The sequence below is a fragment of the Danio aesculapii genome, chromosome 11, assembly GCF_903798145.1.
Source record: "Danio aesculapii chromosome 11, fDanAes4.1, whole genome shotgun sequence".
Lineage (NCBI taxonomy): Eukaryota > Metazoa > Chordata > Actinopteri > Cypriniformes > Danionidae > Danio > Danio aesculapii.
This window is the reverse complement of record NC_079445.1, coordinates 37,168,590-37,240,678: the sequence shown is the minus strand read 5'-3', so window position 1 is coordinate 37,240,678 and position 72,089 is coordinate 37,168,590. Positions and strand designations below refer to the sequence as shown.

The 72,089-nt window shown below is 36.9% G+C and overlaps 2 protein-coding genes and 2 long non-coding RNA genes across 4 annotated transcripts; all 4 read right to left on the bottom strand.

Moving 5' to 3' along the window:
- Positions 1–13,805: 13,805 nt before the first annotated feature.
- Positions 13,806–22,701, bottom strand: si:ch211-11c3.9 (uncharacterized). The gene is made up of 8 exons (XM_056468543.1): positions 22,613–22,701; positions 19,984–20,277; positions 19,600–19,902; positions 16,533–16,832; positions 15,877–15,927; positions 15,735–15,791; positions 14,632–14,898; positions 13,806–14,332 (listed from the first exon to the last, which is right to left on the bottom strand). The coding sequence occupies exons 1-7, from the start codon at positions 22,665–22,667 to the stop codon at positions 14,867–14,869; spliced, it is 1,092 nt and encodes a 363-aa protein (XP_056324518.1). The 5' UTR covers positions 22,668–22,701; the 3' UTR covers positions 13,806–14,332; positions 14,632–14,866.
- Positions 22,702–29,294: 6,593 nt separating this feature from the next.
- On the bottom strand, positions 29,295–31,836 carry LOC130236928 (uncharacterized). Its single transcript, XR_008838505.1, has 3 exons — positions 31,661–31,836; positions 29,653–29,711; positions 29,295–29,560 (listed from the first exon to the last, which is right to left on the bottom strand). It is a non-coding gene; the product is annotated as an uncharacterized LOC130236928 (long non-coding RNA).
- Positions 31,837–41,934: 10,098 nt separating this feature from the next.
- LOC130237739 (uncharacterized) lies at positions 41,935–44,006 on the bottom strand. Its single transcript, XR_008838570.1, has 4 exons — positions 43,900–44,006; positions 43,520–43,609; positions 43,203–43,252; positions 41,935–43,102 (listed from the first exon to the last, which is right to left on the bottom strand). It is a non-coding gene; the product is annotated as an uncharacterized LOC130237739 (long non-coding RNA).
- A 1,386-nt stretch (positions 44,007–45,392) lies between these two features.
- LOC130237098 (uncharacterized) lies at positions 45,393–48,640 on the bottom strand. Its single transcript, XM_056467905.1, has 4 exons — positions 48,628–48,640; positions 46,303–46,599; positions 45,549–45,848; positions 45,393–45,466 (listed from the first exon to the last, which is right to left on the bottom strand). The coding sequence occupies exons 1-4, from the start codon at positions 48,638–48,640 to the stop codon at positions 45,393–45,395; spliced, it is 684 nt and encodes a 227-aa protein (XP_056323880.1).
- Positions 48,641–72,089: the final 23,449 nt, after the last annotated feature.

The following is a 72,089-nucleotide window of genomic DNA, read 5'->3' as shown; positions in this document are numbered from 1 at the left end:
AAATCAGCTTATAGATGGGGATTTTTCTTTATGAAACCTGAAATTATTGTCCTTTTATTTAAAATCTATTCCCCAAAGCCCAAAAGATCATAAAACAATCAATTAAGGAGTTCTGAAGAGATACAAATACTTTGTGATAACAGATTTACTCACACCTACTGTAGTAAACAGATGTTTAAATGTTTCATAATTTTTTTAGATAAACTAACCCTTTAAAGATGGTCTTTCTGATTTTCTTTTCTTTGTATTGAATCAGTGATGTATCAAATCTGATATGTGTATGACACCTTTACAAATTTTGCCAATGTTATTAAATATGTATTACTTTGTGAGATTGTATGGATACTCACCATACCATTTCTTTGACTGGACACATCAGTTTTCACAGATTTCATTTTATAGCTTGAAATAAAAATGCATCATTATGGAATATTTACATGCATGCATATCAGATAAGAAAATAGGTTAGACAGTTTCAGATTTAAACATTTATTTACAATAAAGTTATTGAAAAAAATAAAACTATTCATGAATGAATAAAAAAACTTACAGTTTTATTCTCTTTTTGCCTTGAAAACAAAGACCATCACTTGTTACATTTTAGATGTTGAGAAAATTCTATACTGAGCAGTATATAATCCAATATACAACTGAACTTGCATAAAATTTGTGTGTAAATATGACTTACTTGCAAACCAGCCCAGACAAATAAATACAGACAAAATGACACCAGCACAAGAGAACGCCAGCACTTTAATCCATGTATTTGTGCCCCATGTATCTGTCAAGACAAAACCACAAATAAATCATCTGTTATTCTAACAATAGAAATAGATTAAAAGTAAATGTTCCACAGGCATTTGAAAGACTGCCATCATAAAATGCTTTCAAAAATTAAGGAAATAATTGAGAATAAAAACCTTTTGTGAGTGGACCAGTTGTTGTGGATGGTTGTTCTGCTGAAATGGGTGCTGTAGAAAACGCTATATAAAGAAAAATAATAATTCAAATATATTTTGCTAATTACTTGCATACATTCTCTATATTGAGGACCAAGTCTAATCTTTTTTTTTAATTTTTAATCCATTTTAAGATAATTTTTAGAGGATTATTGCAAGAATGTCAATGTGGTGTAACCAAAAAAAAAATGGTTCCAAATAGATTATCTTGTTTAAAAAAATGTAAAAGTCTCAATGAAACATCGTATCAGATAGTTTGGCATAATTTTACATTAGACATATTTCATAGTAAATAAAAATAAATATAGCACAATTGTCTGTCACCTCAAATTTCTGAAATGTCAAGATGGTGTAACCACCATTTATTGAGCCATTTTGTTAATATTGTGCACAAGACTTAGACAGGAAATTGGATCACAGAGAAGAGCTCTTGATGAGACTAATTGCTGTATGCAAAGATTAGTAAATGCATGCAAAGATTACATTTAAAATGTGAGATACTTTGACCTTTTAGGGTATGGTCAGCTATTCTTAGATATGCATGTCAAATGGTAAGACCCCAGGAATGCACAGATAATTGATCAGTATTATAAAAATAAGTATTATATTTAAAGTTACATTTGAAATATTCCCTCCAAGCCCATGTGTTTACATAGATGTTGATGATAATGCCTGTCAAAATTGATTTTAAGTTCAAATGTCAAGTGGTGTAACTGGTTACACTATTTGACTCATTTTGCAGGAGTCTTTCTGTTGGGGGCCAATTTAGTCAGATATCATTAGTTTATGATGCTGATAAAAATGCAATATAAATTAAACTACTATTTGGAACTATTTGTGTTTATAGTGTTGGATTATTTATTTATTTATTTTTGTTTGAGAAAGTGGTGCTTAATCCCCAACATTACTATTAAAGCTCTGTAAACCTAGAATAAATTATACTGCACAACATTAATGTTTTTTTTTAAAATGTTAATCTGTTTCTATTCACACAATATAATGTACACTCTCTAATTCGCACACACATTCATATACTACGGACTATTTCGTTCCTCCCATTCACCTATACCGCAAGTCTTTGGACTGTGGGGGAAACTGGAGCTCCCGGAGGAAACCCATGTCAAATCCACACAGTAAGTCCTCCTGGTCTATCTGGGACTCAAACCAGCAACCTTCTTGCTGTGAAACAACTGTACTAATCACATTAGCCACTGTATCACCCTCCTGTGAAATTTTGTATAAATATTTTTTCTTCTTGAGAAATTCTCATTTCTTTTAGTTTGGATAGAATAAAAGCAATTTTTTAAAATGTTTAAACAGTTTAAGGTCAATATTGTTAGCCTTCTTAAATATGTTTTTGATTGTCACAGAACAAACCACAGTTATTCAATGACTTGCCTAATAAATCTTACTTGACTAATTAACCTAATTACATTTTTAAATATCACTTTAAGCTGAATCTAGTATTCAGCTTAGTGGTATCTTACAAATGATCTAGTCAAATATTGTGTACTGTCATCATGGCAAAGACTACAGAAGAAATTAGTTATAAGAAATTAGTAATTTAATCTATTATGTTTAGAAATGTGTTAAATAATCTTCTGTCTGTTAAACAGATTTTTTGTTTAAATAAAAAAAATTAACATGGGAAAGGTAACAATTTTGACGAGCCTCTATTGACTGAGTGCACACAGCCTTACGTTTTGGATGTTTTCACACTTGATGCACTTGCTTTTGTTGTATTATTAGCAACAACTGGAGGTAACTCGGAGGAACTTTTAATGATGAAAAGTTGTAAAGAAAAAGTCAGAAGTTGCTAAACAAATTAATTTTATCTTCAGTTGAAATCAGAATTATTAAACCGCCTTTGAATTTTTTTTCTTTTAATAAAAAATATATTTTCCCAAAGGATGTTTAACAGAGCAAGGAAATTTTCACAGTATGTCTGATAATATTTTTTCTTCCAGAGAAAGTCTTAATTGTTTTATTTCGGCTACAATAAAAGCAGTTTTTGATTTTTTTTTTTTTTTTTTTTTTTTAAAACCTTTTTAAAGTTAAGATTATTAGCCCCTTTATTATTAGCCCTTTTTCCGATAGTCTACAGAACAAAACCATCGTTATACAATAACTTGCCTAATTACCCTAACCTGCCTAGTTAACCTAGTTAAGCCTTTAAATGTAACTTTAAGCTGTATAGAAGTGTCTTGAAGAATATCCAGTCTAATATTATTTACTGTCATCATGGCAAAGAGAAAATAAATCCGCTATTAGAGGCGAGTTATTAAAACTATCCTGTTAGAAATGTGTTGAAAAAAATCTGCTCTCCATTAAAAAGAAATTGGGGGAAAAATAAACAGGGCGGCTAATAATTCAGGGGGTTTAATAATTCTGACTTTAACTGGATAAATAAATAGGTTGTGGAGAAGTTAGGAGGGCACTCATGCATATGGTTTCCATGCTTTGTTGACTTTCGTATGTTTGCAAAAATTGGCCTTTAATCCCAGCACAAAGGCAACAGCGAGAGAGCAGCAGTTTTTACATATTGTTTTACATACAGTGTTGGTCCTAAATAGCAGTAAAATAGGGGATTTTTTTGTAATATCATCTACTTATTTTTATTTTACTGTAACCAACTGAAAAGAAATAGTGTGATGGAAAAGGTGTTAAATGCTAAACATGTTTCTTTAGGTTGTTATCATTCTATTGATGAGTGCCACAAATTTAATGTAAAGGATGTTATTACTTTATGTATTAAAGTTCAGCAACTTGGTTTCATGGTTCTGAACACATTTGTCAATGACAATCCCACCTCCCTCAGATATTGTTTCTTAACTGTCATTACAATATGAGACATGAGTACACTGTTCATGCGCCACGATGATTTGTTGTTGTCAGACATTTCGGTCAGCATTTAATAGAAGTTAAATTCACTTCAGCTGAAATTGTTGACTATTCATTCTTAATATTAACGCTTTGCAGTGCTTTGTTCAATTCACACAGTCAAAATTAAACAAATTAAAAATGCATTTCAAACTTTTATTTTCCATTTTTTTCTGAGTACTTTAACAACGAATAATTGTCACTCGGTTTAAATTTCTATTCTACAAGTTTGGGTTGTTTCAATTAAATCTGATCTCAGAACAAACATTAAATAATGACACATTATTGTGAAATATTTTTTTATTTTTATTTTCTTTTCTGCGCTCGCAGTCGGGCCGCACCATTGCCGCCAGAGGGGTGTGGATCTCTGGATTAGTGCGCAAACCAGCAGATACCGTAGTAAAATAACATGCTGTCAAGCTTTTTTCACGTTGTTTTAGAAGCATGCTGTCATGTTATTTTTGTGACATATTTGATACATTGTTATCAGAGCTAGACATTACCCTTCAAATGCGAGTAAATTTCACCTTTGGCAAGTTGACAGCCACTCCCACTATAGCCACTTTGGCTATCTGTGCAACCCAGTGTTTGCTCGGCGTCAGCGACACAAAACATAAAATGAATGAGCAGGAACTCCATGTCACTTTTGCTTGAGTTTAGTTATTTGAACTTGCGTGGGAGAAAAACGCATCGTGCATCCCGCATCATTCACGCATTTGCATTGACTTAATTCATGCTGTTAGTGTGAATCCAGCATAAGACCAGCAGAAAAAGAATAAATCTGACGATGAAATATGATGACATTTCTAATCTGTCACTCATACACACATAACATGTACATAGCAGCGAGTCCACGGGGTCTTAAGTATTAAAAGTTGATCAATTTATAGAAATTTAAGGGCCTTAATAGTATTTTGTATGCTATATTATCTATAATTCATTCATTCTATTTTAGGGGACACCACAGCAGAATAATTATTCCAACTATTCCAGCATATGTTTTTTTACGCAGCGGATGGCCTTCCAGCCACAACCCAGTATTGGGAAACACCCATACATTATGATCTATAATTCACTATATTTTAAATGTAAAAAGGCTAGCACTGTCGCAAGAAGGTCACTGGTTCGAGCCTCGGCTGGGTCAGTTGGTGTTTCTGTGTTGAGTTTGCATGTTCTCCCCGTGTTCGTGTGGGTTTCCTCCAGGGTACTCCGGTTTCCCCCACAGTCCAAAGACATGTTGTACAGATGAACTGGGTAGACTAAATTGGCCGTAGTGTACATGTGTGAATGAGTGTGTATGGATGTTTCCCAGTGATGGGTTGCATCCGCTGCGTAAAACATATGCTGGATAAGTTGGCGATTCATTCCGCTGTGGCGACCCCAGATTAATAAAGTGACTAAGCCGAAAAGAAAATGAATGAATGAATGAATGATGACATTAAGTAAATAATATTTGAATAGATATTTTTCAAGACACTTCTATACAGCTTAAAGTGACATTTAAAGGCTTAACTAGGTTAATTAGGTTACTAGGCACATTAGTGTAATTAGGCAAGTTATTGTATAATGATGGTTTGTTCTGTAGACTATCAAAAAAATATATAGCTTAAAGCGGCTAATAATATTGACCTAAAAATGGGTCTATATATATATATATATATATATATATATATATATATATATATATATATATATATATATATATATATATATATATATATATATATATATAGGCTCTATTAATAAAATTATAAAAAGGAAAAAATATAGAAAGAGTACTTATGACAAATACAAGTTAGCTGCAAATACAAACAAATTACTCCAAAAAAAGTTTAACGCTTTAAAATAATGTAGTTTTTGTTGTTATTAATATTATTATTTGTTTTGTGTAACATTATTTCTTATTAATGTGTAAAGGTTGACAATTTCTATCTTAAAATTTGTAAAATGCAGGGAATTTGTTACAGAAACACAACTGGTGTTTGACCTTACAAATAAATGTAACTATAGTATTTTTCTAGGCAAGTAGTGTAATATTTTTGTGTGAGTGCGACGAATCTCTGTATTGACTCGTTAGATTACCCAGAAGTGGATTCCTAAGACAAGCTTATTTGGTCCCCTACACCCTTCATCCCTTCGAAGCGGTTGGCGATGTCGCCGACCAGAGGTGGCAGTAACGCACAAAAAAGTCTGTTGTCAACCACCGTGAAACAGGATGAAGAAGAAATTGTCATTCTCGCCATCATATGGATTTTACTTTCATCGGCTAAACACCGGCCTCATAGCTCTGCGAATGTCGGTACCAATACTTATTGATCCGCGATCGGTAAATTTAGCTTGACTGATAAAATATCAACTTGACTGATAAAATAGCTTCGCTACTGAAAAGCTATTTGATTTAGAAAGTAGCGACGCTACCGCCACGCTACTGAGAAATGTAGTTAAGCTAGTAGCATCACTACTTGTAGCGACGCTACTGGCCAACACTGTATATTAGTACCTAAAAAATTTTATGAGGAACACTTTTGTACTTTTTAGGTACTAATATGTACCCTTGAGGTATTAGTACAAATTTGTACCTTTTGAAAAGGTACCACCCCAGTGACCGCTCTCGTACCGTTATTTCTGAGAGTGTAGGGCACTCTCTTTGAGCCTTTGTCGAGTACAGTGGATTCTAGCTATATTGCCTAAATCTTAATTTTGACGATTAATACTGAGTGATGAACTTAAATGTTTGTTTGGTTCTGCTGGTTGACTGCTGCTATGTCTTTGAATGGAGGTCGGCTAATATAAAATAACATCAAAAGAGGAATCATTTTTTCACAAAGGTATCATTTTTCAATTTAAAATAAAGCTTCACAGGACCAAATGTTACCTGTAACTTACCAGCTGTACTGTTTTGTGTGGTTTCAGAAGTGGACGTTGAAGTTGATGCTAAAAGCATTGTAAAATCTGCAGTTACAGTATGTATATTTGAGACCATTTAAATATAAGCCTGGAAGTAGGGCTGCATAATATTGGAGAAATCTAACATTGTCATATTTTGTTATTCTGCTATATATTGTGATATGAATACAGTTTAACCAGATGACTTGAATATCTCTATTTGTACACAATTGATAATTTTTGACTGATTAGGATAATTCTGTATGGCAGTGCATCTGCATATAATTTAATAAACAACCTATGAATACAATAAAGATAAATATCTAATTGAAAAAAAACAATGTTTTGTCCTTTTCAGAGTCTAAAAGTATTCATGTACAATAATTGAATAGTAAAATAATTCAATCAAATTTATCATTATTAAAGTTACAAACAAAACAATTGCTTTTGCCAAAATGTTTTAAAAATCATCATACAGTCACAGGTCTCAAAAACACTTGCAATTAAATTATAATACAAAATCAACATTGCATATCCTGTGATGTGACTTGCGAATGATCACATGCTGATACAATATATTGTACAGCCCTACCTGGAAGAACAGAAGGATTAATCAAAAAGGAATAATAAAGCCCTTTTGATTTGCTAAAAGTGTTACTCACTTGTTTCCATGGCCGTTAGAATGAGTGCAGTAGTGGATGAGGAAACAGCAAAGACAATTTAACAGTATTACATGGAATAATTGTAATTACTTTAGAGCAAATGTCAAGTAAACTTGAGAAACCACAAACTACTAAATCTTAAAATGCAGTAATATTTCCCAAACAGTGTAATATTATACATTACAGGTTTCAATCCATTAAAGACATTACAGAACCAAAGAACCAGTACTGTAACATTGAAGAATGAGACAGCAAAATTGAGTTTATGTATATACAGTAAATTGACACTTAAAATGCTTTCAGTAATCCTAATGTACAGAGAAAAATTAACAGCAATATATGTCTAATTTTAGACTGATAAAGCTAATTGATTTATAAAGTAAATCATGATAAATGTATATCAAGTTAGGCTTTTGCAGAATATATATTTTAACATTTTATTAAAACAGTACACATATCTTGTGACCAGAAAAAAAAAAACTTACTCTGGACTGTGACTATCACTGGATCAGAGTGAGGAGATGGTATATTTTCTGTTCCCTTCTTTGCAGTATAGAAGCAGGTTATTCTCACTGATGAACTCTGATCTTCTGACCAATCACTGATCTGAGATGCAGTGAGTGAGAGCTGACATAAGAGTTCAGATTTGAGTTTCTATCTCTTCCACTAATGTTGAAGACACACATCTCCATCTTCAGCTCTTCAGTATTGTCACAGTTCAGCTCAACTGTGTCTGTTTCCTGAAGAACTAAAGCAGACGCTGACAGTCTGGCCTGAGGAAGAGCTGATGAAGATAAGAAGGATCACGTTTATCACATTTATATCAGAAAGAGGAGACCTCATTATAAAGTAAAACCAAGAGCACACAAATTAGTTATTATTATCAAAACATTTAATTAAAATTGAAAACATTTAATAAATCACCTGTAAATGTGGAGTTTTTGCTTGTTTTTTTAATTAACTTTAAAAAAGCATCAGTAATATATTATCCAACTTGATATAAAGACTTTCTGTCTCTCTAATGTCTCAAATTTAATCACATGATCAGCTATTTTGTTTTTATTTTTGTATAAATATATCAGCCCCAGAATCTTACCACAATCATAAATACCTTTTCTGTCTGTTAGTGGAAAATGCTGTTTTGTTTTTTTTTATGGATCAAAACGAGTTCATAGTTTACTGAAATAAATCAAACTGACTTGATAGTACAACATTTTACAGGTCTCTAATCATTCAAAGAGCAAAATTGATTAAAAAAGTAGTATGACTAAATAACTCACCTCCAATGATGTGTGTGTCACTGTGTGGAGATCTGATGTCAGGTTCAGTTTTGAGTGAATAATCACAGCTCAACTTTCTGCTCTTCACTGATTGTTTCAAGAGACCACTAAGAGTTGGATTAAACATACAAAGATGTTTCTCTCCAGATGAACTCCACTGAGAGTCACGGTTGACCAGAATAGCATCATCTTCATAGTAAAAACTACAGGTGAAATCAGCTCTGACTGAAAGTGGTATTTCACAGGTTATGCTGAGCTGATCCTCATATTCATGAACACTGATGATGGGTTTCTGAAGTGTGTCTGTTAAAATGAAATAATACAGATATTAAAACACTGCATTACAGTTTAAAACACAGAAGAGCAGGAGTCAAATATCTCACCTAGAACTGTGACTGTGACAGGAACTGAATTTGAAGAGTTATTCTTGCGTCCCTCTTTTATTGTGTAGCGGCAGCTAATGTTGACTGATTGAGGAGATTTTCCACCTGCCCATTTGAGCACTTCAACACCAGTGAGGTTGAGCTCACATGATGGACTGACTTTTGTTTTTATCTTTTTTCTATTAATTGTAAAATTACAATGCTTTACTGTAATATCTGCTGGCGTCTCGCAGCTGATCTTCACTGATCTGGATTCACTAAAGACAGCTGGAGATACATGTACAGTAGGAGCATCTAGAATAAAACAGAACAATCCATCACAACACTTATCAATGTGTGTCCTGGAAGGAGTCTGTTAAAAGCATATATACTGATATTTTCAATAGCTCCCGTATGTGTTTCTCAATTAAATACAGAAATATAGAAATGTAGAAATACATTCATATGAACATGCACAGATACAAGTAAATACAGTGGATGTTTCCAAATAATATCTCCAATTAATAGACAAATTACCAACCTACGTCACCCATAACGTCACACGGGTCCCCGGTTGCAAAAAAAGACCGGCTGCAATAGCAAACATGTCATGTTGTGCAGTAGGATGCCAAATTCGTCCAAAAATAGAAAACTTAAGTTTTACCGTACACCATACTGCTTTAATGCCAACCACAGACGTCTTTGGCTAAAAGGGAGCTGAATGAAGTGATGACCTAATTAGAAATGCTGGACTCTGCAGTTCTCATGTTATATCAGATAAGTTCACGCTATGCTGAATCATACACATTACTCGTTTTTGGTTGCAACAATGATTTCAGCAAAAACAGTTAAACATGGTTAAATAAACTGCGGACACTGAATGCTAAGAATGAAATGTGAAAGTGTAAGTTATTAAAGGGCACCTAGGTTAGCCCTTTTTTCAGATTTAATATGAGTCTTTTGTGTCTCCAGAATGTGTCTGTAAAGTTTCAGCTCAAAACACCCATCAGATTTTTTATTATACCTTTTATAAGATTTTATTTTAAACATTTTGCACCAGGGGGCTGTTTTGTTGTACTGCACCTTTAAGGCTAGTCCTCGCCGCCTACCGTTTCTACGTGCCTTTCAGCGTGCCTTAATCTCCTCCCTCAGCTGTGTCAGACAACAAACAGACATAAAGGAAGCAGATCTCACATAGCGTTTGTGAGAAATACTACAGTAAGAACTTTACCAATGAGTATTTGATGCATTTGTTGTGTTAAGTTGAGTCAACTTAACGATGAGTCACACACAATGTCGTTACAAAGTTCACGCGCACACACACACACAACGCAGTAGACACGCACACACAGACAGACAGCGCTCACGTTTAGCTTTGCACTCTTTTTGCACACATATGTGACAGGATACAGGTTAATCTCCACTGCTGTATGGATATCTCTTATATTAATGTACAAAAAATAAACCTGATTTAACGTCCTCAAACCGGGATTGAAGCGTCTTCTTTTATAATTGTTCTGACACGAGGCTGTGCTGATGAAGTAAAGCTGAAGTAAATCGCTGCAATTCATTACACACATGCACTGTTTTAAAACATTTTAAACTCTTCTTGATCACATTTGATGATGATTGATGATCCTAGTAAACTGAACACACCTTTTATTCCCGGTTGCTTTGCGCTCGTCCTGTCTTGTTGATATGATTATACACGTGACTACTGGGACACGCTAATACGCAGCTGTCAATCAATTCAGTGGGCGGGGGGACCGCACTCCTACGTAAAATTGCGGTCGGTCTTAAAACGGCTCCAATTGGTCCACCGTTTTTATGTTGTTAAATTGAAAACAAAAAGCACTGGGTATGTTTATATCAGAAAAGTAGATTTTTTTTACCATAGGTGCCCTTTAAGGTAAAGTTGTTTTTATATTCACACATTCATTTAGTGACAACTTGTGACACTCTCCCTATATTGTTTACCACGGCACTTTGAATATTCGTTCTGAAATGACCTGCAAGTGTGACTTGAAAACAACATTAACACTGTTTATTTGACTGTGAACAATGCTGTACTTTGATAGTCATTGGCTGCTAATATGATTTCGCTATTTAGAGTTTGCAAATAAAACTTTTATGAAATTATATTATTAAGGAGAAAGTCCGAATGTGCGAATATTAAACCAACTTTACCTCTATGTGTAAGTTCACATACCCTGCCGTACAGGTGTAGTTCGCTGTCAGAATGCAGTAGTTTTGCTTGTTGATGATCAATTACCCAGGCTTTGTATACTGTAGCGCCGTCTTCTTTCCTTGTCTTTGGCTAGGCAGAACTTCAGTTTTTAGCACTACATAGTGTTGAATCTGGTAATCATGGAACATTATTTCTTGCACATGACCACGCAGAACAACATTGTTGGCATTCAAAGACTTGTATGCCTTTAACTTCTCTCTTGTAAAATCACTTGGAGCTTCAATGAGATTGTATATTTCGGGCTGGATGCTTGACCATTTCATCTCATCCAATATCCATTGGGAGGGCGATATCGCAAATAGACCTGTCAGACGAACGCCGCTCACTTTTTAACGTTAATTTTGCCAAATCACTGTGCTTATCACTGGCTGACGAGCTGTTATAATACGCTGATAGCATTATGAAAATAATATATATAATATGTAATCAATATAACTTATTTCTAAGACAACAACAAACTCCGTACCGCATCGGATGTCAGCCCCTCACTGTAAATGCTAACGCTCCCAGTTTTTTTCTGCCACCTCCCTGCACGCGCATCCTAAAAGTTTACAAACATGGTAATTCGTCTATTCATGCACCTTTTTTTCTAGTTCCTCAAATATCGACTTGATCAGGTCACCATAAACAGTGTAATACATTTTTATGCCATATCTAAAGTTAAACTGATATGGATGAAAGCAGAGAGGTTGTAGATTCATGTCTCTACATTCAGCTAAACATGTACAGTACTGACTATGCTTTTTTAAAACATTGTAACATTGATTTTCACCACAATTATGAACAGAGTATTTAAATAAGTAGAGATCACTTACTGCTAGACTGAACCTTAATGAGGAGCTGAAAAACAATGAAGACGAACAACTCCATCACAGCGAGTGGGAAACAAACACAATGAAACTCACACAATGGGTGAATTAGGAAGTAACACATTAGACTACAGGAAACTATTCAGCATGATCAGTTCTGTGAAGATGAAAGTAGATCACGACACCATGTGTACAGCTGTAGTTTAACAGGGCAGATCTGGAGTACATGACGTGGAACGCTGTTTGAGCTCATAAATTTAAAGAGGAAGAAGAAATGCAGATTAATAGTTACATTACAAAAGTGTAAAATAATGTGGGTGTTATACTGATGATAATAAAACATGCAGAAGCTTCGTAATTGTGAATGCAATAATGGTTAAAATTAAAAATAGTCTGTTTGGATAACGTTATCTTTAACATATTTATATAAATTAACACGAGTTGAGGAAATAGAGATGCAGTGATCTTCTTTTTGTCTCACACTACAATGTCAGGTTTAGTATTTTATGGTTTACTAATAGTTTAACCCTCTATGGCATGATTTATGTTTCAGGAGGAATAAATGAACCTTACAATAAATCAATCATAAAATGTGCTCCCCCTAGCCCCAACCCCCCACCAGATTTTGGTTTGTTTCCTCAGGGCAACAACATGCTATTTGGGCACTAAAATACCAAGGTGTTCTCTATAATATTATATGTGAATTGAGAAACAAACAAGCCATAAACACATTAGAAAAAGTTTGAATTTAACATAAACAATATCAATAAGTAATATTTCATCAATAACTAGCCATAAAGGATGTATTGTATGTCCTGTGGGGTACAGATTAAATGTACTTATTTACCAATGTTTATTATTCACTGTGGAACCTCAGAAAGCAGTTGTTGGTGGATGTGAAGCAAAGGTGGGTGCCACATATTTGTCACTTGGCTTTAGTTCAGGGGTGCCCAAACTCGGTCCTGGTGGGCTGGTGTTTTGAAGCTCTAACCCCAATTACACAGCTGAACCAGAAGCAACTATATACAAACGTACAGTATTGGCAGGTTGGCAACTAAACTCTGTAAATAAACTCTGCAGGACACCGACCCTCTAGGACAGAATTTAGGCACCCTCATTTAGATGTTTGCTTTTTGTATCTCCCTTTACCTATCATACATATTTTTAATATAAAGATACTTAAATTTAACTATGTAAAAAGTTAAATCTATATAGCGTGCTGCTAGCAGTGTGCTTAAGCAGGCTATAGACCCAAAAATGGCTCTATTGCCCCCAAAAGACATTTTTTTGCCCCCATCTATTGCCCCTCAAATTTCATTGGTCACCAATGTATTATTGGACTTTTTTGTGGTATGTTATTTTTAAAAATTTAAAAATGGTTGTGAGCCAAAAAAATGGTTTGTTACCTGAGGGCAACACCATGCCATGAAGGGTTATTGATCTGAATCATGTGTGTTTGATTAGACATGTAAAATGTGCAGTGCTGCTGATAATAAAATGGTATTGACTGTTGCATTAGATAATGGCTCAATTGCAGTTAACTTAGACAAATAATGTACACCTCTTCATAATGCACACCTCTTCATAATTGCATTTCTTCAGTTCTTATAGTAGTTTTTAATACTGAAGCTTTTTGCGCATCTGATCCAAAGTAGCAATAGTAAAAATGTAGAAAAAGTGTTAATTCAGTAGTCACTTTATTAGGTAGATGTTTAATTAATGCATAAAAGAATACAGAGTTAGGCTGACAGCTGCTCACTGATTAGATGATATGTTGAAGTGATAGTAGTACAAATACAATTATACTAACACTATTCTAAAATTGTACTGAAACATGCTGCAGTTAAAATAGAAATGTTATAGTGTGTGGATGGTCTATTGTATAATAGGCTATAATCTTTATTAAAATGTTTAATTAAAAAAACTGAAGAAATTGTGTCTTAATCTTCAGATCTTAACTGATCTATATCAATATATGATGTTTTCAGCTACATATCAAAAAGTAGAAAAATCTCCACAGATTCTCTCTTGGCATGTTGGTTAGTGTACGGTATGAACTCGGCTACTATGAATGTACTGTACATTATCATTCAGTCTGTACATGCATAGGATCTTTTTTTTGTCTTTTAATAGCAATAATGGTGCCTTAAGTGTAATGAAGCAGGTGACATGTTTTGAAGAGCACAGAAGTAAAAGATGTTTTCTCCACAAGGTGTAGTTCACGTCTATGGAAACATCAACAGAACCTGCCAAAATACTGACATTATTATCAGATGTTTCTGTATCATGGGGATCATGCATACTGTAACTCAATCAGTTAAAGCAGGGGTGCCCAATCCTGTTCCTGGAGATCTACCTTCCTTCAGAGTTCTGCTTCAACTCTGATCAAAAACAAATAACCGTAGGGTCTGAAGTCTGATGGAGCACTCTGTAATTAAAGGCAGGTATGTTTGATCAAGGTTGGAGCTGAACTTTGCAGGAAGGTAGATCTCCAGGAACTGGATTTAGCAACCCTGCTTTAACTAATCTTGTACACTGTACTTACTAGTAAAACAGCAAAGACGCATCAGTCCTATGAGCCCAGACAGAAATGAAGCAATTGGCCTGTCAGAAGAATGCTTTCACATTAGTTTATGTTACGAAAAGGGCATAAGTGAAAAATAATGAGGTTTTTGTATTACAAAATGAAAATACCACAACATGAATATGAAAAACTGATCAATTTCAGTTTTTTTTTTATCTTTACAAATATTCAGAATATCAGTGTTGTGAGGGAATGATCAACCTTCAGTGTGAGTAACATAAGGAACAGCTGAAAAAGAACAGATATCAGATTAAATCATATTAAAAGGAAAACAATACTATTTAACTAGTATTAATATTACAGTCATCAGTTTTTATATCCAGCTCATTCAATTAAACACTTAATATTTTATGAGAGAAATAATAATATTCTTGCATGTTTCTGTCTGTGTGGTGGAATGAGGAGTCGATGCTGCTGTGAAACAGAATCATCAGTGTGTCAGAGTGAGATGTCAGAGTCTTTATCTGTTCAATTCTACAATTTAGCTTTAGTCATGTTACAATATTTGGCTGCTAATTGCTGAAAAAAATCTGATTTGAGCACTAAGCCTGGCAGTGTGAACGTAGCCTCAGTCATCAAAACTATCTGTTTATGAGCGGTGCCACAGTGCCAGGGCCAGCACTTTGGCCCATGTATCTGGGTCAAAAGCAAAAATGTAAAGCATGTTTATATATATTATGATGTGTAATATATGTGCTTTAGTAGGGGTGTCAAAATTAATTGTTTCTTCGGTGCACCGCGATGCAGACGCGGACAATTCGGTATTGGTTCAGTAATAATCATAACCGGCTTATATGTACTGATGTCATTTATCTCTTATGCGCTCTGTTGTGAGGGAGGCGAGTGTGGGTATTTACAATACTACAGGTGCCAACTACTTAAAAATTTCACTGTGTGTGTGTATTTTCTGAAAAGTCTTTCACTGGCACTTACAGCAGAAGCCCCTATTTCTCTGCGATTGAGGGAATGAAAGTACTCCATTTCTCTCTCTCTCTCTCTCTCTCTCTCTCTCTCTCTCTCTCTCTCTGTTAATTTTGACTATTAACACTGGTTGATGTACTTACACATTGTTTGTTTGGTTCTGCTGGTTGACTGCTGCTTTGTCTTTGAATGGAGGTCTGCTAATATAAAATAACATTAAAAGAAGAATAATTTTTCACAAAGGTATCAATTTTTCAATCCGACACACTCACATCTGTAACTTACCAGCTGTATTGTATCGCTGTGTGGTTTCAGAGAAGGACAATGAAGTTGATGCTGCCGAAAAAGCATTGTAAAATGTGCTTTTATGTATATTTGAGAACACTTAAAAATAAGCCTGGAAGGACAGAAGGATTAATTCAAAAGAAATAAAAAGCCTTTTTTTTTGATTTACTAAATGTATCACTGGTTTCCATGGCTGTTAGAATGAGTGCAGTAGTGGATGATCAAATTGCAAAGACGATTTAACAGTATTACATGGAATAATTGTAATTACTTTAGAGCAAATGTCCAATAAATTAGAAACTATTGAGTCTCAAAATGCAGTAATATTTTCCACACAGTGTAAAATGATACATTACAGGTTTCAATCCATTAAAGACATTACAAAACCAAAGAACCAGTACCGGAACATTGAAGAATGAGATGGTGAGTTTGAGATAGTTGTATATAAATTGACACTTAAAATGCTTTCACCAATCCTAATGTACAGAGAAAAATTAAGAGCAATGTATGTCTAACTTTAGACTGATAAAACTTATTGATTTATAAGGTAAATCATGATAAATGCATATTTATGATAAATGTCTTTGCAGAGTATGTATTTTAACATTTTATTAAAACAGTACACATATCTTGTGACCAGAAAAAAAAAAACTTACTCTGGACTGTGACTGTCACTGGATCAGAGTGAGGAGATGGTACATTTTCTATTCCCTTCTTTGCAGTGTAGAAGCAGGTTATTCTCACTGATGAACTCTGATCTTCTGACCAATCACTGATCTGAGATGCAGTGAGTGAGAGCTGACATGAAGAGTTCAGATTTGAGTTTCTATCTCTTCCATTAATGTTGAAGACACACATCTCCATCTTCAGCTCTTCGGTATTCTCACAGTTCAGCTCAACTGTGTCTGTTTCCTGAAGAACTAAAGCAGGCGCTGACAGTCTGGCCTGAGGAAGAGCTGAGGAAGATAAGATCACGTTCATCACATTTATATCCTCCTGAGACCCGAAGAAATTTTTTTTCTTTATTTTTTCTGTGATTTCCTACATCATTTGGGTTAACATTTTTTTTACAATTTAGAGTTTTTACATTTTGTTTTTATTTTTAATTTTACAGCATGTCCTCTGTAGTGGACCACAGGACCATTTTAGTTCAAAACGACCGCCACTCAGACAAAAAAACTGTACAGGATATGGCTGTAAAGGGTTAATAATCCAATATTAATGTAACAAAAACAAAACAAAAGCCAATTTTTCCTTTTGTATTGAAATTCCTGAAACAGTTTAGTCTGAAAGAGAGCCAAAAACAAAAACAAAAAAAATTATGTTAATACAAAACAAATTTAACATAAAAGTGATTTAAAACTGATTGTCATTCTCTAATTGTCTCTAATTCTCTGATTGTCAGACTCTAAACCAGAGTCTCCGTCAACTATTTATAAAGAATCCTCTCTGCTTTAGTTCTGCCCCCTACAACATGCAGTCATTAATTACATTAAGATGGTCCTGTTGTCCACTATAGTGGACATTTAAAAAAGGATGATATTTTGAAACCCAAACAAGTTAACAGCTTTGAAAGCTAAATGTATTGTTCCTGACACTTTAATAAACAAATATATATGTAATAATAATAATAGTAAAAAGACATTTAAAAAGCAAAATCTCTCTCCTTCCAATAAAATGTGCTTTTTTTTGTATGTCGGCCGTTTTGGATGCAGTGTAAGAAGTGGTTCCTAGCATGCCAGCCAATCAAATGGCATATCACTAGAAAGCCCAGGATGTCCTCTGAACAGTACAATGGGACTTGACAGAGTAGCTCAAAAAATTCAAAGAAAATTCATGAAAACGCAATGTCCACTACAGAGGACACAAGTCAATGGGCGGGGTTTTAGGAGGATATCAGAAAGAGGAGACATCATTTCAAAGTAAAACCAAGAGCACACAAATTAGTTATTATTATCAAAACATTTCATTAAAATTGAAAACATTTAATAAATCACTTGTAAATGGGGAGTTTTTGCTTAATGTTTTTTTTTTTATTAACTTTTAAAGGGCACCTAGGTTACCCCTTTTTCAGATTTAATATAAGTCCTTTGTGTCTCCAGAATGTGTCTGGAAAGTTTCAGCTCAAAACAACCATCAGATTTTTTTATTATACCTTTTATAAGCTTCTATTTTATACCTTTTAGCTTCAGGTAGCAGTTTTGTTGTACTGTGCCTTTAAGGCTAGTCCTCCCCGCCCACCATTTCTACGTGCCTTTCAGTGTGCCTTAGGGTGCTTTCACACCTAGACTTTTGTTTCAGAACTCGTTTTTGTTTTGTCTCGTTTGCCTAGTTAGCGCGGTTCATTTGGCATATGTAAATCCACCAATTGCGATTGGATCCGCGGCAAAACAATCGCTCAGAGATTGCCTGAATGAGGTGGTCTCGGCTCGAATGAAACAAACTCTGGAGCGGTCGATTGTAGTGAGCAAATCTGAACACGTGACTTGTTTTAGCTTTTTTGGTCTGTTTAGAAACTTTGCCATGTGAAAGCGAACCGCACCAAGAGCAAAGTGCAACAATGTAACAGTTTTAATCCCTGTTTCGGAACAACTGAATCAATACACAGGTGTGAAAGCACCCTTAATCTCCTCCCTCAACAGAAATAAAGGAAGAAGATCTTGCGTAGCATTTGTGAGAAATACTACAGTAAGAACTTTGAGTATTTGATGCATTTGCTGTGGAGTTGCAACAATGAGGCACACACAATGTCGTTACAAAGTTCACGTACACACACAGATACACACTCACAGACACCACGCGGACACGACACACAGACAGTGCGCGCGTTTAGCTTTGCACTCTTTTTGCACGCAAATGTGACAGGATACAGGTTAATCTCCACTGCTGTATGGATATCTCTTATGTTAATGTACAAAATAAACCTGATTTAATGTCCACAAACCGTGATTGAAGCATCTTCTTTTATAATTGTTCTGACACACGGTTGTGCTGATGAAGTAAAGCTGAAGTAAATCGCTGTAATTCATTACACACATGCTCTGTTTTAAAACATTTTAAACTTGTGAAACTCACTCTTGATCACATTTGATGATGATTGATGATCCTAGCAAACTGAAGACACCTTTTATTCCCTGTTGCTTTGCGCTCGTCCTCTCTTGTTGATATGATTATACACGTGACTACTGGCACATGCTAATACGCAACTGTCAATCAATTCGGTGGGCAGGGGGACTGCACTCCTACATCAAGTTGCGGTTGATCTGTAAACCGCTCCAATTGGTCCACCGTTTTTATGTTGTTAAATTAAAAAAAGAAGTCTGGGTGTGTTTATATCACCCCAATATGACGGTCTATACACTATATCTACACACATGTCTGTTCAAACTGCTTGAAAAGTAGATTTTTCACCATAGGTACCCTTTAAAAAAGCATCAGTAATGTATTAACCAACTTGATATAAAGACTTTCTGTCTCTCTAACATCTCAAATTTGATCACATGATCAGCTTTTTTTTTGTTTCTGCATAAATGTATCAGCCCCAGAATCTTGCCACAATCATAAATATCTTTTCTGTCTGTTAGTGGAAAATGCTGTTTTATCAAACGAGTTCATAGTTTAATGAAATAAATCAAACTGACTTGATAGCACAACATTTTACAGCTCTCTAATCATTCAAAGAGCAAAATTGATTTAAAAAAGTAGTATGACTAAAAAACTCACCTCCAATGATGTGTGTGTCACTGTGTGGAGATCTGATGTCAGGTTCAGTTTTGAGTGAATAATCACAGCTCAGCTTTCTGCTCTTCACTGATTGTTTCAAGAGACCACTAAGATTTGGATAAAACATACAAAGATGTTTCTCTCCAGATGAACTCCACTGAGAGTCACGGTTGACCAGAATAGCATCATCTTCATAGTAAAAACTACAGCTGAAATCAGCTCTGACAGAAAGTGGTATTTCACAGGTTACGCTGAGCTGATCCTCATATTCACGAACACTGATGATGGGTTTCTGAAGTGTGTCTGTTAAAATGAAATAATACAGATATTAAAACACTGCATTAACAGTTTAAAACGCAGAAGAGCAGGAGTCAAATATCTCACCTAGAACTGTGACTGTGACAGGAACTGAATATGAAGAGTTATTCTTGCGTCCCTCTTTTATTGTGTAGCGGCAGCTAATGTTGACTGATTGAGGAGATTTTCCACCTGCCCATCTGAGCACTTCAACACCAGTGAGGTTGAGCTCACATGGAGAACTGACTTTTGTTTTTATCTTTTTTCTATTAATTGTAAAATTACAATGCTTTACTGTAATATCTGCTGGCGTCTCGCAGCGGATCTTCACTGATCTGGATTCACTAAAGACAGCTGGAGATACATGTACAGTAGGAGCATCTAGAATAAAACAGAACAATCCATCACAACACTTATCAATGTGTGTCCTGGAAGGAGTCTGTTAAAAGCGTATATACTGATATTTTCAATAGCTTCCAGTGCGTTTCTCAATTAAATACAGAAATATAGAAATGTAGAAATACATTCATATGAACATGCACAGATGCAAGTAAATAGAGTGGATGTTTCCAAATAATATCTCCAATTAATTCATGCACCTTTTTTCTAGTTCCTCAAATATCGACTTGATCAGGTCATCATAAACAGTGTAATACATTTTTATGCCATATCTAAAGTTAAACAGATATGGATGAAAGCAGAGAGGTTGTAGATTCATGTCTCTACATTCAGCTAAACATGTACAGTACTGACTATGCTTTTTAAAACATTTATTTTCACCACAAATATGAACAGAGTATTTATTAGGGGTGTAACGATACACTCAGCTCACGATACAATGTGTATCACGATATAATGTTCACGATTCGATATGTATCACGATATTTGGAATAAAAATTAAAAATTAAAACTGAAATGCAAATAAAAGATTTATTTAAAAAATTACCAAGTAAACAATTTTCAATATATTTCTTTTGTTTCTTTTTGTTGTTCTTTAAGAAAATAAATTAAATAGGCCTGTCTCTAAAAAATAAAACAATTTTAAAACATTTTATAAAATATTATTGAAATGACAGAGACAAGATTAAGGAAAATTTAAGTAAAGGTGCAAAAACAAAATTGCATTCTATACAAGTGAATTTAACTGTTAGAGATTAAGGCTTTGCTTGGTCGCTTAAATTTTTTTGGCAAAAAAATCTAAATATTTACATTTCCAGGTAGTCCGCAGTTCTGTAAGATAATCCTCAACTTCTGTGTATCTGTCTGAGAGGTTTTTATGGATGGCTGTCTTCATGATGGGCAGGATGAGTGACAGGGTGGCCGTCTTTTCATCAGACAGGACAGTCGTGGCCCTTTTCAGTGGCCCTTTTAAGGTTTATAATTTCTTCGGCATCGCTGATGTTGGTGCTATCAAGTGTATCATGTTGACGTGCATTTTTGCATACCTCTGTACTCAAAAGAGTTGCCGTTATATGTTCCATCGTGGTTTTTTTTTTTTTGCTTACAAATAAAGATTAGGATTTTCTCACGATTCTGTAGATGTAAAATAAAGGTGAATATGAGTAGGCTGTTATTATTGTTATTTCTCAGACATATGGTAAAACAACAATAATATTGTGTGTAGGTCTGATGTTGGTTAAAATGCTAAATTTTGAATAGACTTTGAATAATGGACTTTAAATTTGTCCTGGTCATTAATGCATTGTAAAGTGTTGACATCAGAATACAACTTTTTATAATTCTGAAGTTGTATTATTTTGTTTGAGACATGCTTGCAATCTGTATTAACAATATTATTAGACCATTAATTCACTAGTAAAATCAGACATTTGTCATTATCAGATACCCTCTTGCATTATATTCAATATTATATAGGCTAGAATAGTTATACTGACACTGCTAAACATCTATTCTCATGCACAACACTCTGTGTTTACTATGGAAAAAAAATCATTAAATGCTTGTCGTAATCATAACTCTAAAATGCGATATGATCATTTAAATGATGTGCACGCTTTCGGTTTAATTTTCTCTGCTAAGTGCTGTACTTCCCGCGCGGCTCCCTGACGATCACTCTGTGCCACAAACTGAATGTTATTTACAACTTTATTACCTGTTATTCACAGCCTATGCAGGTTCTGTTCACTAAAGCAGACGTGCGTGCGTCTATCATCAAGTAGGGCGCACTCTCTGTAGTAACAGCTCACGGTCAGCAGCACAGTGAGCGCACGTCATGTGTGATTTTGCGGCCGTGAATACATAATTACATGAAGACAGAAATGACATTTGTGGGTGAATTGCACCTTGTAAATACAGTATGTGACTCTTTTAACCATTAGGAGGTATGCATGTCGCTGAGCAAAGTATGTAAGTAATGTGAAGACTTCGGTTGTGTTTGACCCAGTATGCGTGTCAAAAAGCGGACGAGTCTAAAGCAATGACGGTAAAACCGAAATGTGTCCAGACGTCCGACTTTAAAAGGATGGGCCATCCTGTATTTCAACTCCACTCATCTTGACCTGGCAACGTTACTGCTGCTAGTTCAAGCAATCTGAACTCACATGTGACAGCAGCTCACTAATAAGAAAATGGACGCCATATCGTAATAAAATCGTCATAACCCCATGATGCATATTGTGACATTTTTGCATCGCAATTAATTGTTCCACGATAAATCGTTACACCCCTAGTATTTATATAAGTAGAGATCACTTACTGTTAGACTGAACCTCAATGAGGAGCTGAAAAACAATGAAGACGAACAACTCCATCACAGCGAGTGGGAAACAAACACAATGAAACTTACACAATGGGTGAATTAGGAAGTAACACATTAGACTACAGGAAACTATTCAGCATGATCAGTTCTGTGAAGATGAAAGTAGATCACGACACCATGTGTACAGCTGTAGTTTAACAGGGCAGATCTGGAGTACGTGACGTGTAACGCTGTTTGAGCTCATAAATTTAAAGAGGAAGAAGAAATGCAGATTTATAGTTACATTACAAAAGTGTAAAATAATGTGGGTGTTATACTGATGATAATAAAACATGCAGAAGCTTCGTAATTGTGAATGCAATAATGGTTAAAATTAAAAATAGTCTGTTCGAATAACATTATCTTTAACATATTTATATAAATTAACACAAGTTGAGGAAGAAGAGATATACTGATCTTCCTTTGTCACACAACCATGTCAGGTTCAGTATTTAATGGTCTACTAATAATCAGATGACCTGAGTCAGGTGTGTTTGATTGTGGAGACATGTAAAATGTGCAGTGCTGCTGATACTCTTTGAACATTGTATTGAAAGCTACATTAAATAATGGCTCAATTGCAGTAAACTTACCTTAGTAAATACTGTTGCATGTTTAATTTTGTATCTTAAAGAAAAACCTCACATGCAATAATGTCAGCGAAAATATCTTTTCACACCTCTTCATCATTGCATGTCTTCAGTTCTGATAGTAGTTTTTAAAACTGAAGTGACGCAAGCTCTTAGTACATCTTACCCAAACTGCACTAATGGACTTGAAGAAAGACTAGATCATTATGTCAAAATTAGTGATGTAGGGGGCGCTACTGAGCAGGCAATGGAGTAAGGTAAAAGTTGGGTGAGCTCTGCAAAAAACGTAATATAACTCATAAATCTAAGGCGCTTTCATGGAAAATATGAGATGCTACATCTGTCTAAGATTTTATTACTTTACATAAAACAGCTGGATTCTTTATAAATCCATATGGCGGGCAAACTACGTAAATATAAGTACACGGGGAAAATCGCTGCTAATCAAGAGGATGCTAATACACCTAGCATGATGTCAGAGCCAGCCGAACACACTTACATTTTGGAGATTAAAGCTGAGCTAATTTCATCTATCAAAACGGAAATAACCTCGCTCTTTCAAACAGAACTGAAAACCGCACTGTCAAACAAATTCGAAATAGTCAAAGCCAAATTACAAGCAGTTAAATCCGAGATAGCAAGCAACACTTCGGCTGTTCGCTCAGATCTTGAGGCAATTAAAACGACAGTGTCAGACATGGAGCGAGGCTTATCCAGCTGCTCAGACGATGTTACAGAACTGCAAAACACCATGTGCAAACTGGAGAAAAACGTAGAAAGCCTACAAGAGAAATGTTTGGACATGGAAGGACGAATGAGGAGGTCAAACATTAGAATACTGAATGTAGACTAAGATCCCGGCGCATGCACTCTAGCCTCAGTGTCGAAGCTGCTCAAAAATACACTCAAAATGGATAAAGAATTTCTAATCGATAGATCTCGATAGAAGATGGTAAACCCAGGGCCATTGTTGCAAAATTGCATTACTACCAAGACTGTGTCGAAATTCTATGCTGGGTTTGTGAAACCGGATCCCTTCATCATAACGGCACAACTCTATTCATCTTCCCCGACTACCCGCCGAGCGTGGCCCGTGCAAGATCAGCTTTTAATGAAGTCCGAAAACTACTACGAGGAAAAGATGGTGTTCGCTATGGCATTCTTCACCCAGCTAGGCTCCGAATTACACACAACGGGATGGAAAAGCAGTTCCAAGATGCAGCAGAAGCCCTGACTTATGTGAAAAATAATATTCTTTAAGACGGCTCGATAGTCTTTGATTGAGTAGTACCAAGCCACTATAGTGACTTTTTCTTTTCCTACACTCACACTCCCATCTAAATGACCACGTTTGAGTGAGTATATGAACATTACATCTATGCTGAGACTGACTAAAATCCATTTTCATGGATGAGGAGTAAAAACAATATTATTTATACAAAATCACTTAATTGATATTTTCAGTTAAACTTAAAAGCAGGAAAATATAATTAGGACAGTACAACTACTGTTTTTGTTATTGTTATTACTTTGCTGTTATGTAACTGTCACACCTGTTTTAATAGGTGATTGTTGATAAAATGCGCCAATTTAATTTAATATTAATTTTATTTCATTTTTGTTCTCTCTCTTTAACAATGTGCAGAGCAACTTGTGAGGTTAAAACTCCCCAAGTAAGCATTTTATGTGTGGATATTTGTTGCGAGGGGTTAAAGTTGCACCATGTTCTATTTGGTGTTTGGGAATGGGTAACTGTCGCACTTCATTTTATACTTCTACTTCTTGTTTTGTTTTCTACAATCTTATTGGAGGGGTCTTTTCTGTTATATTTAAACGAAGCGTTTGTATGTAAGTTTACATTTTTAAAGACGTATGGTTAAACCACACAATGTTAACGCATCGGGCATTTGCCAGATAAATCTTGTAAGTCGGAATGTTAAATCTTTGAATCATCCAGTGAAATGTGGAAAGGTTCTCTCACAGTTAAAACAGTTAAATACAGATATCGCTTTCCTACAAGAAACCCACCTGAAAACTTTTGATCACTTTTGACTAAGAGGAGGATGGTTGGGACAACTCTTTCACTCGACTTTTCACTCCAAGTCTAGAGGAACAGCAATTCTCATTAGTAAAACAGTTTCATTTAAGGCATCAAAAAGCGAAGCTGATCCAGCAGGCTGTTATATAATGGTAGTGGGTAGACTAAATAATACTCCGGTAGTTATGGTAAACGTATATGCACCTAATTGGGATGACAGTGCATTCTTCACGGGTCTTTTCTCACGAATACCTAAAATAGATACTCATCATCTTATATTAGGAGGAGATATTAATTGCGTACTTTCACCTTCACTAGATCGCAGCTCTCTCAAATCAATGATACCAAGTCGTACAACTCAAGTGATTAACCAACTTCTTAAAACCTATGGAATGATTGATGTTTGGAGATTCCAAAATCCTGGTTGTAGAGGTTATTCATTTTATTCACCAGTTCATAAGACATACTCGCGTATAGATTATTTTTTTCTAGACAATGAACTACTTTCTCTAGTAAGTAAATGCAATTGTGATATCAGATCATGCGCCATTATTAATCACTCTAGGTATGGCGATTATATCTAACAACTATCGGCCATGGCGATTTAATACACTACTTCTCTCTGATGTGGAGTTTGTTAAATTTATATCATCAGAAATAAGTGAGTTTCTAGTGCACAATCAGACTCCAGGAATATCTTCTAGTCTTACCTAGGAATCTCTTAAAGCCAATCTTCGGGGCCAGATTATATCATATAATGCCAGATTAAAGAAAAAACAACATGAGCGGCTTAAAAAAATGAAAATGATATTTTAGAACTTGATGAAATTTTGGTACATTTCATCTACACCTGACATGTTCAGACAGCGGTTAGCTCTTCAGTCTGAATTCAAATTATTATGTACAAAACAAACAGAAAATCTTTTGATTAAATCCAGACATAAGGTCACCAACTTCGACAACAAAATGCAGCACATTCTATTATGTCAATTAATGATAACACTGGCACTAAATTGACGAATCCCTTAGAGATTAACCACCGGTTTAGAGAATACTATTCACAATTATATACTTCGGAGTCTTGTAAAGATGAGTCATTATTTGATTCTTTTTTTTTTTTTAATTTGTCTACCCACTATTAATCAAGAGTTTGCTCTAGACATGGAGAGTCCATTTTCAAAAGATGAATTTATGAGAGCAGTGTCCTCTATGCAAAATGGAAAATCACCAGGCCCAGATGGTTTTCCAAGTGAATTCTTTAAATTCTTTAACGATCTTGCCCCTATTTTACTTTCCCTATATGAAGAATACTCCGTTACGGGCTCCTTGCCAGAGACTATGAATCAAGCAATTATTTCTCTAATCTATAAAAAAAAAATGGATAAAAATCCATCAGAGTGCAGCTCTTATCGGCCAATCTCATTGCTGAATGTTGACAGTAAAATATTCGCCAAAATATTAGCGCATCGACTGGAAGTAGTGCTACCTACAATAGTTTCTGATGACCAGACAGGCTTTATTAAAAATCGATATTCATTTTATAATATAAGCAGACTTCTAAATATTCCTCCATCATTCCACTCCATTCGATGTCCCAGAAGTCCTTCTCTCACTTGATGCTGAGAAGGCTTTTGATCGGGTGGAGTGGGACTACCTCTTTTACACTCTTAAAAAATTTGGATTTGGTACAAAGTTCATTTCATGGATCAAAATCTTATACTCATCGCCTATGGCAGCAATTCGTACAAATAGTCTAATTTCTCCTTTCTTTTCATTACAAAGGGGAACCAGACAAGGTTGCCCCCTATCCCCCTTATTATTTGCATTGGTAATTGAACCTCTGTCCATTGCGATACAAAATGATATCAATATCAAGGGTATACAGAGGGACAACTCTGAACATAAAATTTCTCTCTATGCAGATGACACCCTCCTATATATATATCTGAACCACTAACAACTCTACCACAAATTATGACATTGCTGACTACCTTTGGGAAAATATCAGGTTATAAAATAAATATGCAAAAAAGTGAGCTTATGCCCATTAATAATGCTGGCAGAAAGATTATTTTTACCTCGCTACCATTTAAACTTACTAAAGACAAAGTCAAATATTTAGGTATATGGATCACTAATAAATACAAACATTTGTACAAAGTTAATTTCCCTCCACTGATAGATTCCATAAAAAAAGACCTTGAACATTGGAATCCATTACCATTGTCACTGGGAGGTAGAATAAACACTATTAAAATGAATATATTACCTAGATGTTTATATCTTTTTCAGTGCATACCTGTTTTTTTAACAAAATAATTTTTCTTACTTTTAGATAAATTAACATCATCTTTGATATGGAATGGAAAAAATCCACGTATCCGTAAAAATATTTTACAGCGACACCGAGACCACGGAGGATTGTCATTACCCAACATTCAGCGTTATTACTGGGCAGCTAATATTCGAGCAATGTTATACTGGTCAAATTCGTCAAATGACAGTGGCCCTAATTGGTTATCTTTAGAAAACACATCAAGTCGTTCAACCTCTCTCCATGCTCTGCTCTGCTCAAATCTTCCGACACCCAAACCTTTATCTAAATACTCTTTTAACCCAGTTATCAAACACTCACTCAAAATATGGGCACAATTTAGAAGAAGTTTTGCTCTTAAAGCACTATCAGCCTATGCCCCCATAGCAAAAAATCATATGTTCACCCCGTCTACTATAGACAAAACTTTTGACATCTGGTCTATGAAAGGTCTTAAGACATTAAAAGATATTGATGGACAATTTGCTTCATTCCAACAAGTAAAAATTAAGTTCCAAATTCCAAATTCTCAATTCCACTCTACCTCCAGCTGCGAAGTTTTGTGTCCTGCTCAATAAGTCACTATCCATCCCTGCCTCCCTCTTCCCTGCTTGACTCTATCATGGAGCTAAACCCATACTCAAAGGGACTTTTTGGCGAAATATATTCTATAATTAATTCCTACAATCTGGAACCCCTACTACAATTAAAAAGAAAATGGGAGGTGGAGCTAAAGACCAAGGTCCAAAGTGAAACTAGCCAAATTTAAACTAAATATAGAGCTTAATTGTGACCGATGTAGCATTGAGCCAGCTACTCTATCTCAAATGTTCTGGGCTTGTTCAAAATTAAAGGATTTCTTGCAGCTAATATTTAAATTTCTCTCGAACGCATTAAATACCTATACAGAACCTGAGGCCACAATTTCAATTTTTGGGATCACGCCGCAGTCCTTAAGTTTTAACAAAAGCAAGATAAATGTGATTGCCTTTGCTACGCTTTTAGCTAGAAGATTAATATTGCTGAAATAGAAGGAAAAACTTCCCCCAACCTTTAAGCAATGGCTTATGGAACTTCTACACCACCTGACCTACGATATACTGTAGGAGGCTGTACTGATATGTTTTTCCTCATCTGGCAACCTGTTTTAGATCACATAAAGAAGATGGACCCTCAGTCTTTTTAGAAGAGTAGAACCTTTCCTTGTTTTCTTTTATTTTTTTTCTAATTTCTCCCCCCCCCCCCCCTTTTTTTTTCTTCTTTTCTTGTCTTCCCTTATATATGAGAATAACAAATGTTTTACCTAATAGTACTATTTATTTGTATTATCTTAATATTATTTATGTTTTTTTTATAGAACCTAAATGTATATGTGTGCGAATATGTTCAATAAAAAAATACTTAAAAAAAAATTGTGATGTAGAAAAAAAAAGTTCACACAGTGGTCACTTTATTAGGTAGATGTTTAATTAATGGGTAAAAGAATACAGAGTTATGTACAGCTCCTCACTTATCAGACATAGTAATGACAGAGAAATCATTACAAAGAAAACGGCTAATATTCTTAATGGCCCAAAACATGCAACAATATGCAGGTAAAATGTGTTGTTGTCATCAAAACTGTTTTGTGTGTAGTATATTAAAGGCTATAATCTTTATTAATAAATGTAACAAAAAAAACTAACGAAATTTAATCTCTTTTTTTATTTTAAGTTTCAGATCTTAACTGATCCTATTTTGAATCTGCAACAACATCCCTCAACATTCCATATTGAATCTGCATCAAAGATGACATGATGTTTTCGTGTCATCATGACATATGATTTTTTTCTAAATAACAATAACTGCATCAAGTGTAGAAATTAAGCAAGTTACTGATGTTTTGAGGAGCACAGAAGTAAACAGAGGTGTTTTCTCCATCTGGCAGGAGGTGTAGTTCACTTCTATGAGAACAACAATAGAACCTGCAGAAATACAGACATTATTATCAGATGTTTCTGTATCATAGAGATGCATGGATATGCATACTTTTACTAATCTTCTTCACTGTACTTACTAGTAAAACAGCACAGAGAGATCAGTCCTATGAGTCCAGACAGAAATGAAGCAATTGGTCTGTTAAAAGAAAAAAAATGCCTTAATTTTTATGTTACAAAAAGGGCTGAGTGAAAAATAATATGATGTTTTTATATTTTTAAATGAAATACCACGACATGATTGTCTATTTTAGTTTTTATTTAGTTTTTTAGTTTTTTTTGTAAATTTTGGTTTTGTCTTTTACAAATATTCCAGACTGATCTCACGAGAAAACGTAAGTATTTTACGTTTTGACAGTTTAGTGGCTAATTCGTACGAATTCGTACGAGTTCAGTCGTACGAAATGGTACGATTTTAAAAAGGAGGCGTGGCACCTAACCCCGCCCCTAAACCCAACCGTCATTGGAGGATGAGCAAATCGTACTAAATTGTACGAATTAGATCGTACGAATTCGTACGAATTAGCCACAAAAAAAAAAGTTACGAATTGCCGTGAGATTGTGTTGAATATTCTGAATATCAGTGTTGTGTTTTGAGTGAATGATCAACCTTCAATGTGAGAAACATGAGGATCAGCTGAAACAGAACAGATATTAGGTTAAATCATATTAATAGGAAAACAATACTAATTTAGTATTAAGATTACAGATATCAGTGTTTATTCCTAGCTTAATCATTTAAACACTTAATATAATATTTTATGATAAAAAAAAATAGTCCTACATGCTTCTGTCTGTGGTAAAAAAAAAAGGAGTCAACGCTGCTCTGAAAACAGAATCAACAGAGTCTGATGTGATTTAAAAAAAATCATTTTTAAATGAAACAATATTAAATGTTTATTTTTACTGATTTGAAAATTCGAAGTCTGTGATAATTCTGGATTTTAAGCACAGCTTTCATAAATCTTGGTGCGATTTCACATTGCTCTTGGGTGACTTTATGCTACTCCTGGAACAAAAATAAAGCTGTGCAATGCAACAGGGTTCTAGACAAGTCTGGAGATTTGGCGTGGTGTCTTCATTTTCCCCATGTTTTCAAAATAACCTCACTTACGTTCTGTGTTTGTCAGAGTTTTTCCAGTAGAGGCCATTGTTGAAGCGGAACAGAGATTTACAAATGTCAATGATGCATTTATTTTGGAAGTCTATTTTAACTTGTAATATAAATTCAGTACAACATCTACTACTACTACTACTACTACTACTACTACTACTACTAATAATAATAATGATAATAATAATACACCATAGAAAATATATAAAAACTGAAATGTGCGCTGGGCAGATTATTATTTTTTTTTTTATATATTCATCCTAAATCATTCTGTTTACCTGAATATATATGGAGGTCTGTCACTAATCAATATATCAACTTATCGTGCAATATTTGAAGATGACTTCAATAATTTTTGCCGTTGCAATATATATTTACAAATTCACAAATAACAATAAAGCCATTTTACAATGACATTGATATTCGACCTCACTGGTGTCAAAGTTTATAATTGGACATTTACTAAATAGGACAATTAATAGTATATATAATAGGACATTTACCTTTTTAACATCAAATTATTGCATCTAAATAACCTTAAGAATGAGAAGTATTTTAAAGTGTTTATAATGCTAGTTGCATCATTATGTTGTTATATAATTATTATATAATCAGTGGCAAATGATCTCAAAATGACAATAATATTGCTTATTGCAACAATTTCAGTGACAACATATTGCACAACAATAATTCCTTATTGTGACAGGTTTATATATATGACAGAATGACATACAACAACAACAAAAATAATAAAAATATAATAAAACTGCAATATTGCAAACACTATTTTTTAGAATCCTCTCATAATGAGATGGAAGCTTGCTCACATATTTTTGCGGCAGTTGAAGTTTCACCAAAAGACACAATCATGTATGACAAAGATAAGTACAGTAGGTTATTTGTGAAAAGTAATTAAGTCTGGGTGATTTAAGTTTTACTGTGAGTAGTTTAAATATTTGCATAAAAAAACTTACTCTGGACTGTGACTGTCACTGGATCAGAGTGAGGAGATGGTACATTCTCTGTTCCCTTCTTCACAGTGTAGAAGCAGGTTATTCTCACTGATGAACTCTGATCTTCTGACCAAACATTGATCTGAGATGCAGTGAGTGACAGCTGACATGAAGAGTTCAGATTTGAGTTTCTTTCTCTTCCATTAATGTTGAAGACACACATCTGCATCTCTATCTTCAGCTCTTCAGTAATGTCACAGCTCAGCTCAACTGTGTCTGTTTCCTGAAGAACTGAAGCAGACGCTGATAGTCTGGCCTGAAGGAAGACCTGATGAAGATAAGAAGGGTCACGTTTATCACATTTAAATCAGAAAGAGGATACATCATTGCACATCGTGTTATTGAGGATACATCACAGCACATAGTGTTATTGAACTAATATCTTAGAGGGAGATTATGTTAGCCTAATATGAGAGAGATAAAAAATAAAAGACACTTTAAAAAAGGAACAGTACGCAAATCAATATCAAATAAAACTTGTTGCATGTTTCACTTTCCGCTCGATACCAAGGAGTGGGGCTGTGTGTGTAGCGACTTTAAGCAGCGTGCGTCAACTGCTGCTGGTGAGCGAGAGCATGCGTAAGTGTGCAAAGCCGGTATAGATATAACCAAAAGCAAGTTTATATTCATAATATTTCTTTAACGATACTTATCAAAAATTCATTTAATTTTACCCCTCAAATAGAATCTATTCAGTTGCACTATAAAGAAATCAGGGCACTTTAGAGCCCTGTGATAATTTGTAATAAAATAACGTTCTTAACCGGGTTTTTTTCTAGAAAACCGTTTTCGGAATATTTTGTTTAATAAGGAATGCAGGAACAGAAACGAAAAAATATCAGTTCTGCTCTGAGTGAACCGATTGGATTTTTTCCCTTTTTTAAACCCTGGTTATAATAAACCCCTCCAACAAAGAGGTGCTTTTTTTTTTTTTTTTTTTAACTCCAATTTGAAGGTGTACTTTTAGGTTCTGTGTGGTCTAGGTTGCTATAATTAATTTTGTTGGTTCCTGCACATGTCAGTAATCATAGGAATAAAGAAAAATGTCTCGATTACAATCTATGCAAAAGTTATTCTATTCCAACTGATATTCTATTCCAACTGAGAGAACAGAACTATTTATGGAGGTATTTGGCCAGTACCCACCTTTAAAATTGAAAAAATGCAGAAGTAAATGCTGTCACGGACCCAGTACCGGGTACACAGAGGTTTTCATTCAAAGAAAAAATGTTTTTAATAAATAAGCTCACCTCTGATGTGTGTGTCACTGTGTGGAGATCTGATGTCAGGTTCAGTCTTGAGTGAATAATCACAGCTCAACTTTCTGCTCTTCACTGATCTTCCCAAGAGACCACCAAGAGCTGGATTTAACACACAAAGATGCTCTCCAGATGATTTCCACTGAGAGTCACGGTTGACCAGAATAGCATCATCTTCATAGTAAACACTACAGGTGAAATCAGCTCTGACTGAAAGTGGTATTTCACAGGTTATGCTGAGCTGATTCTCATATTCATGAACACTGATGATGGGTTTCTGAAGTTTGTCTGTTAAAATGAAATAATACAGATATTAAAACACTGCATTAACAGTTTAAAACACAGAAGAGCAGGAGTCAAATATCTCACCTAGAACTGTGACAGGAACTGAATAAGATGATTTATTCCCGCGTCTCCCTTTTATTGTGTAGCGGCAGCTAATGTTGACTGATTGAGGAGATTTTTCACCTGCCCATCTGAGCACTTCAAAACCAGTGAGGTTGAGCTCACATGGAGGACTGACTTTTGTTTTTATCTTTTTTCTATTAATTGTAAAATCACACTGCTTCACTTTAATATCTGCTGGCGTCTCGCAGCTGAGCTTCACTGATCTGGATTCAGTAAAGACAGCTGGAGATACATGTACAGTAGGGGATTCTAGAACAAACAGATTAATCCATCACAACACTTATCAATGCATCTCCTTGGAGGAATTGTTATAAATGTATATACTGATATTTTCTGTAGCTTCACATATCTGTGTTACTCAATTAAAACCTAGAAATACTCTCATATTTCCAAATAATATCTCCAGTTAATACATAATTCTTAATTTTAGTTACCCAAATGAAAGCAGAAAGGTTGTAGGCTTCAACATTCAGCTTAAACATGCATAGTATTGACCACACATGCTGAAGTACTTTTGTGTAACATTAAAAATAGTTTACCACAAATGTGGACAGAGTATTTCAGAAGTTAAACAGCAGAGATCACTTACTGATAGACTGAACCTCAATGAGGAGCTGAAAAACAATGAAGACGAACAACTCCATCACAGCGAGTGTGAAACAAACACATTGAAACAACTGGTGAATTAGGAAGTAGAGCGTTAGACAGGAAAACAATTGAGTTAATTTTTGCACAATGTGATACATCTTTTGGCTTTTCTGTTGAGTTATTTTCAGCATTGGTTAGTTTTTTTGTGAAACCCACTGCTGGGTTAGGTGTCACTGACAGAAGAAATGAAGCATCTCTGTCTGCTGGGCTGAAGTAACACACTGAAAACCAAAACCTTTTGTGAAAAGTCCTGTTGCTACAAATATAGTTAATCGATTCTGTTTCCTGATTTCAGTGTTTCAATTACCATTCACAAATTGCAATAAAAACTTGTGTGGCTGAACTACAGCTCTCAGCCTGTGGTTAGAAGCTTAATTTCTTCTTAATACAAAATGTAGACTTAAATACTGAAATGCGAAATAAACAAGCTGACATGCAGGAAAATATATATGCATGTCATTTCTTACATAAGTTATGGTGAAGCTACTGTTAACTTGAAAAAATTTGCAAGCACAATACTGATTAAAATTATGTTTTGATATTTTGTGGGATTTTTTTTTTATAGCCATAATCACACAATATTATATATGTTTAAATTGTGCTTTAGGCTTTCATTTGGCTGGTTAAGGGCTGGATAAATATAAACTCAGACCTCCAGCAGGTGGCAGCAAGTGCTAAATTTATTTTAAAAGAAGGCAGGTGAGTGTTTGAGTGACTGATCATTTTATTTTATTTTGATCTCAAACAGGAGGCATCCTTGATAAAATGTGTCCTTAAGTTTTAGTAGCAGTCCAGTAATTCTCAGGATTTAAGGGCAGTGTGAGATGATCTAGATGCACATGTATGTTTTTAATGTTTCCAGTTACTATTAAAAACATGATTTAAATTTATAAAAAAAATATCTATTTGAACAGCCTCACTGTTAATGAATTGCCATTAATGCAGGTCTCCTAGTTTTGCACTGGGATTTATTTATGAAATGCAAAAAAAGCCTCAAAGAAAAGCCTCAATCTCCAAAATCGTTTTATTGTCTTTCATGCAGTAATACAATACAATGAACTTTATACACAGCAAGTGTTTATTAATTAAATTAAAATGTAATCCGTTAAATAGACTGAAGCATTAATTTAGTTGTTCAAGCATAAAATGAGATGAAAGATCATTTAAAGTGCTGGCGAGTGCTAAAACTCCATTGAAAATACTGTGATAAAATAAATATTCTTATTTTAAAAACATGGCGGAGAACGTCCTGGTTACGTACGTAACCCACGTTCCCCGAATAGGGAACGGAGACGTGTGTCTGTTATTAAACAGACTTTTGGGAGTGCTTTAGACGACCAATCACATCTGAAGATAAGAAAACGGGCCAATGAAATGCCAATTGAATTGGCGGAGCTTAGCTCCACAGCTGAAACTGATGAGCCAATTAGGGCTATATCAGTCGGCTGCTGGAGCCAGCTCATCAGAATTTGCCTGCTGAAGAGCCGATCGCTCAGCTCCCAGCTGGAGACTCAGGTGCTGTGGCAGTGGAGACACACGTCTCCGTTCCCTATTCGGGGAACGTGGGTTACGTACGTAACCAGGACGTTCCCCTTCATATGGGAACTTCAACGTGTGTCTGTTATTAAACAGACTTTTGGGAGACTGTATGGAAAGCGCCACAGCAGCTAAGCCTGTCGCGTCCCTGATGTGTAGTTTGCCAAGCCAAAGCGTGAGCGCACTGACATCACCAAGAGCGCAACCTTCCAACGTCCCCTAGGCCCAACATATTACCATTACATGGGAATAAAAGTTTTAAATCGGGGGTCGTAAGTGTGCTTTTACCTAGCTAATATAGACTAGGGATTTTGGAAATACGACAGTACGTTGGGAAAGCGTGCCAGTCCCCGAAGGGGGAGGACGCAGCGGAGACCACCTGCTACCCTAAAAGGGGAGACCTGATGGTAAGGAGACATATGGACTAGCCCTAATGAGGGGGAGTGCTACATATGATAAGCTGGTTAGCGGTTTAGGGAAGACACGGGACCGCCTAATAAGGGAGAACACACCGTGGTAATAATGCATATGACATCACCAAATGGGGATGCACATAGCTGGCACCGATCCTCAATATGCGTGTAGACCTAATGGGCATACCAACCGCACACTGAGCCATGCACTCGACTCCTCCGCTGAGTCGATGCTGGGGGCCTCGGAGGAATTCTCTAGGGTTCGCCTGAGAAGGGAAACTTACTAGTAGAATAGGAAAAAGCGCACGCATCTCCGGTTTAGGGAGCCTGGCGCAGCAAGCGTTTGTGACACCGAGCTTAATTCTCCCCCGATTGATTGGGATTCCCCAATAACCGGGAAAAAACGGCTCCACTCGGAGGTTATAAAACCTCGCAAATGTGTTAGGTGTCGCCCAACCCGCAGCTCTGCAGATATCTGTGAGAGAGGCGCCGCGTGCTAACGCCAATGAGGAAGCGACACCTCTAGTGGAGTGCGCTCTCACGTTAGGAGGGCGCGGCTCGCCCTGGCATTGATAAGCGAGGGCGATGGCATCAACTAACCAGTGGGCCAACCTCTGTTTTGACACGGCACTTCCCTTCTGCCGGCCACCATAACAGATAAAGAGCTGTTCACATGATCTTACATTTTGCGTTCGTTCCACGTAAAGGCGCAAAGCGCGAACGGGACAAAGCAGTGAGTGGGCTGAGCCTGCCTCCTCCGCAGGCAGCGCTTGCAGGTTCACCACCTGATCTATAAATGGGGTGGTAGGAACCTTGGGCACATAGCCAGGTCGGGGTCTCAGGACAACGTGAGAGTAACCCGGCCCGAATTCAAGGCACGATTCGCTGACCGAAAATGCCTCCAGATCCCCAACTCTCTTGAATGGCGCCAATGCGATCAGCAGAGCTGTCATAATGACAGAATACAGAATCGAGTGGCTAAAACAGATCTCTCTGCAGCCACCAGGACTAAAGAGAGATCCAAGAGGGCATGAGAGGGGGCCGGGATGGATTTAATCGCCGCGCGCCTCTGAGGAATCGGATGATTAGATCATGCTTCCCGAGCGTGTTGCCATCCACCGCGTCATGATGAGCGGAGATGCCGCCACGTAAACCTTCAGTGTGGAGGGTGACAGCCTACGCTCCAGCTTATCCTGAAGGAAGGATAACACAATGCTAATCTGGCAAGTTCGGGGGTCTTCTCGGGGAGAAGCGCACCACTCAGAGAATAGACTCCACTTCAGGGCGTAGGCATGCCTCGTAGAGGGTGCTCTAGCCTGAGTGATGGTGTTAAGTACCGCGGGCGGTAAGTCACCAAAGTCCTCCGCGCTCCGTCTATGGACCACACGTGGAGGTTCCAGAGATCTGGGCGTGGGTGCCAGATGGTGCCCCGTCCCTGAGAGAGGAGGTCCTCCCTTAGGGGAATGCGCCAAGGAGGGGCCGCCGCAAGGAGTGTGAGCTCCGAAACCCAGGTCCGGTTGGGCCAGAGAGGCGCAACAAACAAGACCTGCTCCTCGTCCTCCCTGACTTTGCACAAAGTTTGTGCGATTAGGCTCACTGGGGGAAACGCATATTTGCGCGTGCCCGATGGCCAGCTGTGAGCCAGTGCATCCGTGCCGAGGGGGGCCTCGGTCAGGGAATAAAACAGCTGGCAATGTGCGTTCTCGGTGGAAGCAACAGATCGATCTGGGCTTCCCCAAAGCGCGCCCATATCAGCTGGACCGAATCGGGGTGGAGTCTCCATTCTCCTCGGGACACTAGCTGCCGTGAGAGCGCATCGGCTGCACGGTTGAGCTCGCCCGGGATGTGAATGGCACACAGTGATTTCAGCCGCGTGTGACTCCAAAGGAGCAGACGGCGAGCGAGCTGAGGCATGCGGCGAGAGCGCATACCCTCCATATGGTTGATATAAGCCACCGCCGCCATGCTGTCCGTCCTGACCAGCATGTGTTTCTGCTCCAACACCGGAAAAAAGCGGCGGAGAGCCAGATACACTGCCAACAGCTCCAGGCAGTTGATATGCCAATGCAGGCGGGGTCCGGACCACGAACCCGCGGCTGCATGCTCGTTGCACACGGCCCCCCAGCCCGTGCTGGAGGCATGTGTCATTACGACAACATGCCTGGATACTAGCCCTAGGGGCACTCCGGCCCGTAGAAAAGCCAGATCCGTCCAGGGGCTGAGGGTGCGGAGACACAGCAGAGTGATGTTCACCCGGTGCGTACCCGCGCGCCATGCCCGTCTGGGGACTCGATCGCGAAGCCAACGCTGAAGTGGTCTCATATGAAGCAAACCGAGCGGCGAGACCGCGGCTGCGGATGCCATATGCCCCAGGAGCCTCTGAAAACATTTCAGTGGGACCACTATTTTCCTGTGGAGCTCGTTACACAGGAAAGCATTAGCCTGGCGCGCTCCTCGGAGAGGCGCGCAACCATAGCAACCGAATCCAGCTCCAGCCCGAGGTAAGAGATCCTCTGCACAGGGCAAAGTTTGCTCTTCTCTCGGTTGACCTGAAACCCCAACTGGTCGAGGTGCCGAAGCACTTTGACTCTGTGCATAATCAACTGATCGCGAGAGGAGGCTAGAATGAGCCAGTCATCGAGATAGTTGAGTGTGCGGATGCCCGCAAGCCGCAGTGGCGCAGAGCACCCTCCGCGAGCTTGGTGAAAACCCGCGGAGACAGAGAGAGCCCGAAGGGGAGGACTTTGTACTGCCACGCTCGTCCTTCGAACGCAAACCGGAGAAAAGGGCGGTGGCGTGGAAGAATAGAGACATGAAAATACGCGTCCTTCAGGTCTATGGCTGCAGACCAATCTTGTGGACGGACGCTCTGAAGCAAGCGTTTCTGCGTAAGCATTCTGAAAGCATTTAGTATAAATGACAGTTCAGTCTGCGCAGATCTAGGATTGGTCTTAACCCCCCGCTCTTTTTTGGGCACGATGAAATACGGGCTGTAGAACCCGGACTCCATCTCGGCTGGAGGGACCTGCTCGATTGCGTCCTTCGCCAGGAGGACCGCAATCTCCTCTCGCAAGACAGGGGCGCTCACGGGGATCACCCTCGTGAAAAGGACACCCGTGAACTTGGGAGGGCGAATAGCGAACTGAATCGCATAGCCGAGTCTGACCGTCCGTATGAGCCACCGCGATGCGCTGGGCAGCGCTAACCAGGCTGGCAGAGCGCGCGCTAATGGCACCATCGGAGCGATCACTGACGTGCCAGCGGAGGGGCAGCTCGGGATGGGAGTGCTCATCCCGGGAAGCGGTGCGTCCCGGGGAAGAGCTGAAAATAAGAGAATTTCTCTTACCTTCCTCCCTGGATCCCGCGGTGAGGCCAGAGTGAGAGAAAGGAGTCCGTCCTGCTGCACTCTGAGGGCCTGAGGCGAAGGGTCCCGGTGCTGCGAGCTGAAAGGCGGAGCGTCCCAGACTGGCAGTACTCGGGCTCGCGCATCCGGAGAGAGAGGAAACTGCTCTTTTGGAAATTTGGTTGCCGCCAGCCCAGGGGCCGGCAGCGAAGAGTTTAAAGTCGTTGAGGACTGATTTAATAATCCTCGGCCCCCCACCGAGGAAAGAGCAGGTCCCCTCTTTTCCGAATGGCCCGTCCCAGGGACGCTTCGCGGTCCGTTTACTGGACTTAGCGGCGCCCTGGGGCGGGGGGCGTTGCAGTCCCGCGGGAGGCTCGGCATTGCCGCCTGGCCGGAGCGGGCAGCGAAAGCGGAGCAGATGAAGCCGCGGGTGGACGCCCTCGGCGAAGAGCAACCGCAGCGGAAGGGGCAGCGGGAGGAGCAGTTTTTCGAGCCCGCTGATAGATGACCTCACCCCTCGCCTTGGACTGCTTTTCACCGCGGAGAATTCCTGGGTGAACTCCCCGACGGTGTCGCCGAAAAGGCCGGCCTGGGATACGGGAGCGTTAAGAAAGCAAGCTTTGTCAACGTCTCTCATATAGCCAAGCTCAGCCAGGGGTGGCATTCCTGGACCACTAATGTGGCCATCGTCTTCCCCAGGGCACGAGCAGCCGATTTAATTGTCATGAGAGCATAATCGGTTGCCGTGCGGAGCTCATGCAGCAAGCCTGGGGGAGAACCGCCCTCCTGCATCTTGGCCAGCTTCTCGGCTTGGTAGCGTTGATAGGTGGCCATAGCGTGCAGAGCGGAGGTGGCCTGGCCCGCAGCAGTGCAGGCTCTGGCCGTGAGAGACTCAGATAACCTGCACGCTTTGGAAGGGAGTGAGGGCGGACCTCTCCGAGTGGAGCAGCTCTGCGGACAGAGCACGCTCCGCCTGGGGAATCGCCTCATAACCCCTGGCCGCTCCGTCATCGAGGGAGGTGAGAGCGGGAGCGCACGAGGACCGGGCAGAAAAATGTGCCCTCCATGCCTGCGTGAGCTCTCTGTGTACCTCCGGGAAGAAGGGGACGGGGGGTCTAAAAGGCTTCGCCTTCTTCACCCCCACGTAACACCCATCTAAGCGGTTCGGCCCCGGTTCTGGGGGACAAGCCATCTCCAGTCCCACGGCCGAAGCAGCCCGGAATAACACGGCTAACATGTCCGACTCCAGATCCGAAACCTCACTGATAACCCCGGAGGGTGGCAGGGGGTCCGGATCTTCATCAGAGCATGTCAGCCCGCCCTCCGATGCAGCGATGGACATCACGTCCCCGGTGTCATCTAATGAGAGCGCGGCCAACCCAGAGGATGGACCAGCGCTAACACTCGAAGCAGAAACAGAGCGCACTGACGAGGAGCGAGGGGTCCGCGGGCCCGAAGGCGACGGATTAGCCCCCACTGTAACCCTCAGGCCTGCCCGAGTGCTAACCGCTTGGCGGGGAGCAGCAGGGGTGACTTGCCCTAATAAAAGAGCTCGCCGCGACCTCAGTTGCGCAACAGTCAAGCCATCGCAATGCGGGCAAGAACTGTCCGCGAGCACCGCATCAACATGTTGGACCCCCAAGCATGTGACGCAGTACTCGTGCCTGTCATCCGGGGAGAGGAAACCACCGCATCCAGAAACGCACGGTCGAAACGACATCTTTAAAAAGACGCGCTGCACGACCGTGTGCTCTCTTAGGGAATTCTGCTCTTTTAACAAACTGCTCTTTCAGGTCACCAGCGAAACGCCAAGGGGACGGGAAACCCAGCTCGACCGCCGCTAGAACGTCTTCCCTCGCACTGGTGAGAATAATGCTTTCTTCAATGTTGGAAGTCAGCTCAGCAGAAGGGTTCTTCAGTCTCAGATCGGGTCTGAAGCAACAATTCTGATGAGCTGGCTCCAGCAGCCGACTGATATAGCCCTAATTGGCTCATCAGTTTCAGCTGTGGAGCTAAGCTCCGCCAATTCAATTGGCATTTCATTGGCCCGTTTTCTTATCTTCAGATGTGATTGGTCGTCTAAAGCACTCCCAAAAGTCTGTTTAATAACAGACACACGTTGAAGTTCCCATATGAAGGGGAACAATGGAATTTAATGCAGTGCTTCTTGTCTGGTCTGAGACCCACTTTATATTGTGTATCAGTCAGGTGATGAAGATCATTGATTTTTTATTTATTTTTTTTAACAAAAGCAAATCTTAAAGAGCCCCTATTTTGCATTATAAAAGGTCATATTTTGGTTTTGAGGGTCTCCAACAACATGCTGATATGCGTGCAAGGTCAAAAAACACTTTCATTGTCTTATAATATGCATTTATTTTTACTTAATTATCCCAGCGACTCCCATATGATTCGTTCAGCGATTCATTTGTTCGTGCGAAGCTAATCTGCGCTGGTTGGACCAATAACCCAGTCTGTTGTGATTGGTCGACTGGGTTCAGCGCGAGACAGAAAGAACTGCCCACCATGGCTACAGTATGAAGTAGCAGAGAGTATATGAGAGCCCAATGCATGAAGCAATGCAGTTAAACAGCAGCATATACTCTACTCTTAACCCTAACCCCAAGTAATAACAACAACACACATTCAGTATTAAAACACACAGTGGCAAAAGTTGAACTATTTTGAAAATTGACTGCGCCGCATGTGTAAGATACACCTGATGGTGGCCATAGCAAAAGCAAACGGCAGAGGATCACTCAGAAACCCATTTAAATTGGTAAAAGAAGCAGCATGCGTCACGTTTTTAACAAGGTTTTGGACGCGATATGTGAACAGCCCCATACAGATTTAACCTGAGAGATACAGTAGAAGCAGTGTGATTACAACTTATAACAGACAATTAAACACATATTTTGCAAACTACACAAAACGAGTCAGCAATTTTAATGACACTTATATGTTATGATCCAGAGGAAGAAGAAACTGGTCCATTTGAACTTTAAAAGTTACTGACAAAGTCTCATTGTCTGCTGCTCCTTCAATAGCAAGCGACCGGTGAATACAGAGTTGCAGCGTATGCTATTGTATCAATCGTCAGAAAAATGACAAGAACAAACACAACACTAGGTTGGATATACTGTGGTAATGTTGTGAAAATGAACTTTAACCCTTTATTCCCCTCAGCCGAATCTCCATCTGTCGTCGTCTTCGCGTCATGATCAGTCCCGTGATCCCCCGCGCACCGCTAGTGTGTGGAGGGAAAGCACGTGCACATTTTACCAGAACGGGAACTACATATTTGGTGATGTACCGTATAAATGTAGACGCGTTCAAGCAAAAGATCCAAACCCAACTCGATTCATTTACATGACTCTGAGTCAACTATTTCGCTGAAGAATCAATAGTTTTAAACAAGGTGCACTTTTAGAATTAATAACTAACTAACTAACTAACTTTCTAATTAACCAGCAGGAGCAGAAGCAAATAAACAGAAATTAGACTTCTATGCCAAATGCGTTAACTTCTCATATTGCTCGCATACTAAAACTCAGAAAACATAACATTCACTTTCCAAATATATTGAAATGATGTTAATGCAAAGACGGTTACATTAGTCATTGCTTTAGTTCATTATTATGGAAAAGACAAGCAATTCTTAGATGTCATTATTGGACTTGTGGACCTTGCCAGAGAAAATCCTTTAGTCTAGAAAATAGTCTAGAGGGTCTTCTTGATCTTAATTGTTTGAGTGAACTGGTTTGTCAGGAATTGTGCAGTACAGATGGTAAACAATCTTAAGGAGAAAGAAAAAGAGAAGACACACAAGATAAATGTGTTAATAATGTTGGACGATCGTGTGGGTTTGGTGTGTGACGTGTTCATGCAATACACACCTCGTTTTCTTCTGTATTTCTTGCTTTCTGTTGTTTAGGGACCAAAACATCTGAAATGCAATGAAGAATCATTTAAAACAGTTTGTAAAACAACTTTTGAGCTATATATAGATGATGGATGTAGTTTTTCTCCCACTTCCCATATATTAGATTGAAACAAGCTTCTCAACACATCATGCGTGCATAAAAAATGTTTTGAGATGTGAAACCACAGTACGTTTCCATATTAGGCTTATATTAACAAGTTATTTGAACAAATGAGAAAGATTCAGTCCTCATGGTGGGACTACTGAGATGATATTAAATCATTTCATCACCTGAGGTCTGGTACATTGGGTTTACAGAAGTAACAAACGTGTCTTTAGGGTCTGCTGTGTTGTGCTGATGTGACACTGGGTGCTCCAGATCTTTGAAAGAACAGAATGAAGAAGATTGTTAGACAGTAGAAAATCATCCAGAGCAAAATAACAAATATAAGTTGCTTTGGTTTGAAATACATGTGTAAAAGATTTTAATTTTGGCATGAAACAAAGTTAATATGTGGTCAATGATGATGCTGAGAAGTTGAAAAGTGGAAATGAGTGAAGTATCAGTTTCTGAGAAGCAGTCACTGCAAAATGTTTCTAATGTTATGTTGAAGTCAAATCCCTTCAGGTTTAGTAATAGACATCACTTTCTGAGAATGCTGTTTTCATACCTTTAGATATGGGCTGAGATGTGGCCGGTGTAGAAGTGATCAGAGAGTGTAACACTGCGGTTTCAGAGCAACTCTAAAGAACATAATTTAGCAATAATAATAATGATAATAAGATAATGTCTCTTTTTCTCATTCCAGTTATTCTCTATTCTTTTTAATGATTTGTGCTTTGTAAATATTACAAATGCATGATTACTCACCAGACCACTTCTTTGACTGAGCACATCCGGTTTCACTGAACTCATTTTATTGCTAAGAATAAAATATTCATCTTTATGGCATTTGGCATGAATAAGTAAGATGAGCATCTAAACAATAACATTTCTAGACCACACGATATACATATTCTTCAAAATATCAATTAAAAAAATGTATGAAACTTACATTACTGTTGAATTAAACATTAAAAACTTACTTTTTTCTTCTGTTTTTATCTAGAACAAAAGTTATAAGTATTTATTCACGCGCAACACTTTGGTCTGCTCTGTTTTTTAAGGTAATCTCATATGATGGATTCTGTATTGAACAGCATGGAGTTTTTATTTCGTTAATGTGACTTACTTGCAAACCAGCACAGACAGATGAGTCCAATGAATCCAAACAAAATGACACCAACAGTAGAAACCAGAATTATAAACAGTCCGCCTGTGTCAAAACATGACCAACTCTTGAATGTATGTTTAGTATTATGGGTGTTTTTTTTATGTTCAGTCAGTCTATCAGTGTGTGCTTGGAAAGCAAATGTTCCACGTACATTTAAAAGATGTTGATTAGAAGTAAAGGATTTAGAGTAAAACCTGGTTCGGGTTGTTGAGTTTCAGGATGAGCTGTTGAAGTGTGAACAGCTGTAAGAGAACAAACCTCAAATATGATCTTGACCACAAACGCATCAGAATTATCTGAAAGCTGAATAAATAATAAATACGGTTTACATTGACGTATGCTTTGTTAGGATAGAACATTATTTGACTTATAATAAACTATTGGAATATCTGTATTCAAAGGATTAAAAGCAATCTAATGTAAACACAAATAAAAACATACTGGACTATTTTGTAAATACACTGTAAAAACTTCTGGGTTCCACACAATTTGTGTTGGAGCAACATAAAAGAATTAAGTTAACTTATTAGTTTTTGAACATTTAGGTGAATTGAACATTAAGACAATTAAGCTGTCCTCCAAAAACTCGATAATTGTGTCGTTTCAGCTCATTTTATAGATTTAGTTGGAACAAACAGCAAATGTACTTTATTCAGTGGACACACAGTATTAGTTCATAAAAATGCATGAATAAAACATAATCATGCTTAAATATTGTAATTCTTAGCACTGATAATCATTAGCCTCATTATTATTAACTTCTTAATGAACTTCCTACTTGCATTCAGGAATTACCACAATTAGTATAATGCCTAACCCTAACCAAGGCTTGCAAAATCTGGTAGCCCTAATTCCCAGGGCTATTGTTTTTTCAGTCGGGCTAACAAAATCTATCTACAACTTGCCTGGCGGGCTATGTAGATAACTATGTAGATAGATTTAGTGAAAATGTCACCAGTAGATGCTATCACAAACATTTGAGAAGTGATTAAGTTTGACTATTTTATTGTAAGTAGATTTTATTGCAGAATTTGTAATAAACTTACTCTGGACTGTTACTGTCACTGGATCAGACTGAGGAGATGGTATTTGATTTTGTCCATTCTTCACGGTGTAGAAGCAGGTTATTCTTACTGATGAACTTTGAGCTCCAGACCAAACATTGATCTGAGATGCAGTGAGTGAGAGCTGACATGAAGAGCTCACTTTTGAGTTACTTTCTCTTCCATATTTGTTGAAGAAACACATCTCCATCTTCAGCTCTTCAGTATTGTCACAGCTCAGCTCAACTGTGTCTGTTTCCTGAACAACTGAAGCAGACACTGACAGTCTGGCCTGAGGAAGACCTGATGAAGTACCGTCATTTTGTAATTTGTAACATTTGCATTCACAATTTATTTGATTAATTAAATAGTCATCTGGCCAAACTGTATTCATATTGCCATATATGTTGTAGAAAAACTAAATATTGCAATGTCAAAATTTTTCCAGTATTATGCAGCTTTAATTACAATATCAACACATCACATGTTGGTCAATGCTCTTATGTAAACTAACTCATCACTCATCAAACAATGGCTCTATGTTTGTATCCTAACCAGCTCAAATCATCGTCGCCTTGTCTAAATACTGCATGATAGAAGTTACTTTTTAGCAAGAACCTATACCAAAATGATAACATTTTGACTAACACTTATTTTGAAGTGAATCTTTTTGTAGTACAATAATCAATTGTTGCTAAAGCACTGGTAAACCTAAATCTGAAACAGAAAACAGAAGAACAGCAGTGAAATGTCTCACCTAAAACCGTCAGTTGGGCAGAATCAGACTCTGATGATGAGATTTCTGTGCCTCGCTCATATGCTGTGTAGTAGCAGTGAATGTCCACTATAGCAGGTGGTTTTCCACCAGTCCATCTGAGCACGTCAGCACCAGTGTACTCCAGCTCGCATGGTGGACTGACTTTTATTTCCTGCTTTTTGTTTTTAATGTAGAAATAACACTGATACACTGGAGAATTTGCTGGCGTCTCACAGCTGATCTTCACTGAACTGAACTCATGTATGTCCGCTGTAGAAAGGCGAACATAAGGGAATCCTGCAAGTAGATCAAACAATAATCACATCTCCTCATTCCTCACACATGCATCATTTTACAAATACATTTCATATTTAGTTTGAATCATAATCAAATGTAAGCTCTTGTCTTTGCAACAGCACACAACTACTTTACACTGATTCTTCTTCTTCCTACTCCTCCTTCCTTTCCACTGCAAAAAATGCTTTTGTTTTTGTCTTGTTTCAAGTCAAAATATCTAAAGATTAAATTTGTGAAGCAGTTTTTAGACCAGCAAAATAATCTGCCAAATAATTGTATGCCAAAATGAAAAACAAGATTATTTTGCTTACCCTATTTGCATAATTGTTTGCTTGTTTTAACCAAAAGCTATATTTTTTAGCAAAATAAACGACTACATTTTTGTCTAGAAAATGCTTCTTGATTTAAATATTTTTAGATATTTGGACAAAAAAACAAGACAAAAAAAATAAACTACTTATGTTCCAGAAACCATGCTGTCAAGAATCTAAATTCAAAACAAACTCCTCAAGACCGTTTGTCACATTAACTTCAAATGTTGCATGCATCTTTTAGAGCAGGAATGCCCAAACTCGGTCCTGGAGGGCCAGTGTCCTGCAGATTTTACCTCCAACTTGCCTCAACACACCTGTATAGATCTTTCTAGAATGCCTAGTATAAGCTTGATTAGCTAGCATAGGTGTGCCTGATAGGGGTTGGAACTAAACTTTGCAGGACGCTGGCCATACAGGACCAAGTTTGGGCACCCCTGTTCTAGAGACTGTAAAAACCAAAAATTACCAAATCAATTTGAATTCATCTCATAGATTGTGTTAGAGTTTGAGAAGTATATTGAGCCGCTTCAAAATGAATTAGCTTAAATCTGCCAAACTCTTTTACTAATTAAAATAGTTTTAATCTTTTTTGTTATTAGTGTGTAGAGATTCGTGGGGGAAAAATAGCAACTCAAAATGGCTGATTACCAACACCATACTGTACAATTTTGTCTGCTAAAGATAACCACAAGATAAGAAATCTACTGCTTTTTCACATTTCTTTGATTAATATGTTTTAACATCTGATCAAATTTTCTTACATCGATGTTTACAGAACATACACGTTAGTATCTTGTTCTAATACATTACATAGAATAATGTTCAATTCAAGTTTACTTGTAAAGCAGTTTTCACAATTATTATCATTCTAAAGCAACTTCACAAAAGGTGCACATCTTTACATTAAAGTCAAAATTTGAAAAGTTAAGGAGTTTGTTTTAAGGGTTGGTAGTATGCAAACATAGTTAAGCTATAAAATATATAAAAATCATATCATATAATAACACATCATATTAAAAAAAAGACGTGGCCATGTCGAATTAAATTAATACAGCCTTTTCATTGTTATAACACAGCTGAAGTGAAACTAATATTCATTTTCTCTCATGGTAAAATTCAACTTTTAACAATAAAAAATAACCTCACTACAAATGTAAACATGTCATATTTAATAATCACTTACTGTAAGACTGAACCACTAAAAAGAGCTGAAAAACAATAAAGATGATCATGTTTGAGTGTGAGAAAGCAGACACGTCTCAACCACAGAATGAAACTCACATAAGGGTAAATTAGGAAGTGGAACAAAAGACCACAGGAAACCTATTTATGTTTTAATGTGCAGTCGGTCTGTAAAGATCAACGTTAATCTTAAGGTCACCGTTGTTTGCGCATTAAAAAACTTGCAACTTTTTAAAAAAGTTTTAAACATTGTAAACTCAAAAAAATGGTGGGTTGTGTTAACCAAACGTTGAGTCAATTGGGACAAACCCATTGTTGGTTTACTTTTTTTTTTATTATTCAATTTAAATGACATTTTTCAACCAAATTAATGGGTTTGTCCATATCTGATCTAGGGTTGGGTTAAAACCTAGCATATCTTCAAATGTAACAGGAGCACTCTGTATGATACAATATGATGAGTATTCTTTTGTAGTCTTCAGAGTGACAACACCCAGCAAGAAATTTTGTGTTTAATAGACAAATTACCAACCTTCGTCACACATGATGTCACACGAGTTCCTGGTTGCAAAAAGAGACTGCTGGCAATAGTAAACATGTCATGTTGTGTAGTAGGATGCTAAATTTGAAAGTAAAAAAATTAAAATTCTTAACTTTTACTGTACACCACACTGCTTTAATGCCAACCACAGACGTCTTTGGCTAAAAGAGAGCTGAATGAAGTGATGACCTAATTAGAAATGCTGGACTCTGCAGTTCTCATGTTATATCAGATAAGTTCACGCTATGCTGAATCATACACATTACTCATTTTTGATTGCAGCAATGATTTCAGCAAAAACAGTTATATATGTTTAATTAAACTGCGGACACTGAATGCTAAGAATGAAACGTAAACGTGTAAGTTATTAAGGTAAACTTGGTTTTATATTCACACATTCATTCAGTGATAACTTGTGACGCACTCGCTATATTGTTTTCCCTGGCACTTTGAATATTCGGTCTGAAATAACCTGCAAGTGTGACTTGAAAACAACATTAACACTGTTTATTTGACTGTGAACAATGCTGTACGTTGATAGTCATTGGCTGCTTATATGATTTCGCTTTTTAGAGTTTGCAAAATGCAAATAATACTTTATGAAATTATATTACTAAGGAGAAAGTCCGAATGTGCGAATATAAAACCAACTTTACCTCTATGTGTAATTTCACATACCCTGCCATACAGGTGTAGTTTGCTGTCAGAATGCAGTTGTTTTGCTTGTTAATGATTATCCAGGCGTTGTATAACGTTAGCTTTATCTTTTTTCTTTGGCTAGGCAGAACCTCGTTTTTAGCACTACATGGTTTTGAATCTGGTAATCATAGAACATTTCTTACACATGACCACACAGAACAACATTGTTGGCATCCAAAGACTTGTAGGCCTTTAACTTCTCTCTTGTAAAATCACTTGAAGCTTCAATGAGATTGGATATTTGGGGCTGAATGCATTTCATCTTATCCAATATTGATTGGGAGGGCGCTATCGCAAATAGACCTGTCAGATGAACGCCGCTCACTTTAATGTTAATTTTGCCGAACCACTGCTTATCACTGGGTGACAGGCTGTTATAATACGCTGAAAGCATTCTGTTAATAATATATATAATATGCAGTCAATATAAATTATTTCTAAGACAACAACAAACTTTACTGGACATTCCGTCGCTGCCACCTTGCGGATGTCATGCCACTTTGGTGCGCGCGCGCATCCTGAATGTTTACAAACATGGTAATTTGTCTATAGACATCTAATAGACATCTAAATGTAGACAGCTTGGCTAAAACAAGGCTAAACTTGTTCTGTCAGTGAAAATCTAATAGACATCTAAGAATAGCCCAAAACAACACTAGTCGTCAAATAGACAGATTAGACCGACTTTATATGTGTAGTCATTCATTTCTGTTTAATTGATGACTATAGTCTAGTTTTGGCCTATACTTGGATGTCTATTAGATTTTCACTGACAGCCCAAATTTAGCCTTGTTTAAGACAAGATGACTATGTTTAGACGTCTATTAGACATCTGTTAGAGATCTTTTAAAAAAACAAATGCTTGCTGGGCAGAAGGTCTGGGTGTCACCACAACTTTCATTAGCCTAAGATGACTGACATGTAAAGAAACCAATCACAGTTTGCAGTTTGTTCAACATCTTGTTTAGTCCTGTGATAAGATAAAGTTGATGCGTAGACCAGTGATCAGTGAATAAATCATCCATTTATGTTTTCTTCAGTCGAGATCAAGAGCCATGGAATTCACACACTACTGCATTTCCAGTGTTTTGTGAACCCTGAAAATTGCTCATTGACAGTTGGAAGAAACCAATGTTTTTCTGACCTTTTTAAAGTTTAAAAGCAAAAGCTTGTATAATCACTTTGTCTTTTGAAAAGTAAAAACGCTTTCTCCAGTTTAGAAAATCTACTTTTGGTTTGTTCCCGTAGTGTGTAATGTAAATACAGATGTCAAATATGTCTCACTTTTAAACCACAAAAACTGAAGTGAATAATGAGATATAGTATAAGTAAATATACTAGTATTAGTGAGTAGTGAATAAATCAGAATCGGGCATCAAGACCTGCAATGTAATTCTGGGCTTTAAGAACTAATGCACAGTCTCTATATAGTAATATCTTTACAATTTCTGTCTTAACTGCATTTGTGCATCCATACTCGGGTATACACACAAATAAAAATATTTGGTATTAGCTTGCTATGCAATACTCATTGTTCACACATGGTTATAAAGGCCTGTTCACACGATGAATGCAATTGATTAATAAAAATATAATAAACACTAAATTTGCATTTACAATAAGGGTCAATAATAGCTCCATGAGACTAAACTGAAAATTCCACAGAAAAAAGATACATAATTTTAATGAACATATCTGTTTTCTATGCCTGAGAAAGAGAATTGCAGATTAAATAATTATGTAATATAAATGTACAGTATATGATATGCTGCAGTTTTGTATCTTCAGGCAGTGTTGGACAGATGAGATCTGTCAAATATTAGAGGAGTTGCTGGGAGAATTTGTACAAGTTTCAGGTTTTCCTTTTTTGGTATTTTTGTCTTTTCATAGATGTGATCAGCAGTTGTCCTCGTTATTCTATAATTTGAGCACATCTATGTAACTGGTGAATGTCGGTCAGGGGTGATCTAACTCAAGGTAAAGTCTGTAGATGGGATACAGTTGTGGATACTTGTATCAAAATAGCATCATTTTTGTGACATTCTACAACAATAATTAATATTTATTAATAAGCCGAGTGTGTTCTCGTTGTTGCCTGTAGCATGATGAAGTACTGGATTAGGTCCAACACATAGTAGATGTACTGTACATGTGCAAGCGGTTGTTGCAAGAACAATAATTATTTATGTTAATTATCAAATTACCCATTACATTGTTTGCTATTAAGTCTACACCTATTCTAAACCCAACCCTCACAGTAGCATGGGTATTATAATGAGCATTATTGAATGAATTTTTGATTTCAACATTTTGATGCAAGATTATGGTGAAACAAGTTTATCAATCGCAAGTTCTGAACATTTTAGATGTGGTATTTTAAACATGACAAAAATTCCTGTATGAAGTAGTAAAATTTAGAAGACAAAAAACTAAATTAAAATGATTCACTCAGTCTTTGTTGAGTGTATGTGTAGTAATGTATAAAAGCATGCAGAAGAAGTGAAGAGAGTGACTACACAGGAAATAATGCAAACAAACGTAGATTATTAGATGGAAACAAGCTACAGTTCATTTTTATTTTGTTAGCACTAATATGCAATACATAATAAAAATAATAAGTCGTAGAAGTTAGATTTAATATTTCATAAGCTTAAAGATCTGTACTGATTACAGTCCCAAATTTACAGTCTCAAATCTGATATTTAAAGATATACATAGCATGTGTATATAGCATGTGTATATAAAGTACATAACAAAAATATGTTCTCCTATAATAAAGCATTCAAATAAGTATGCACTTATGCAGTATGTGAATTACTGATAAAGTGGAACACGATTAATTTTATCCGTCAAATACCCCCACTACATTACATAGACTTGCATTGTTTTTATATCCGGTTACTGTCTATACTGTCTATGGCCTTAACTCAACCCTTACAGAAACAAGTGTCATAATAGTAATAAAAATGTGTTCTGGACAATGTATAAGTATTTTAATTTGCGAGGAACAGTGAAATGTCCTCACTGAGTCGTTTTTATATTTCCCTATAAGTGAGAACAAATGAGCCCTCACAAATATAGCTAAACCAGTACACACACACTGATCAAACTACAGGTGGCACTATAGTAATACACACGTATGTTTTACTCGTCTCAGAAACAGTCAACCTTAACCCTAAACTCTTTGTCTAATTAACTTAATGTTTAGCCTCTTCTAGATAGAAGGATAAGATGAACAAATGAATTTAACTTTTTTGCTTTCTTAGATATACTTTGATAAGTAAATTGAGCCATGGCTTCGAAATGAATTTTCTTTTAACTTCCAAACTTTTTGATTAATTAAAATAGTTTGATCTACATTTATCTTTAATGTGTTTAGATGCCATGCAACATTCTATGTGATCAGTTTTGTGAATTAGGCTGCAATAAGAAATAGGCAGCTCAAAATGGCTGATGAACCACACCATATACTGTGCTGTTGTTGTCCGCTAAAAATAACCACCGCATGAGAAATCAGCTTTGTTAATTGCTTTTTTTAATTTGTTTACGCCTGTTTCCATATTCAAATTTTTCAGAACATATATTTGAGCAACAAATTGTAATTGAGAACATGGTATCATAGAGTAATATTAACATATTATTTTATATCCCTTATAAGAGACATACCTTATTTGAAAAAACACATGGCCGTGTCCAATTAATATGACCATTTTATATGTATAACATATCTGAATTTAAACAAATATGCATGTTCACATGTGGTGAAATTCAACAGTAAACCTTTGTAAAAACTCTCACTACCAATGAAGTCCTGTCATATTTAATAATTTAATCACTTACCATATGACTGAACCGCCATACAGAGCTGAAAAACAATGAAGATAAACATCTCCATTACAGTGAGTGTGAGAAGTGAGACTTGTCTCAACTTCAGAATGAGACTTACACAAAGGGTAAAGGGGGGCTACAAGACCACAGGAAACCTATTTATGTTTTCATGTGCAGTCGGTCTATAAGGTGAACGTTGCTACTGAGGTCACGTGTAGTATTTTTGTGCCATTTGTGACATTTTAACACCTGTATTTACATTTTACTCTATTTGGAGGTTCAACAGGTTGTGTAGTATTGTTCAGCCAGATCTTCAGATATAAGGTCTGGGTGTCATCGCAGCTTTTATTAGTCTGACATGACTGACATGTAAACCAAGCGGTCACAGTTTGCTGTTCAGCATCATGTTTAGTCCTGTGAAAATGTTGATGTGGAGACCAGTGTTCAGTGAATAAAAAGTTCCATTATTGCTGCCATATTTCGTTTTTCTGCAATATACAGTATATTGTGACTTGAATACAATTGAATTGCTGTATTTGAAAATAATTACTAATTTTAAATTGATTGGAGTGATTTTGTAAGGTTATGCATCTACATAAAATATAATAAAGATTACAAGCATATTTAAAAATAAACTGTAAACAAATTATTTACAAGTTTATGTGGCTGTTGTCAGGGCTCCACCAGTAGAGGGCACTGTTGAAGCTGAATAGAAAACCCATCTGTAAATTTAGTGATGCCAGTGTGACCTCAAAAAAATGTTCAAACTGGAAGAAAAAAAATTATCCCTCATGTAACTTTCTAGTGCTGCACCTGGGCAGGGTTACGCCAGCTATCTGTAAAATCTTTCATAAACTGGAATGTAAAGTCAACACTAGGGGTTTTGTAACTACTAGCTGGTTTGTATCTAAATCTGCTCTCACTTCAGTTGCACCACATGTTCTTAAGGCAAACCGTAGTTAGTAGGTTGTAAGCGATCTGTAAAGTCATGCATAGTCGCATTGAATGACATAATATCCAATAAAAATCACTTAAATCGTTAAACTGCTTGAAAATTCTGTAACTAATACTGCTTTTTATAACTGTCCTATGAAAATTAAATAATAAATGACAGTCAGTCTCAAAACTTTAAGGTCTCAAAACTCAGGGCTTCTGGTAGTACCTAGAATAGCAAAGTCGAGTAAAGGAGGTCGAGCCTTCTCATTTATAGCTCCTAAACTCTGGAATAGCCTTCCTGATAATGTCCGAGGCTCAGACACACTCTCCCAATTCAAAACTAGATTAAAGACCTATCTGTTCAGTAAAGCATACACTTAGTGCACCACTTAGGGGGCTTCCACACAGGTTATGCATCTTGCTGATATACACTGTGAACATCAGCTACGCTAATTATTTTCTTTATTCTCCATTTCCACCTGGGGATACTCTTCCTGAGGCCCGCAGACTATGCAGAGTCACTGATTCGATCCAAGACCAACGACGAGATGATCCCAAGGTTTTTTATATCCTGGACCTGGCCGAATCCTGAGCAGCTACTGTGATGGTCATGGAGGAGTGGAGAACATGAGACTGATTCCTGTGACGCTCCAGAGACAGACGAGTCTTCGCTGAGGCCAGCTTCCAGCCTCCGCCACTGAGACTGCAGCTCTGCACAAGACGTTTGGCCAGCGGAGAAATTAAAATGGTTGTGCCCAACTGAGCCTGGTTTCTCTCAAGGTTTTTTTTTTCTTCACTTCCGCCATTATTGAAGTTTTTTTTCCCTCTCTGCTGTCGCCACTGGCTTGCATGGTTCGGGATCTGTAGAGCTGCGCATCGTTGGATTTGCTCTTCAGTGTTTGGACTCTCAGTAGTGATTATTAAACCACACTGAACTGAGCTCAACTGAACTGAACTTAAACACTACAAACTGAATTACACTGTTCCTATTGAATTACACTGTTCCTATTTACTATGACCTTTTATGTGAAGCTGCTTTGACACAATCTACATTGTATAAGCACTATACAAATAAAGGTGAATTGAATTGAATTGAATCAGTCACTAATTACAGACGACGCACATACTGTACATTTTTTTATATCGTACAAGTTAAAGAGAAATGAGCAGGGAGAATTATTCAGTCATGAAGAAATTCTTGTTTTAATTGGGGGACACAATTAACACAAAACTCTTCTTTCGCAAACTGAAAACAATGGGATATTTGGGAGGAAAATGAGGGTGTGAGCTGAGGGAAATCTTTTTTCATAATTATCAGGAGCTTCTCAATGTAAACTAATATCACTGTCATCTCTTTTCTACCGTTATACGTGGGGGTTTGCAGCCGTAAAAATTTAATTCGAACTTAATGTCATGTTTAAACTAAGTTTAGTGGTGCAGTACAAAAATATTTAGTAATGTGCAAGTTGTAATGTTTGGGAAGGCTAAATTGTCTGTAGTGTGATTTTGAAAACACTACTGCATAATGATAACAGACATCATTGTTTTTAGGATTTTATAAGTAGGTGTCATTAAATAAACCTTAACTTAATATAATAACACCGATTTTATATTCTAAAAGACAAAAATGTGCTCACATGTTTCTGGCTGTCTGGAGGAATCAGAAAGAGGACTGCTGTGGAAAAAGTAGTATATTACTAGATTACAACATGAAATAGTGCTCTATAAATACATTGAAAAGTGAGCTGGGCACTTTCAGTATTATAATCAATATGCTAAAAAACAAATCACTTGGTGTTTTCAATACTTTAAAAAATCTGCAGTGTACTTAAATGGCATGCTAATATTTTTAATTTAAAAATAAATAAATGTCACCTGCCTTAGTAGCTGTACTTTAAAAAAATCTGCAGTGTACTTAAATGGCATGCTAATATTTTTAATTTAAAAATAAATAAATGTCACCTGCTTTAGTAGCTGTCAAGGCTGAAAATAGAATTTATATTGAAATCATTATACAATATAACGTAATATCAGAAAAGTTCTGTTAAAAATTCTCTACAGTTACTTTGAGATCATTTCACCTTTTGTCGTTTTTGTGGAAGTCAAAGGGTCACCAGTAGATGCTATCACAAACCGTTGAGAAGTGAATAACATTTACTGTTTTATTTTAAGTAGATGAGTTATTGCAAAATTTTAATCAACTTACTCGTGACAGTTACTGTCACTGAATCAGACTGAGGAGATGGTATTTGACCGTCTCCATTCTTCACAGTGTAGAAGCTGGTTATTCTCACTGATGAACTCTGATTTCCAGACCGAACACTGATCTGACATCCAGTGAGAGAGAGTTGACATAAAGAGCTCACTTTTGAGTTACTTTCTCTTCCATTAATGTTGAAAAGCTCTTCAGTATTCTCACAGCTCAGCTCAACTTTGTCTGTTTCCTAAACGACTGAAGCAGACGCTGTCAGACAAAACATTTATTTAGATGTTTCATCCTGTCAGTTGTTTTGTAATTTGTAAGTTTGGAGTGCAAACAAAAGCACAGACATTTGTATTCATGATTTATTAATTCAGTGATGTTTCGTCATTATTTGGTTAAACAAAATGCAATGTACAATCTGTATTACAATAAGTTCACTAGTTGGTCAATCATCTAAACCATCACTGATTGAACAATGGATCTTGGATTGGACAACAAAAGGTCTGGTTTTCATTAGCCTAAGATGACTGACATGTAAAGCAACCAATTACAGTTTGCTTAGTTCAGCATCATGTTTAGTGCTGAGAAAAGGTAAAGTTGATGCCAATATCAGTGTTCAGTTCCAAGAAACCAATGTTTTTCTGACCTTTAAAGATAAAAAGCAAAAGCTTGTATAATCACTTTGTCTGCACCATTTTACATTTGAAAATTAAAGAGAGATTCTACCATTTAGAACATCTACGTTAGGTTGGTTCCCCAAGTGTGTAATGTAAATACTGATGTCAAATATGGGTCATATTTAAACTATGTAAGCTGGTTGCTTAATTAATCAGATAGTGAATAAATCAGAATTGGGCATCAAGACCTGCAATGTAATTTTGGGCTTTCAGAAATAAGGCATGGTCTGTATGCATACAATATTAATAATGCATGCAGTATACTAATACACTTGCTATTTTTTCCTGAGCTGTATTTGTATTTAATACTGATCCACACTCAAGTATACACAAAAGTAAACTTTGTTTGGTATGAGCTTGTTATCTGATACCCTGCTCATTGGGTTCACACTTACACAAATGATGATAATGATGAATAAAAATATAACAACTCTAAATTTCATCCACAGCAAGGGTTGATAATGGCAGCACTTTATGGAAACTCTTAATGAGCATATCTATGCCTGAGAACTGCAGATTAAAAAGTAATGTAAGCAAACTGTACATTATATGATCTGCTGCAGTTTTGGATCTTTAGGAAGTGTTGGATAGATGGGATCTGTCAAATACTGGAGGAGGAGTTGTTGGGAGAATTAGTTATTTTGCTTAGTAATACAAGTGTAGCGTAGGTCTGCTTGCGAAGTGCTATGCAGGTAAACCTCACTCTTCTGACCTCAAAAGGTGCTCTAGCGACAGAGATTAGAGACCATGGTCTTTAGCCTACTTGTTAGAGCAAACGACTCTCATGCAAAGAATCACCAGTTCCATCCTAGCTCAGACAGGGTTGGGTGCGGAAGGACCAGTGGGTTACACAAGTTTCAGGATTTCGGTTTGGTATTCTTTTCTTTACATGGATGTAACCAGAATTTGAACTGTAATGTAATCTAATTTAATGTAATGTGCATTTTTATAGCGCATTTTGTGTATGGCCATACACCCAAAGCACTTCACAATCATGCATCCACTTGGATGATGCGACGGCAGCCACAGGACAACGGCACCAGTGCGCTCACCACACACCAGCTATTGGTGGAGTAGAGAGACAGTGATAGAGCGATTCGGTGGATGGGGATAATTAGAAGGCCATGATCGTAAGGGCTGATTAAGGGCACTGTGGCCAACTATTTTCAATGAAAAGATGCTAAGCTCTGCCCGATAATCCCTAGATTACGTTCTACGTCAATTTGCATATTAATGACGTCATCACGTTTTACCATTTCTGTTTGTTTAACAACCCATTTTCAATAAAGGGGTATTTATATTTGCACTACTGTTTGCACTACTGTATATAAGCATGTCAATTTAACTAAATTGATTGCTGGTTGAATACAGGAAATCATTATAGATGTGTAGTTAATTTGCAGTAGGCTAATCTCTCAGATGTAATAAAATCTGTTATTGTGCAGTAATATCTGTTGTCTATTGTGAACAAGAAAAGACTAAACGGTCAAATCAAATTGGTAAAATAAAGGAGAAGCAGATTGGTTTGACTGTACAATGGAAATACCTTCACACTGCTCGTGCTAAATCATTTGCCATCAGTACACAGTGGGGGGATCTGCTGTCAGGCTGCAGGTGGGAGAGACTGCTGTACAAGGACTGGGCTGCCTGTTAGTGCTCTGAGGCAGGGGAGGGGCCGGCAGCATCACCCGCAGCTCATTGAGAAGAGTAGGGATGGTACAGTATGGACAAATGACAGTCTATAAAAATGTCCAGTAACAGCTTTTTTGAAGATTTTTCGCCAAGGGGATCAGGTCCAATACGTAGTGTATGGACATGTGCAAGTGGTTGTTTCTAGAAACAGGAATTATTTATATTAATTATAAAATTACCCATTACATTGATTTGTTATTAACGTCTACACCTACCCCAACCCTAAACACAACTCTCACAGCAGCATGAGTGTTACAATGACCATTATTGAATACATTTTTGATCTTTCAGTGATTTGAGGCATGATAATGGTAAAACATTATCAATGACAGTATCTGAATATTTTAGATGTAGTATTTTAAACTTTGAGGCGACGCGGTGGCGCAGTAAGTAGTGCTGTCGTCTCACAGCCAGAAGGTCACTGGTTCGAGCCTCGGCTGGGTCAGTTGGCATTTCTGTGTGAAGTTTGCATGTTCTCCCCGCGTTCGCGTTGGTTTCCCCCACAGTCCAAAGACATGCAATACAGGTGAATTGGGTAGGCTAAAATTGTCCGTTGTGTAGGAGTGTGATTGAGTGTGTATGGATGTTTCCCAGTGATGGGTTGCAGCTGGAAGGGCATCCACTGTGTGTAAAACATGTGCTGGATAAGTTGGCGGTTCATTTCGCTGTGGCGATCCCAGATTAATAAAGGGACTAAGCTGAAAAGAAAATAAATGAATGAATGAATTTTAAACTTGACAAAAATATCTGTATGAACAGATACCCCAACTACCAACCTCCCCCCCCCTCCTCCGGTCTTCTGTTTACATGATCATAACTCACCTCAGCCTTAACAACTCAACCCCGTTATCACTTAATGCAATCATAAGCACAACCACCACCCCCCAACCCCAGGCTTCTCTTTGCGCATTCATAAGCGCTTAAACATACCCACCACCCCCCACCCCCTCTCCCAACGCATTTGTGCTACACCACTGTGTATGGAGTAGTTGAATTTTGAAAAAAATAACAATCAATTCAAATGATTCACACAGTAGTCACTTTATTGAGTGAATGTGTAATAATGAATGCATAAAAGCAGAAGTGAAGAGAGCTTTTATACAGGAAGTAATAATGCAGACTGAAGTAGATTGTTAGATTGAAACATGCTACAGTTACAATTTTTATTTTGTTAGAACTAATATGCAATACAACAGTTAATAAAAACTGAAATTCATCAATTTGATATTTTCAGCTGTACATAGCATGTTTTACAAAAATATGTTCTCATATAGTGAAGCTTTTCAAATAAGTGTGCACTTATACAGCATGTGAATTACTGATAAAGGAGTGCAAGATCATTCTTTGGGGTCAAGGCAGAAATAAAGCCTCGAGTCTGTCAAAAGACAAAAGAAAAAGTGTTACAACAAACACGTGTATTTATGATCGCATTTCATGATATTGAGCTAATTTCAAGTTAGTACACTACTCAATATGATTAGATAACGAGACCATTTCAAGGTTAGTTTTTGTTTTGTGAAATATTCAGAATATTAGTTTTGTGACCAACCTTCAGAGTGAGTGTGAACATGCGGAGGAACAGCTGAAACAAAGATCTCAGAGTAAATATTACCAAGAAAAAAACTACCACTGCATAATGACAACAGACATCATTTTTTTTATCACTGTCAGTGTCATTAGATAATCATTTTAATTTAACTTAACAAATTATATTCTAATAGAAAAAAAGTGTTTCTGAGAGTCTGGCGGAACCTGGAGTCAGGACTGCTGTGAAAAAGTAGTACTGTTGGTTAATAGAGTTTCATAGAGCACTTTTAATGTTATAAACTGTATACTAAAAACATTATTATGACCAACTAGTACTGGTTTAGTCAATGTTAAATAAAAAGATGTTTTAAATTCTTTGGAAAATCAGCTGTGTGCTTAAATAGCATCAAAGTCCCTTTAAGGCAAGTCACCTTTGAAACGCTTGTGTATTCTGTCTGAATGGGCAAACGTCAAATTCTCCAAAACTGTTAGCCAAGCTTTAAATTACGCTACACATTTGGAATCACCAATAAAATTAAACAACCAACGTCTTATAAGTTTCATTTCTAAACATCCGAATCAAACAAAATTGGCATATTTTCAGGTTACCCGAGCTAATGCACATGCGCACTCAAAAGGAAGGAGATCACGACACAGACCTCATTTATGGCCGTTCTACAAATTATCATCCTCTCGAGAATGCTTTGCCTGATCGTGCTGGTCTTGTGAAGTAATACACAACTTGGTCTTGATGGCTAATCTCCAGAAATGACAGAGACCTTTTGTTTGCAGGGTTGTGGGTGTTTGAGTACTTACTGTCATGTAACGTGCGTTTGACAGGACTGAATGTACCTCGTGTACGTTTCATACAGATTACAAAACCAGAAAACTTTTGTTTTCAAGTGAACTTGGTTCATTTAAAAGTACAGATTTCATGCTTAATGTGGATATATTTCTTATGTCTGTGAAGCAAGTATTCGCTGAGATTCCAGTGTGTTTGTTGACCACCAAACTGTCATAAAGCAGACGTCTGGTCCGAGCTTCTCCGTCAGTCTATAGTGATTGATGATGCTCCTGTACTAGTAGACGGGGCTTCATTCGCCATATTGACCGTTACACTTTTCCGCATTCAAAACTATACGAGTGACATGTCTTGTGTATTTTATGGTTTTTTGATAGCATGCATATATTTTTGATTTAAAAATAATAAAAAAATCACCTACATGTTTTGATTGCTGTTGCTGAAGCTTTTGTAGTAGATGTCACTGTTGAGACTGAAAATAGAATTTGTGTTGACATTAATATTGCAACATATATAATAATATAACGTAATGTTCAATTGAAAATCCTCTACAGTTACATTGAGATCATTTCACCTTTTGTTGTTTTTGTGGAAGTTGTCAAAGGGTCACCAGTAGATGCTATCACAAACAGTTGAGAAGTGATTAAGTGTTTCTATTTTAATGTAAAGTAGATGAATTATTGCAGAATTTTAATAAAAAACTTACTTTGGACAGTTACTGTCACTGGATCAGACTGAGGAGATGGTGTTTGACTTTGTCCCTTCTTCACAGTGTAGAAGCAGGTTATGTTCACTGATGAACTCTGATCTCCAGACCAAACACTGATCTGAGATGCAGTGAGTGAGAGCTGACATGAAGAGCTCACTTTTGAGTTACTTTCTCTTCCATTAATGTCGAAGACACACATCTCCATCTTCAGCTCTTCAGTATTGTCACAGCTCAGCTCAACTGTGTCTGTTTCCTGAACAACTGAAGCAGACACTGACAGTCTGGCCTGAGGAAGACCTGAGGAAGGGGTAAAAAAATCTCAGCTTGCATAGTTTGTTTTTAAGGAATATTCTTACACCTAAGGAGAATTCTTACACCTTTTGACGGATGATTCTCTTAGTCAGTCATACTTATTAGTTTTTGTTATTAATTTATAATAGATATTTGAACCCCTCACATATTTAAATTCCATCATGTGTAGACCCAACAAGAATCGTGGATTAATGTTCTCTGCAGTTTACTTCTATTTAATATCACTATGTATTTTAACATTATATATAAATTGACTATACGATCTGAAGCATTCTCACGTCTGATGGTGACTGTGTTGCTCCTTGGTGATACAAAATCAATCTTGGCTGGTGTATAATCACAGTTTATCTGTCTGCTGTTCATCGACTGTGTGAAGAGTTTACTATAGCTTAGATAAAACATACAAACATGATTGTTTCCATTCTGACTCCTCTGAGAGAAACTTCTGATCAGACGAGTGCCATCCTCAGTGTAGAAACTACAGATGAATTCAGCTCTGACTGAAAGTGGTATTTCACATGATATTTCAGGCAGATAATCATCTCCACTAACACTGATAAAGGGTTTCTGAAGTGTGTCTGTAAAAAAAAAAAAAAAAAAAAATATACTGGACACTGGGAGTAACACCTTCCTTTAACATTGGAAAATACATGTGTAAACCAAATGATATAAAGGCATTTTTAACATGTACTTGCACCTGTTTTTTTAACTTCCCCTTTCTACTCAGAATTAGACTAGCAGTGCTAATGCTGAATTAGAAGGTTTCATTTTGTGAAAGCAGTGTTCTTACATGATATCTGCTCAGGAACTGTCCACTCAGTATAAAAGTGTAAAAAGGTCACAAATTACTATGGTTAAGGAACACTTAATATAAAGCAGGACAGTAATAATAATAATAATATTAATAATAAAATATTGTAATAACAGTTCGCAAAATGTTTCAAAACTCCACACGAGCAACAGCAGTGAAATGTCTCACCTAGAACAGTCACTGTGGCAGCAGGAGAATGAGATTATGTTTTCTTAATCCCTCTCTCATTTGTTGTGTAGTAGCAGGTAATGTCGACTGATTGAGGTGATTTTCCACCTGCCCAGATGAGCAATTCAGCACCAGAGAACTCCCGCTCACATGATGGACTGACTTTTATATTCTTCTCTTCTCTGTTTATTGTGAAATAACACTGATTCACTGTAACATCTGCTGGCGTCTCACAGCTGATCTTCACTGAGCTGAACTCACTAATGACATCTGAAGAAACACGAACAGTAGGAGCATCTGGAACAACAGATCAATCAATCAATCAGTCACATCTCCTCACTGACCACAGCACTATATGTTTCACATTTACATTCCAAATTCTGGTTGATATTTTAGGCATGTTTACAAAAAAAATCATTCTTGTACAAGACATGCAGATTGTTCTTCCGCTGTTCTTAATTATTTATAGTTTGTGTTTGAAAAAATTTTTTTTGCTGTTCAAACATGCATAAATAAACTCGATATTAAACATAATCGGCCACTTACTGTATGACTGAACCTCCATAAGCAGCTGAAAAGCAATGAAAACGAACAACTCCATTACAGCAAGAGTGAGAAAGACAGAATGAGTTTCACAAAATGAGTGAATACGGAAGTGATGCCACATACAGGAAACCCTTTAGTGTACTGGGCCATTTTAAATGTGGTCAAGTAAAAAAAGGGCATGCGTAAAACATATGCTGGAATAGTTAGTGGTTCCTTCATCTGTGGCAACCTCTGATGAATAAGGGACTAAGCCTGAGGAAAATGAATGAATGAATGAATGAATGGAAAATAACTGCACTTATTGCTGTATTGTGATTTACTTCAGAAGTAGGAAACAGAAGTTAAAACACTTCATATGACCATTATGAAACAAACATTGAAATGTTTTACTAAAACTTGGGTTTGTGAAACTTTTACTTCTGCCATAGGATTAAACATAATGAAAACCAACCTGATATTTAGATGCCATAACTGAAATTGTGTTATATTGAACTTAACTGTTGAACAAAGCAGGATGCAACTCATGAATCTGAAAATACCTTTTTTTTATTAATAGTTTAAAATAAACAGTAAATAAATTAAGTTTTGTTTTGTTGTCAGAGCTTCACCAGTAGAGGGCACTGTTGAAACTAAAAAGAGAACAGTGTTACAGAAAGTCATCCTTTAACAGTTCCATAACGTGAAATGGCTTTGATTCAAATTTGTACAAGGAAAAAAATATGCAAAAAATTACATTTTAGTCTGTAGCCCTTATGAGACTTTCTAGTGCTGCAACCAAAACTCAAATAACTGAGTTGATGCTGACTTGTTTTTTCTTTTCTTTTTTTGACTATCCTGGGCAACTGCTGCATAAAATGTACACTACCGGTCAAAAGTTGTTGTTTTTTAAAGAAAGTGATTCTGTTTATTATTATTATTATTATTATTATTATTATTAATAATAATGATACTTCTTATTAGAGTGATTTCTAAAGAATCATCCGACTGGAGTAATGAACCTGAAAATTCATCATTAAAATCACTGGAATAAATGATTAAATTAAATGATGAGCTACTTTTGAACCGTTTTTTATAGTGCAATAACATTTCACATTTTTATAATTTGTACTGTATTTTTGATTAAATAAATGCAGCCTTGATGAGCAGGAGAAGCTTATTTTAAAACATTTCAAAATCTTTAAAAGTAGTGTATGTCAGAATATTTGGCAGTTCATTCTGCTGTGGCAACGGCAACCCCTGATAAATTAGAAACTAAGCTCAAGGAAAATTAATGAATTGAAGGTCAATAACCTTATTCAGCGAGTAGTTGCACATAAAAGCACTTCACAGATTTATGGCAGTATATACTAGTTTAATGATCTATAACAAATTATTTAATTGCTACAATATTTATTTCTAGCAGGAAATGACATCAAAGTGGCCTTCTTTAATGTTCATTCATATTCATAAAAACAAATGTTAATTAATGTTATGTAATTTATCAGCTTTAAAACACAAATCGTAATATTTGTTGAAGAAATAAAACAGGTCAGTGGTGTTTTGAGCAGTGTCCAGAAGTAAACAGAGGTGTTTTCTCCATCTGGCAGGAGGTGTAGTTCACTTCTGTGAGAACATCATCAGAACCTGCAGAAAGACAGACTTTATTATCATATTTTAATATATCCTGCTGTTCAGTTTATGCACAGACATAGATTAAGCTGTACTTACTGATAGAGTGACACAGATAGATCAGAGCTATCAGTGCAGACAGAAATAATCCAACACCAGTGGAAACCAGCACTACTAAAAACCACGAGCCTGACAAACGTAATAAAATAAGGCTTTCATTTATATATGTTTGGAATAAGTGAATAATGAGATGTTTTAGTTGCATTATTTTAAAGTAACCGCCACATTATAACATCACAGAAATAGTGAATTGTAAGGTTTAAGTTGTACAGATATTCAGAATATCAGTTTTGTGTCATGAGTGATTGAAGGACCTTCAGAGTGAGAATCATCAGGAACAGCTGAAACAGAAAAAACATATCAGATTAAATAATATAAGGCAATCTATGAAGTACTTACATAAGTGTTTCTATGCATATACCACTGTTAAGAAAACATTTAAAACAAGCTAATTTAATATTTGTAGACTACTTAAGTTAGTATGTACAAGTATAGGTTGTGATGATATGTAGTAGATGAGTTGTCAGGAAACCAGCCAATTATACTTGCAATAAAATTGTTATGAATGTGGTGTGGCAACAGATGAAGTTGCAAACGCAGCTTTAATTTGAGAATTGTCAAACAGGCAGGGGTCAAAAACAGGAACATTAGCAGTATAATAAAAAATGTAGCACAAGTGTAAAGCACAAGGTAAGAGCAGACAGAAAACAATAACAATCCAAAAACAGTCTAAAAAACAAGGCAGATAGGGCAAAACACGGGAAAACCAGAAAAAGAAAATGATTGATTAATGTCAACAACATGAAACAATACTGACCAGTGAAAGTAGCGAGGGACCGTTTTCACACGACTGTTATGACACAATTACTGGTCATCCACATCATAAATCCTTGAGCATTTTTAATAATTTTTTTTTTTTTTAAACTTATGTACATTTATATATATATATATATATATATATATATATATATATATATATATATATATATGAAGAGTTCAAATCCAAAACCCTCTAAATCCATTAGACCTCTTTTCTTGTAAATGAGCATTTTCTATCAGGCTTCTATGTAATGATTATATGTAATGATTGAGTTTTTAGCTAGTAAATAAAATATATTTTTTCATAAATGTCACTTTAGACAATTCTCTGTTTTTTAACAAGGTACATTTTCTTTTGCGTCAAAACCAGCTAAATCCACCTCAGCTTTTTTTTCTGCAAAAACCTCTAAATCCACATATCAAAACAAGTCAGTGTAATTAGTTGAAAAATCACTATGCAATTACAAATAATTTTACCAAACATAAAACACATTACACAAACTACCTAAAATACCTAAATCTGTCAAGTAAGTGTTGGTTCATTCCACTGTGATAAACCAGGGAAAAAAGCAAATGAAAAATGAATGAATGAGATATGTCAAGTAAATGCATTAATCAATATCATTAAAACTGACATTAATTAAATCTTAACAATCTGTTGTCATTTCTGATGTTTGGGATTCAGATTTAATGCAAGTAGAACAATTTAAACATTGAAAACATTGTAAGCTAAGCTTGTTCTATTCAAATAATGTAAAAACATTGTGAAACATCAATATCTGTGCATTGCTCATTAAAATAAAAAGCTTATCAGACGTATAGGTAATATGAAGTAATATAAATGTATAATTTTATACATTATATTTATATATATTTTTATATAGTTTTATAAAAATTGCTTACATTAGCAAATAAAACACAAGGTAGTCCTACTGGGCAAAAAGGGGATGTCTCTCAAACAATTTTAGAAGCTGCCATTCTTTCATTCATTCTCACCATACTTTGGTCTTGGTCCCTTGTTTATCCTTATAGCATGTGGGATAAAAGAACAGCATCTTCACTCTGTCTTTCGTGTAGCGCAGTTGCCGTTTAATGTATGGTAAATAAGACTCATTCAAAGTATCGTCACTGCGCAAAAACATTTTGAAGTAGGGGACGTTTTCATTTGCCATTCACTGACAGTTTCATCCAGTTCATTAAACTCTCTCTTTTAAAATCGAAATCGGAAGCAGAATAAAACCGTCTCCTCTTAAAAGCCGGTGTATCAGCGCGCTGCTACATTGAAAACATATGATTTGGTTCGCGCCTTCTGATTGGTTCTCGGAATATAGCGGCTTTTGCTGTCAAAGGCAAGTGCCGTTTAGTTTTTGCCAACTGTTATTTCTGAATGTGCTGATGCTGGGATTTAGATGATTTAAAGCAAATCTATTTGTTGATGTGTACTATGTGCCTAAAGCATTCACTCAATGTCATTAGCTCATTTTTGGCGGAAGTAACGTTTAGCGGCTTTTGCATCCGAACTCTTCATGTATTTACTTGTATTATATCATCTTTGCATCAAATTACTAGTGCAAGGTGTTTCTAATGCAGTGTCTATGGGTGGGAGAGTAAATTTGACATTGTTTTTTCTTCTGGCTTTTCTTTTGTGTCTCACACATTTTTTTTTCCTTTTTCCCAAAGTCTTGATAACGTTAGCGTTGAGTTTTTCTTTTATTGTTTAAGCAAATAGGATTGTAAAAAAATTTCTGCGCTCTAAGTTTATTCAACTATGACGTCTTCAGCTACTGAGAAACCCAGAAATGTGAAAAGGATTCATTATATGCAAGTCAGTAATGTCCTGCAGCTGTATTAAAGTCCAGATGATGAGTTTCAGGTGTTTAGTATAATAACTACAAGTGATTGTGGGAGGTAAAGTCTGGGTGAATGGCAGAAGTGCAGGATGGATGGCAGGAATGCTCTGTAATTAGTCTTGTGGGCACTCCAGCTTATAATAATGACAAATATATAAAAAAATATTGTAGGATCTGTGTAATTGTGTACAGTATAGTGAAGCTCTCTACAGTTAATCACTCACAGGTCTTTCTGGTGGTTGTCAAAGTTTCTCCAGTAAAGCTCGCTGTTGAGGCAATAACACATTAAAGATAGTTATTTGTTCTTGAAGTATTGTTGTTTCACATTCATCATTTCAACTTACTCTGGACTCTCATTCAAGAGTTCACACTTAGCTGATGATTCATCAATAGCTTGTTTGGCATGCTGTCCCGGGAGAGAGCCCCGAGCTCAAGGGATCCTCGAGCCCGGGGCTTCCTCCCGTTTGCAGAGCGAGAGGGGAGCCTGAGCTCGGTGGATCTCAGAACTCCCCGTCTGCAGTAGCTAAGGGAACACGTGAGGAAAAAGAAGGGCTAGACAAATGTTTCATTGTTATGCATGATGTATATTTTTTTGGATGGGAGGAAACCGGAGAACCCGGGGAAAACCCACGCGGACACGGGGAGAACATACAAACTCCTCACAGAAACACCTACCGACCTGGCAGGACCAGGGTTGACAGTGTTCTTGCTGTGGGGCTAACAGTGCTAACCACTGGGCCTCCGTGCCGCCCGATCTAAGGTTAAGGAGGAGAATGGGGAGGAAGGGGGGTTTCTTCCAAACGAAGATAAGGTGGACTGAAAACTGTGGTTATTTATAGTAGCTTATGGCTCATATGATTGGACGATACTGATTAGCTTAATACGAGACCGGCTGTGATAAATCATAAGCACGTGATCCTCCCGAAATTAGTTTATTAATAAACCTCACTTGTCAATGGATCAGAGTGAGGAGATGGTTTTTGAACTTTTAACATCTTCACAATGTAGAAGCAGGTTATTCTCACTGATGATCTCTGATCTCCAGACCAAACACTCATCTGAGATGCAGTGAGTGAGAGCTGACATGAAGAGCTCACTTTTGAGTTACTTTCTCTACCATATTTGTTGAAAACACACATCTCCATCTCCAGCTCTTCAGTATTGTCACAGTTCAGCTCAACTGTGTCTGTTTCCTGAACAACTGAAGCAGATGCTGTCAGTCTGGCCTGAGGAAGACCTGATGAAAGAATATAAACACTTAGTAGTGGTCAAAAGGCATCAGGACATACAATTGCGTAGTTAGTTTTTTTTAAAGCAGGTTAGAAAAACTGAACTGAACCAAACTTGATGGGATAATTCACCCAAAAATGAAAATTGTGCCATCATCTCCTCTCTTGCTCCAAACATGTTTGACTTTCTTTCTTCTCTTGAATGCAAAAATAGATATTTTGAGGAAAGCTGAAAACATTTAACATTGACTTTGGTAATAACCATTGCCTTGTATTTTTTTGTTCATGCTAAGTCAATGATTACAGATTTTCAGCTTTCTTTGTGTGTTTTTTATTTGTGTTCAACAGAATAAAGAAACTATTAAATGTTTGGAAGGTTTGGAAAATTTACTTTACCACAAAAAATACTTTAAACTATCTAAGATTTAACTTCAGTTTACTAATGAATGTCCATAATGGATTGATTTATAGATATTATTGCATTTCAGTGATTGACTGATATTACAGGTTTGGCTCTGTCTGATATACATTTATAAACAGAACAACAACAGTAAATAACTGTGAAATCTCACATAGAACCATCAATGTGGCAGCAAGAGAATGATATGGTGGTTTATCAACCTCAATGAGGAGCTGAAAAACAATGAAGATGAACAACTCCATCACAGCGAGTGTGAAACAAACACATTGAAACAACTGGTGAATTGGGAATTAGAGCGTTAGACAGGAAAACAATTGAGTTAATTTTTGCACTATGTGATACATCTTTTGGCTTTTCTGTTGGGTTATTTTCAGCATTGGTTAGTTTTTTTTGTGTAACCCAATGCATCATCATGAAGCATCTCTGTCTGCTGGGCTGAAGTAACACACTGAAAACCAAAAGAGTCCTGATGCTACAAATATAGTTAATTTGGTGGTTCAGGCGTTTCCTGATTTCAGTGTTTCAATTACCATTTACAAATAGCAATAAAAACTTGTGTAGCTTAATTACAGCTCTCAGCCTGTGGTTAGATGCTTAATTTCTTCATTATACAAAATGTAGACTTAAATACTGTAGATCATGCCCATGAAATGCGAAATAAACAAGCTGACATGCAGGAAAATGTATAGTTGAAACCAGAAGTTTACATACACTGTATAAAAAGGCACATAACCATTAAAAAAAAAGTCAGATGTTAATACGAAACTTTTTATTTTAGGTAAGTTATTCATTCATTCATTCATTTTCTTTTCGGCTCAGTCCCTTCATCAATCCGGGGCCGCCACAGCGGAATAAACTGCCAACCCATCCAGCACGTTTCTACGCAGCGGATGCCCCCTCAGTCGCAACTCATCTCTGTGAAACATCCACACACAATCATTCACACTCATACACTACGAACAATTTAGCCTACCCAATTCACCTGTACCTCATGTCTTTGGACTGTGAGGGAAACCGGAGCACCTGGAGGAAACCCATGCAAACTCCACACAGAAACACCAACTGACCCAGCCGAGGCTCGAATCAGCGACCTTCTTGCTGTGAGGCGACAGCACTACCTACTGCGCCACTGCATCACCCTTAGGTAAACTATGATTATCAAATTTGTTTCTGTTATGCTTAATGGCAGAATAGTTAAAAAATTGTTAGAACTTTTCTTGAAAGTCAGGTTTACACACAATAAGATTATTATGCCTCTGAAAAAGCTCAGATGATGGTGTCAAGGTTTTGGAAGTTTCTGATTGGCTAATTGACAACATTTGAGTTAATTGGAGGCACAACTGTAGAGTAGTATTTAAGGAAAACCTCAAACACACTGCTTCACCATCCCAACTGTGAAGTATGGGGGCGGCAGCATCATGTTGTGGGGCTGTTTTGCTGCAGGAGGGACTGGTCCACTTCACAGCATAGATGGCATCATGAATCAAGAACATTGTGTAGAAATACTGAAGCAACATCTCAAGACATCAGCCAAGAAATTAAAACTTGGCCACAAATGGGTCTTCCAAACAGACCATGACCCTAAGCATACTGCCAAATTAATTCAAATGTGCTTTAGGGACAACAGAGTGAATGTTTTGGAGTGGCCATCACAAAGCCCTGATCTCAATCCTATAGAAAATTTGTGGGAATTTGCAAGACAGCCAACAAATCTGACTCCGTTACACCAATTCTAGCAGGACAAATGGGCCAAAATTCCTTCAGACTATTGTGAGAAGCTTGTGGAAGGATACCCAAAACATTTGACAACTGTTATACAGTTTAAAAGCAAAACTAAAAAATACCAAGGGAATGTATGTAAACTTTTGAGTGTCTAGAAATTAATAAAAAATTCTAAAAAGAAATGTCTCATTATTCTGGCATTTAGCAAATGTAAATCATTTAGTTAATCTTAACAGACCTAAAATAATAAACGTTTAGTATTATTTGCCATCAAACATTAAAAAAATGGTTATGTTGCTTTTTTTTTTAGAGTGTATGTAAACTTCTGGTTTCAACTGTATATGCATGTCATTACTTAAGTTTTGGTGAAGCTACTGTTAACTTGACAAAACTGACAAGCACAATACTGACTTAAATTGTATTTTGATATTTTGTGGGATTTTTTTATAGTCGTAATTATACATTATATACATTTAAATTGTGCTTTAGACTTTCACTTTGGCTGGTTAAGGGCTGGATAGAAGTAAACTCAGACCTCCAGCAGGTGGCAGCATGTCCTAAATTTATTTAAAAAGGAGGCAAGTGAGTGTTTAAGTGACTGATCATTTTATTTTATCTTTATCTCAAACAGGAGGCATCCTTGATAAAATGTGTCCTTCAGTTTTAGAAGCAGTCCAGTAATTCTCAGGATTTAAGATGATCTAGATGCACATGTATGTTTTAAATGTTTCCAGTTACTATTAAAAACATGATTTAAATAATAATTTATATTAAAAATATGTATTTGAACAGCCTCACTGTTAATGAATTGCCATTAATGCAGTTCTCCTAGTT

Bases quoted from the DNA above. Each gene is read 5' to 3' on its own strand.
- LOC130237098 (XM_056467905.1), bottom strand. The intron at 45,849-46,302 runs GTGAGACATTTC...GTACTTCATCAG, and splicing joins TGCCCAACTGACGGTTTTAG to GTCTTCCTCAGGCCAGACTG. The intron at 45,467-45,548 runs GTAAGTTTATTA...TGTTTGTGATAG, and splicing joins AGTGACAGTAACAGTCCAGA to CATCTACTGGTGACATTTTC.
- si:ch211-11c3.9 (XM_056468543.1), bottom strand. From the start codon at position 22,667: ATGGAGTTGTTCGTCTTCATTGTTTTTCAGCTCCTCATTGAGGTTCAG. The intron at 20,278-22,612 runs GTAAGTGATCTC...GTTTTATTCTAG, and splicing joins CATTGAGGTTCAGTCTAACA to ATGCTCCTACTGTACATGTA. The intron at 15,792-15,876 runs GTAAGTTACAGA...ATTTTATATTAG, and splicing joins ACAGCGATACAATACAGCTG to CAGACCTCCATTCAAAGACA.